The sequence below is a fragment of the Chroicocephalus ridibundus genome, chromosome 4 (genome assembly GCF_963924245.1).
Source record: "Chroicocephalus ridibundus chromosome 4, bChrRid1.1, whole genome shotgun sequence".
NCBI classification, from domain to species: domain Eukaryota; kingdom Metazoa; phylum Chordata; class Aves; order Charadriiformes; family Laridae; genus Chroicocephalus; species Chroicocephalus ridibundus.
Genome location: NC_086287.1, coordinates 7,450,361 through 7,522,112, shown reverse-complemented (window position 1 = coordinate 7,522,112; position 71,752 = coordinate 7,450,361). Strand labels below are relative to the sequence as shown.

The window sequence follows — 71,752 nt, the reverse complement described above, 5'->3', positions numbered from 1 at the left end:
CTATCACATTTACTGCTTTGGTTTTTGAGGGTTTAGTTGTTAAGTAGTGCTTTAATTGGAAGGGAACAAACAAGTAACTCCGCCTTTTTCTGTGTCTGGCTCCTTTTCACTGAACACAATGAGAAACTAAGGTGTTACCTGTCTTCCACATTCGTCTCCATTCACAGGTCTAAAGTACATGTTGGTTATGACCCTAGTACACAGTACAGGACTGCAAAAGAAAAGAGGCAGGAAAAGGAAGTCTCTGCAGCCTATTACTTAGCTCTCGTTGCTCTGGTCCCTGAAGAAAATTAATGTAGGGGAAGGTGCAAAGTGGCTGAGGCAGAACGTGCTAAATTGGTGTCTCAGCTCAGAAGAGTTTAGAGACGTGGCGTCTATAAAGACGGCTTCTGCTTCCGTGATCGTTTTTGTGCAATCTCTTCACCTTTTGCCTATGCGCTTTTGTGATGCTCTTTACAATTCACGAGAAACAATGAAGCCACGCTGTTACGTGTTCCTAAAAAATGTCTCCCTGAGACTGGACTATCAAAGGATGTGAGCAGAAAAGGGAAGGAGAAGGAGCAGTTACAGAATTAAGCTCAGCTCCTGACCACAGGTCGTTCCAGTCAATAGCACTGTTGGAGGTTCAGGGGCATAGGGGCTGCTTTTCTTGACTCCTCTGGTTCAGCTTTGATGAAGGAGGCTTCCTGTGATGTTAGAGATGTGTGGTCAGGCTCTTTCTTGTATAAACTGCTTGCGTAATCAACACGCAAAGCTTGTGAGAGGCTTTCTTGGGTAAAGCAGGAGTTGCTTTAAATGGCACTTAAACCCATCTGTTTCACTGGAAAGGCCTTTCTTTTATAGGGTACAAGATACGCAAGTACATCTGTTTCTATTACCTTTAGCTAATTCGTTTCCCTCCCTTCTCTAAGAAGAAGCAGAGAAGACCTCTGCTTTCTGGTGCCCTTATGCCCACATCTTCTGCCTTGCTCCCTGCTATCCAAGTGCCGACATCCCCGGAGGGTTTGACCAGTGGTCCTGACGCTTGGTGTGCTCCGGCTTGCTCTTGTGAAGCCAGGCAGGGTGGAAGAGGCAGAAGGGCTTTGCCAGCCTGCGCATTTCAGACACGTGCACGGAGGGGCTCGCCTTAATTTTGACCACACGCACGCAAGCGCTCGGGTGAGCTGCGTGCCAGCAGAGCCCTTCCCACACTAGCCAGCACCGGAGGAGGAGCTCCTGCAGACATGCAGTGCAGCTGAGATATTTGGCTTCGTGATTTGTGGTGGGAGAAAGAGCCTCAGCACAGTCGCCTACTCATTCGGAGGCTCTAAAAACTGCCAGTTCTGATGCCCAAAAAGCGTCTGCCCCCACACCCTCTGCTGCTGGTGTGACTCTTTATTTTCTGCTGGGGGGACAAAGAGCCCACTCCGGGGAGTCACATATCAAGGGGGGGGGGGGGCGGGGGAAGAAAGCTGCCTTGGTGACCATAAAATGCAACAGTGATACAGGAAAAAAATGGGAGGACTGGGTGGCAGTTCAGTCCAGGTCTTGGTCTGGGTTTCTAAGGATGCAGGCACAATTCCTCGCCCAGCTGCAGGCTTTCAGCTTGAACCCGACCCTGGATGCAGTCCTGAGCCAGTAACTCAAGGCTGGATTAACCCCACTTAACCAGCACGTCTAAACCAGGAGGGCTATTGCTTTAAGTTCCGTATATCATCTAAGGAGTTATATAGGCTCATCTCCAGGGCGTTTAGTGCATCTTGGTTTGGATCCACCCCAGAGGTATCTTGACCAAAAGGAGATGGAGGCAATTAAATAAAATTAACCAGGATCTGAATCTCCCTATGTAATGAGGACACAATTGTTTTCTTTGCCTGACTTGTCTCCCCAGGCTATGACCTCTTTGAGTTGTTACTGTCCCTCACTATGTACTTGTGGGGGTCTAACACGACGCAGCCCCCAGCAGGCCAGCGTGTCTCAGTGCTGTGGCATTATAATAAGTCCACTTACCCTGAGCCTACCCTAGGATCAAAATTAATAAACATTGTGGAGTTTTTGGCTTAGAGAAAAGTAAAACGACCAAAGGAAGTAGGACAAAGGAATAAGAAAAACAGGTTAGTTTTCCTAGATGTGGGGAAGGGGACCTGGGGAAGGTGAGGAGGCACGTTCTGGTCCCAGCTTGGTGTTATGGGAGCAAAGAGACGCTGGTGACCACGTGGACTCAGGGCTTGCTGCAGTCCGTGCATACCTATTCATTTGGGCTCGTCTGTCCACAGTCTTGTAAGGTGCCTCTGGATCCATCTGCTCTTCATTGTGTGTATGCTCCAGACAGGATAGAAAAAAATTCCTTCTCTTTTTTTTTTTTTTTTTTTTTCATTGGAGTACACTAATTTTGCAGGAAGCAAGCAACTCTTCTCCCTGCACTGATGGGATGGGTTGTTTTTTTTCCACCAGGCTTCTGGGCTGAAATCCTTCCTGGCAAAATTGTCTTGTAGGTCCCTGGGACCCACCAGACGCTTGTCCCCAAGGGTGGGCTGGCGACCCAGGCTGCCAAGACACCGGAGCTGCGTGGGAGCTATCTGCCAGGGCTGCACCCCTTTCCTGACCTCCCAAAAGATGTGGCAATTTTTTAGCTTTTTCCCGCCCTCTGAAAGCTGGAGGTGACTGATTTTGCATGACTGTTCAAAGCTTCTCCCAAAGCCTGTTTCCCAAAGCCCCGGAGAAAGGGGCAGGGGTATGAGGAATTAAAAGGGATATATATTTCTTTGGGTTTTCTTGACATCAATCATCTATTTTCTGAATGAAAACTGCTGTATGGTGACGTTTATGGCATCGGCATTATGTGTCTGACATCCTACGGAGTAGCAATTCCCTTAGAAAAGGCCTGTGTGTCTGGAAAGCATTTCCTCCCCTTAAACTCGTTAATAGGCAGCGTTCGTTCGACACTTGGGCACGCACATTGAATCCTTTACGTTGTCATTCACTGGCGAGCGCTCGGAGGCACCAAATAACTTTGAGCGGTGCCTCCTGAGCTCCTGGCACGCCAGGTCTCATGTGCTTCCCTGCTAAATGGCGAGATTAACAAAGCCCAGGCAGGGCTGGGTTTTACTCCCTGAAAAAGGGGTGTTTCGTAGCAGGGGAAATCGAATCTTTCTGAATCCGTGAGTTTCGGAAGGCTTGAAGAGGAAGCTGTGACTCTGAGCTGTCTCTCTTCCCAGCAGAAACTCCTTCTTGCGGAGCACACCTCCTTTCTTTGCGTAATGCTGGTAGACTAGTCTAGATGTGACTCCTCTCTGGCAGAATTTGTCTTAGCTCCGGCATACGGGGTGAAGGGATAACTGGAGACTCGTCTCTAATTAGAGAAGCCTTAGCTTCATTCCCTCTAAATAGACTTCAGGAGGAATCTGGCATTTTTCGGGGGTGGGGAGGGGGGAGGAAGTCTGAATTTCCAGAGGACTGTCAAGCGTAATTAGAAGTTGGCATGCATGTGCAGGCGTCAAATGGATGTTGAGACATCTTGCGAGCAGTGTCCTGGGCCTGACTGGTGTGGGAGCGAGGGCCGGGAGGAGCAGAGCTGCTCAACAGGAGTCTGTGTTTGCCAGCCCTTGGGAGTCCCGTTTGCGTTTAAACCATCCGTCTTGGGCTACGCAAGCAGTGCAGATTGCAGCCATGTGGAAATTTTAATGATAGAGGTTTCTTAGTGAAAAATGCCAGTCTAGTGTTTAAAAAAAAAAATCTGATAAATTCATAAGGGTTTTGCTGCCTGGGTGAGTTTGCGGAGCTGTGAACGAGGGCAAAAATAAATCTCTAAATGTTTCATCCTGACAATTCAAAATAAATGTGTCGCAATTATTTTAAAATAAACGTATCATTCTTCTTTTGTACTTTTTTTTTTTTAATACAATCACATCTCAGCCAGTTGAAGTCTTCGTTATTGAGCTGAAATAGGTGCTATGGGTCCATTTAAAACTGACGGTGTGGGGTTAACCTGATCTGCAACCCATATCTTGGGTCACTCTTTGATAAAGAAAGAATTTGAGTCTCATGCGCCACTTGAGCTGGTTGTGTATTTCTGTTGGTTTCTGATTAAGCAAACGTGTGAAATTCAAAACAGGAGTGCTGACAGCTATTGTACCGATTGGGGAATAGTGAAACACACGGGCTCTGAAAATAACAATATAACGTCTTTCTGCACTTGTTTAGGTGGAGGCTGCCAATTGACAGCCTGTAGCCCAGACGCAGCCTGTTCCTGAACATTTTTCTGCTATTATATAGTAGTATAAGATTTACTTTTTTTTTTTTTTTTGTCTGTAAAGTAGTCAATAAGTCAGGCAGCCTGGCTTGGTTGGTTAGAAGTAAATCCAAACTTCTGTACGCTTCTTAGTGCTTACAGAAGCCGCATTACATACTGGAATATGTCAACATTTTCTGGCAAATGGTGTTTTCAAATGGAAGTCATTCTTGTAGTTACAGTTAAAAAGCCTCTTAACAAAAAAGAGAAATATAAAAACACAAAAGATTGAAAAACATTGTGCATTAAGTTGTTTTTTTTCTTATAAAGGAAAACCTAAGAAACCCAGAAAAAACAGAAATGTAAAAGATTTAAAGGTGTATGAAGGAGAGGTGTGCCGCACCTCAGATTGTGGGTGGTGAGACCTTGCCTCAGCCATGATGGCTTGTCACCTGCACCTCCAGGAGCAGTGGTCCCCATCACAGGTCACCTGCTTGTTTGTGCCCGCAGATGTGGCATCTGTCCCAGTCCTGTGCTGCTGCCCACCTGCCAGCACTTCTGACCCTTTCTTAACTCTTGTTAAGAAAGATCCAATTGATCTGAAGGGCTAATGTGTAAAATCTGCCACTGCACCGTCCCCTTTCCCAGGGAGAGCGTGGTCTCCCCCGGCATTGCCCTGACATACCTGGGCAGCAGGAGGAGTGGTAGCAGCTGCCTTTTTGTTGGCTGATGTCTTTCCTGGATGCTGATAGCTCCCAGAAGTCCCAGAACAGATATTGTCCTGTGTTTTGCATAGGGTAAAAGCACAAGAAGGCGACTGTACTTACTGATTGGTTATCCCTGGTACAATGCACCTGGAGCTGCAAAATGATTTCTTGATCCTGGTCTCTTCAAATGCTCTTTTGGAAAAGATCCCTAAATTTTAAAGGTGCTCTGGTACGCTGGTCCCTCGCCCTTTGCAGATAGCTCTGCATGTCACGCAGAACGCAAACCACAGGCACGCCAGTAAGTGTCACTAAGCTAAATAAATCTCTGTTGGGGTGAGTTTGCAGTGCCACAGAGCTCAGGACACAGACTGCCCCATCGGGGTCTGGGTCCCAGGCAGGTTGTGCCAGGACCCCAAAGGGTGTTTCCAGCACTTGGCCCCTGCCAGGCATCTCTATAGGCAACAGGGGGAGCGGCATGGCTGGGCAGGCACTGCCTCGCCTCCTGGGAGGGCTGCGACCTGCTGCCTCTGCCCGGGACCCCTCTGCTCCCCCCAGGGTTGGGGACACCCCTCCCAACGTACTAGGAAGGAACGCCAGTCCACCATGCTGGGGTGAGCCGAGCTGGCCCAGAGAGAGGAATAAAAGCCTTTAAAAAGGGACTTTCCAACCTTCAGTCTGCCTCAAGTACTGGGAGGATGGTCAAACAAAGAATTTTTGTTGGGTTTAAAAAAAAAAAAGTGCGTATGTCTAGAATTACATTTTTAAGACATTAAAAAGCAATGCTGTCAAATCCTATAAGCTGCCTTTGTCTCAACAAAACAGTGCACCTTCCCATCTTAGAGTCACTACTTTTCGCTTTTACTGCCAACGCTTAAGCCTCCTTGTTTGTAAACTGAGCCCCTCTATTTCCCGGCATATTGTTTCCCTTGCCCCCTAGCCAACTATCCCCTCTTCCCTTGCCTGCATTCCAGCTGCGGTGGGTGCCCTCGCAAGGGCGCCCTTGCCCGGCTCTTGCTCCTCCACCCTTCTGTCCTGCTCAAGGAGGTCACGGCTTCAAGACCCTGATGTCCTCCAGAGAGAGGAACCCTTGGGAATCTGTTTTCACTGAATTAAAACACTGTGTGAGCAAAATGTCCTTTAACAAAGAGGACGTTCTGTGTACCTCTAAGATTTTCTGATTAGTAAAAACCCTTTTAAGGTGTCTTATGTATCAAAAGTGGTACGGAACTCAAGGGGACTAAGCGTACCAGCTTCTCGGCTGGTGCTAGGTGTCTGAGCTGCACCGACATGGCTGAAGCTGAACTGATTTCCACCAGCTGAAGGTCTGGGTGGTTTGTGCAGGCGTGTAATGGCCTCACCTACTGCCCCGTGCAGAAGGGCAGCCCTCTCCAGCAGAAGTGGGAAGGGGAACCCATGTAGCCGCAGCGACGAGCAGTCCTTCCCTCTGCAAGGCTGCCTCGTACCCTTAATCACGGCAACTGGAGCTCATACTACAAAGTTGTCAGAAGCAAACTTTGTAAATGTGCATTGTCATGGAGACAGTATAGATCAGCTGAAGGAGCATATGGTTCTTTACTCCTTCGAGCTATCACTGGAAGGAGTAGACTGAGGAATATATTTAGTGTTTTCTTTTCAACAGATGACTAAAGATAAGGAAACAAAATTAGTTTGAGAAAATCCTCCTCCTTTTCTATGGGAAGTTGGCTGCTCTTCACTCTGCATTAGAAAAATATTACTGAGATCTCTTGTTTTACAGCTGATCATTGACAGGCATTTTGGAAAGGTCATATCTGAGAGCCTCTCTTCACAAGCGCACAAAGAAAAACATGAGTATTTTTTTTTCTTTAAAATTATATGAATTTGCCGCTCTTAAAAGAAGGGTTTGTGTGTGATTATTTTTTTTTCTTCAGACAGTTCTTCCTTAAAAGAAGACTCTTTTGATCATAACTATATGCTCACATCCACTTTAAGGCCACTTGGTCGCCTCAGGGACAACGAGAGCCTGCCTCAAAAGTCCTTCAGCAGCCACAGACGAGCTGACGCTGGCATCGGTGGGACGCGTAGTTCCCTGCAGCCCCGTGGACTTGCCTCTTCCCTGGCCTGGAAGAGCCCATGGTTGCCCCTATCGAGAATGCCAGTTGCTTTCATAGTGGGGTTTGTAATGTGATGTGTCAGAGCCATGGTGGTAATAAGGAAGCCCTTTGTCTCACAGGGTTGGAGAGGGAAGCACCCGGCTAAAAAAAGACAGTGAAATTGTTGATGATATCACCATTTCTCAAGTAAAGCTTTGTTTTAGGGGGGGAAAAAGCCACTTTTGTTCAAGAAACAAACAAAAGCATCGAACAAAAATATTTGACCAGCTTTATGGACCCCATTCACTAGCAACTGGACCACTAGTTCATGCGAGTTGGACAACAGATGTGAATAAGCAATTACACTTCTTTAGCAGCTGGTCTTTAGACAGGAACAGCATTAGTATAATTCTTTAATTAACAGTTCAAGTGAACAGTGGATTTTTCTATGCCTTTATGATGCTTGTGGTCAGAAAGGGTGGCCTGACTGCAGTGTCCCAGATGGAATTACTTGAGGGAAAATGTTCCCCTTGCCGGGTTGAACCTCACGTCTCCTCCCGGCGTGCAGGTGGAAAAGGAAGATAGGAAATTCTTTCCACCTGGTTGTGGTCTGCTCGGGAATAGTTGTAATCTTCCCCATAATGTAATGGTTAGCATGGTATCTCAGGAATTTTGGGGTTGAGGCTATTGGGTCTCTCTGGAGGCAAGAGCACAGGCAAAGATGAAAGGGACATCAGCTGGGTGAGCAGCCTGGTGGGAACGCGGGAGGTATCACGTTGCTCAGGCCCCTTGGTCCCCTGTTGCCGTGGCCAAGGACGGGCTGCCTGAAAAGGCTTCAATGCTTGGTTCATGGGCGACACAATTGCCTTTTAACTTTTTCCGTGCTGTTTATGTTCAGCAAGACAGCAAGTTGTTTCTTAAAGGGAGCAGCGTCGGTCACGTGGCAGTAGGAGACTGTGTGAATATTTGAGTATTTAATCGGCAGCCGTGCCAGACGGTGCAAACAGAAAGGGGGTTGTGTGAATAGGAAAGGGGGTTGGCTGCCGCTTTGCAGCCATTGGGAGGCTTCGTTTCTTGATGTTTCTGCTGTTTCACCGGCAGGAACGTGGCCTGGGGACCAGAACGAAGTTGCTCAGACCTGCTTTCTGCTTCCCTCCTCTGGGCGCGTGGGCCTGAGTGAGCCACTTCTCAGGGCGAGATCCTGTTTCCCTGTCTGACTATGGGTCTGTCAGACTGGAGGCGGTGGGTAAAAAAGACACCAATGTGCAAATTGGCCATGATTGAGCACATGCAAATTTGACTTCAATGGTACTAAATGTTTGGGTGAATTGTAACCTTCTTCTACCTTCTGCCTCAAAACTGTACCCATTTTGCACTTGGAAAGGTTTTTGTTTTTAACACAAAACTACCTATTTTGGTTTAAGTTGTGCTATGGAGTGTTCAACCAGAACGCTAAATAGGACATTCATAAGCCTGCAAAACTGAGCAACCAAAAGAGGGGAGATGCCTGAATTAACATGGCCAAACAGTTGAAGTTTGGCAAAATTTCCAGTGTCTGAAAAACAGTGTTTTTAATGGGATGTACTGAACCGCTTCATAACAGGGGGATGCTATGCACTGAACATAATGCACATAGTACGCGACATATAACGTAACTTGACAGTTTTAACCATGTGTATAATTAGTGATATTGACTCGGTAACACCGAGAACGACTTCTTGCTGGCGCTTCATCCCATTAAATTGAATCTTTCCCAAGGAGGAAAATCTAGGAGGCACTAGTCAGTCACTGACTCACTATCAGCTGCCTCCTTGCTAAAGCCTGAATGTATTCCATAGTAAGTTATTTGTCACAGTGACTCAGCATTGTAGGCTCCTTTTTAATTTCTCTCTCACCACAGAGCCAAGAAAATCTCCCACCTCCCCATGCCGTATGCTACTGAGATAGCAGTTTGTATCATCGGCCAAAGGATAACACATTTAAATGTGTGCGAGGAGCCTTATAAGGGCATTAACACTTGCCTCCAGGTTGGACGTCACGACGGCGAGCCAAGGAGAGGCGCCAATAATAGATTCCTTGTGTTTGTACATGCCGCGGTGACTATTTGTGCCATTCGTGGGAAACGGAGTGATATGCCAGACGGCAAAGTGTTTCATTTATCCAGAGTCATGGGGGTTGATCCTGAGTGAGTCTTCACTCAGACATGCAGCCCCATTCCTGGAAAGGTCAAGCGAGCGGATCCTGCCAGCCCTGGGGGCCGGCTGTGGGAGGGGAACGGGGGATCAACCCCATAGCCTCTCCCTTCGGCCGGTAGCTCCCCTTCAGCCCAGGAAAACCAAGATTAAATGATAGTAACTCTGAGCGGTGGCTATATGTGTGTCTTGACTTGCACATCTGTGCCTCGGTTTCCCCCGTGCAAATCGGGGATGGCAAGATGTACCGTCCCTGCCAACTGCCCTGCGTTCTCTACGTCAAAATGCTGGTCCCGTTAATTGCAGGTGTTCCTCAGCTGGTGCCTCAAACCCGGTGGGAAAAAGCTGTTGAGCCCAAATTCCTCAGATTACGTCACTCGCTAAACTACCACTTGACCCATAGGGGATGGGGGAGGACAGTTGTGCCATGTGAAAAATGGCTGGTGGTGCCCGCCTTGATGAAGAAACAGAGAACAGCAGAATAACGCTGCTGCTTCTCTCTGCCACCTGGTGAGTCAAATACTTCCTCATGGCATCATCTCGTGTTTACTCAAATAATGACCTGCTTTCATATTGCTTCATCCCTCAGGCCCTATTGGCCACAGGTGTAACTCGCGGAGAATTTATAATTCAGGCAAAGAAGCCACACGCTTTCGTACTGATGAAGAAACACCATTTATTTCGCTAGGAATTGGTCTGCGCTTTGCCAGCGTTGAGCAGTGTGGGAACCAGCCCAAGTAAGCAAGAGCCGCAGGGGGAAAAGGTGGGGGTCTTATCTGCGAAGTTCCTCAAACATTCTGAATGGGGAGGGCGTTGCAGAGAGCACTTTTTTATTTTAGTCCAAACTAACAGAAAGTACTCGAAGCTCAGTCAAAGGAGGCTTGAGCAAAAGTTTGAATCAAATCCATCTGGCTTCTTGGTGTAAGAGCATGGCTTTCAATTAAAAATTAACACCGCCGAGATCCAAACAGAGGCAGACGAAAACCGTTTCCACTTCGCACCCTAGGTGATGGGTGACAGCCGAAAGGGGGGAAAAAAAAAAAAAAAGATTAATTGGATTACCATAGTATTTGAATGCCTACAAATGGAAACCTAAACAACACTGACCTCATTTCCAAGCTGTTTTATGAAATCGATCATTCTCGCAGGTAGGAATGCGCTGTGCTCCCGCGACCGAATAATCCTTCCGTAAACAGCAGCATCTCCCCCTCTGACCGGTTGGCTGCCAGGTAGGAAAACCCCTGCACGCCAGGAGTTGGGGAGCCCCTGGGTACGGCTGCATTTGTACTTGTCAGTACAAATAGGAGTGCCACGCAGCAAGCCAGGCACCAGCTGCTACTCCACGGCCAAGAGTTTTGCACAAACAAAATGATTGTGACTTATGCTCATCGTTTGGGCTCCCGCGCCGGCCAAGCGGGTGGGTGGATGGCTGTGTTCCTCTCCCTGACGGATGGCAGGGCTTCAGCTGCTGGAATTTTAAGGACCTCTCTCTGTGCTGGCAGCTACAGACAGAGCTCTTGTGAATGACATGTCATCCATCACAAAACCTCCCCAACCACCTTTGTGTCAGGACGCAGCGACCAGACAGCCCAATAGAATTTTGCACATGCTGTTTTTCCCCTGAATCCTTCCATGTCCTCCTCCCGCGTTATTCCAGCATTTATTTATGACGATGTTTGAAGTGGGTGCAAAGGTCAAGTGTAATACCCTGGGGGTTAAAAGCCAATGTTTACGTAACATCAGCTGGGAAGGGAGGTGAGCTGGGTCTGTCGGAAGAGACTCCCGGCGGGTGAGTTCCACAGACCGAGCCCTGTTGGAGGAGGGCGGATTACGAGCTGCAGGGAAAACCTTCCAAGGCCGGGAGAAGAGTAAATAACATGTCAGCCTGGAAAATCCAGGCTGCCTGCCCTCACCTGAATGGCAGCGTGTGTGTGTATATATAGCTATAGATGTGTATGTGTCACCACTGCATATTTTCCGTTGTATACGCAGCGCTCCTTTGGTGCCTGCCCGTGACGATGCATTTTGCAAGCGTCTGGCTATGCCGTACTGCGTTCGAGGTTAAGAAGTGAAGCAAAACATCTGAGGCATGTTACGGAAATGCTAACCAAAACCAAAAAAATGTCTGGCTCCCAGGCCATTAAAATGTTAGAAATACTCTTATGGCAGGTCTTGGAATCTGCTGTTTTCCAAAGCTGCTTGCTTGTTCCCTTCTGGAGAGCAGGGAAATACGTGAAAATTCAGAAATTCTCCAGGATGGAATCGCTAAGCTGATAGATGGTTTGCAGTATCACAGCCCACAGCATCACCGGCTTCCTTGTATCTTTGCAAAACTCTCCTCAAGCCACCAAGTCACTAGGCAATAACTTGACAATATCTTTTCTTTTTTTTTTTTTTTTTTTTTTTTTTCCCTCTCTCTCTTTCAAACGCTCAGTCATCTTATCCCGGGAATCATTGTCATTACTAAGAGTCTTCTGTGACCAAGAATCACAGCTGAGGTGACATTTTCTAACTTGTCCATTTTTTCTGATCTTTCAGCTGGAAATGTATAGAGCTTAGGGAGTAGCTGCCTAAACAGTCGCCTTGCACGCATACAGGCAACAACACGGGAAATTCTCTTCCAAAGAGAACAATGGAATAACGTTTCGCATTACTGTAGGAATTTCAAAGATACTACGGGCTTGTTATTTTTACGTTCTCCTAATTTCTAAGCATTTGTTTCATGCTGTTCTATTTTGTATAAGCACCAAAATATTTTTAATGTTTTTCTCTGATAACTGACTATAGCCACAGCAATAACTTGGAAGATAGTTCTTGTCTCTTCCAGCAGCGATGGGAAAAAATTGCATCCTCAGAAGCAACAGTTGGTCTTGCTTACATGGTGGATAGAAATGACCCACTGCAGAAGTAAAAGTAGAAGCAGGAAAAAGTTACGCCAACACCTTAAGTTTCAGTAACGCTCAGGTCAGGGACTTTTCTCTGCGAGGATGTTTCCATACAAAAATTTCGACGGTGGTCCTGGCTACTGATGCTGCCTCCCCGAAAGACTAGAGCGTAAGAAAAAAATAGCAGTTTCCTAACTGAATGGTGAAAGTACGTCTTAAGGATTCAGCAAAATCTCAAGTGGTTGATCAGTCCCTCAAAAGTCTCTTTTTTTTCCCCTCCTGAATGCTACATTTTTGATCACCCTTGAAAGTAAATGGAGACTAGTAGAAGGGTGTTACTAGAAATGACCCTAAAGCTCTGAACTGGTTGCCCTTTCTCGGAAGAAGGTGGGCCTGTTGCTTGGTCTCTTGCCAATTAGCGATAGCCCCATCACTTATCACCAAGTGAGAAGTGGCAGCTCTGGGAGCGGTGACCCCCCTCTTCCCAAGCGTTCCTCAGGGACAGCAAGGCAGATGCCGCGGTAGCGCGATGGGCTTCACATGGGATTTTGCGTTCTCTCCTCTGAAGAAAAACCACTTGGCGTTGCCTTTGCAGCACTAGGTGACCCTTATCCTGTATTGTCGCTCGGCTCCGCAGGTAGTATCTCTAAATTAAATGTGTTGTCCGTATGGTTTGTGATGACAAAATGGGCATCGGCCAGTGAACTCAACTTTGCTTTAGACTTTGCTTCCTGCAAAGAACTGCAAGATGTGCAGTCAGAAAGCATGCATTTCAGCTCTTTTTTTTTTTTTTTCCCCTTTTGATTATTTGTGCTGTTTTTACAGCTACTGAAAACTGAAACCAAACAGACGAATCAACGAGCCCTAAACTACCCTGATGGGACACTGTAATGGCCACCTCAGCAGCCGTGTGGCTCAGTCCTTGGAGCAGGTACGGGCTGACATATCGTGATGAATCAAGCGTTTGTGGGCTGGAAAGGCTCGCAGCTTTAAGTGAGTTAAAGGGGGCTGGAAAAGGGGCACAATTCCCACGAAATTTCTTTGAGGCTAGAAGGCGGGTATCGCCTTTGCTGGAGCAGCTCAGTCTGGGAGCAGGCTTTGCATAAGGGTCCCTTGTACCTCCTCCCCACCAAGCAGCAGCAGCCCCAGGGCAGGTCCCTCCTCTAAAATAAAGCGCATTTCTTGGTTTGTGCAGAGGGTTGTGTGGTAGGTGATATAAAAGTGTTCGGTATGTCCCTTTTTTAGTTCCTTCTCTCTATTTCTGGGTGTAAGCAGGCCACAGCTGCTGCCCGTACTCGTGCTGTGCACTTTTATGTCTCCATCCGGCTGAAAGCCCCAAATCCCTTTTTGTGAATAAACACTAAATGAGGCAGCTTTTCTGTTTCGGAGGTGGAGAAACTGTAAGGGATGATAGAGCCCAGGCCTCTTAATTTCTAGCTCTCTGCTCCAGCCGCAGGTTCTGAAGGGGAGCTTTCGTTTCTCCATGACCCGTAAGGATGGCTGCTTTCAGACAGGACCTGGCTGTCCGTGGCAGAGAAGTGCAGCTGTGGAGGGAGGATCGGTCTGTTACGTAAAGCGTGATGCGGACACTAAACTGCTCATCTAAAATGGCAGAGTGGGTGTAAAAAGGTGTCGGTGAAGGTGAGACGCGGTGCCCACGCAGGGATGCTGGCAGGGCTGGGGGATGCTCCGTGGCTAGTCGCTGCTTACAGCGTCCTGCACTAAACTCTACCCTGCTCTCGTATCTGTGACAGAACAGGCAGCCCAACACTCAGGAAGGCGAGATTACCTTAGCGAGAGATGAGCTTACAGATGGATCCCCCGACCGTCGAAAAGCTTTCATTTCCGATTGATTTTTCTGTGGGTGAAGCAGGGTTGCTCTCTCGCATGGCAGTTTTCTTCTGGGGGGCGGTTGGTTCCTCAACCCTTCACCATTAATGCTGTCACTTTCTAATAAAAGCATTGATTTGTAGATTTAGGATGGAATGCCTGGGACAGCTGTCACTCTGCCCCAAAGTCATAAATTCTCATGGTCTTCCTCACCTGCCAGTCCTCCGTGATTAAAGCAAGAGCTCCTTGGAGCGATGAATCACCGAGACTCATAGGTATTCGCTCGCCGTGTTACCGCTGCAGCCCACTCTGTGTGTTGTCCAGGCACTGTTTGCCTGACATAAACAATAGATAAGATGTCAAACATGCAGAATTGCTCTGGAAGGAAACAGCAATGATCTCCAGAGCTCCAGGTTTCTTATTTCCTTTTAAGCTTGGAAATTAAATGTGGGGGTTCTCTAAAACTAACACAAACACCGGGATGGTTGGCAGTTTCCTTTATTGGTGCATATAAAACATGTTTCAATGCAGCAGGGAGAGCGAGACGCCATTAATACCTAATACCAAGCATGCAAATGACTACTGGATTTTGTGTAAGTAATTTAGATCCCCTTGGTTTTTTTCCACAGCGTTCTCTTCTATTTATCAATTTCTTCCCTGTATCTCACGGTTTGCCTGCGTCTTCTTTCATCATTCATTTACAAAGCTATTCAGAGCATCAGAAACCAATTTCCTCCCTGAACCCGGTCCTGTAACAAAACAAGGCTACCCCGCATGCAAGTGATGCTATGAAGATGCGTGCTGTTTTGAACAGAGGAGTGTGTAGCAGGAGGTGGATTAAGACTAAAAAGAAGCCAAACTCTGTGTTTCACAGACTAAGTCTTGTCTTCGGCTCAGCATCCCTCCGCAACACAAAAATACCTGTTTTCCACTTTGTTCTCCTGCACAGGTCTGTAAATGACACGTCAAGCTAATGGACACTGAAGTTTGACTTGCACTTTTGTGCTCTTCTCGCTGCCGAATCCTTGATTCCGTTCTCCAATCAGACAGCTTAATTAGCCCAAGCCCACCCAACAAGTAGCTGGCTAGCAGCTACCCATCCCGCGCGTGCTGCTCTGCCTCTGAATCACCACCTTGACTGAGATCCAAGGGCTCTGCTTTACTCTCCCTCCAGGGTGTGCGTGTACGAGCGTGCAAGCGCACTGCAGGCAACCCGCGTTTCATCCCTATCTGCAGATAGCAAATGTAAATCACCGGGGCTGTTACACAACCGCTACCTTACATCTGTACAAATTTGTTGGTCCGTTCACTCGCGGGAGTGTTTGCTCCAGTGCCTCTGCCCAGCGAATCCCCGCGGACGGAGGGTTGTGTCCTCCCAATATCTCCAGGAGGTAAGGAGCTCATGTGGTTCTTTGTGTCTTCTTAGGGGTAGGATCGGGTGATGGGTGGCTTGTCTGGGAGGGCATGAGGAACTGTGAAGCAGGTTGGGTTTAGAGTTTTCCTGGGGTGTCCAGGCGCTCATGTTGCATGTTTCTACTTATCTCACCAGTACCTGTGTCCTCCATAGACCATGCATGTGTAGAAGGCGAGGGAGTCTGAGATTTGCACAGCTGTGATGGCTTTTACACCCTGCACTGCTCTAAATTTATTGGGAGAAGCATTGTAACTTCCTAGTTCGTGGCTACTGAACCATGTATTGTCCATGCGAGTGGTTAAGTAAGGACGCTCTTGCCAATCTAGCCATAAATTATGTGCAGGAAATAGTTATTACGTATTAAAATTATCTCTGTCAACTTCAGTATTTTGATGTTGCTTTGCTTTTGATAAGACTGAGGAAAAATACTGCCCACACATTTCAGATCCTGCTCTCGCAGTCTCACTTAGTCCTGTAAACCAACAAGAGCCATGCACGTGGAAGGGTTGCGTCCATAGGAAAGCATGGCAGAGACATGAAGTCCTCCTGACGTTTTTCACCCTATCTCATACAAATAATCTTCCCCGCTATGTTCTCACCGTAGCACCTCTGCTGGCACCCCTCCTCCAGTGTACCTCCAGGGATACGGCTTCAGATAGCTCATTCCAACTCACAGGGCATCAGAAGCTGAGGAAAACCATTTCTTGTGCTGTTGCTCTCAGTTATTCTCTAATGCCTAGGGTTTTTATTCTCTAAATCACCGTATTTCCATTCTGGTTTATAGTCAGTCTTTTTGTGCATGTAAATGAATACAGGTGCATGTAAATGCATGTTACTCATATATGCATATGTGTACAGAAAGGTTGGGAAGCAGTAGGCCAATATGATGCCCAACCTTTCATGCTGGGACACGACACTCCTGCTTTATGTAGCCACAGTCCTCAGATCAATAAAAGCCTTTTTGCTTGCCTGAGCTCTTCTGCCATCTCTGCAGACGTTAGCCCATCCTCCCCTCTGCCCACCATGCCTGGCGCTGATGGGGATGTGCAGTGGTGAAGGGTGACCGTGCCCTGCCTACCTGCCCTCCCGCAAGCGGGCTGTAGGACTTGCCAGAGCAAGGTGAGCGACCACCAGCCGCGTCTCCATAAGGTAAACTTGGAAAGCCTTGTCTGAACCCCAGCCTTGACTAATTTTGGAGGAGAAGCAGGTTGCAAGGGCTGAGATCCAAGCAAGAGGCTCCGATTTTAATCTCTTCCTAAGAATTTCGATCTGCACTGGAGGCAACACCTGGAGATGCCTCCTCTTGCCTGCAGTCCAAATGCACCTGAGATACCTGAGCTCTTGTGTCCCAGGTGCTGCTGTACTGTACTGACATGGCACTTTGCACCGGGGCCTTCTCGCTATCGTCTCTCCCAGGCCCCATCGCTGCCCTCTCTGCTGCTGAACCCCAACGAACACCTCCTCACCTATTAGCAATTCCTGCCTTCCAGCCAGAAACCTGCAGAGCGGGTGCCACCTGCATCTAATCCCTCCCGGTTCCATGTGCTCCAACCCTACCCCGTTTCCTCTGGAGAAGCTGCCAGAGAGAGCCCACTGCTCCCGCCGGCTCCTCCAGCTGGCCCAGGAAGAGCAGGTTTCCTACCTCCCTTCGTAAAGCACAGCACCACCTCCCAGGGCTTAGCGTGCACCCCAACATCAAGGCACAATTATCTCAGGTGCTTCTTGCTTTTGATGGTGCCTACATAGCTGCAATGGGAAAAATAGCTTAAGACATCAAATGTATAAAATGACGCATATAAGGATGGGGAATGTTAGCGGCAGAGGATAGCACACTGTATTTATTTACTTCACGTGACGGTGGGCATAGACCTCTCCCTACTGCTGGATTTCAGAGCCAGTGGGTTATTCATCAGTGCTTTCTGGCTATTTATATTAGTAAATGTAAATGACAGAGAATAAGCTCTACTAATGAGTCTGTACAACAAAAACCCTTTATCATAATAAAGAATTAGGTGGAGGGGGAAAAAAAATTTTAATTAGCTTAATTTAGTTATCAATATAGACAAGCAATTGTCAGAGTGATTTGGATGGGGTTGGTTTGTTTTTCTTCTTTGCTGTGTCTCCGAGAGGCTCAAGGCACATAAGACAGATCCTGCTCTGGTGCAAGGTGGCCCAGCTCCACAAAGCCATGGAACTATGTCAATTTAAGCAGTTAAGAATCCAGCCTGCACTTTTCAAATTGTAGTCAAGGCTTTTCAGGTAACTTTATGTTGTCAATTAATTATATAACTTTTGTTCGAATCGTTTCATCTTACCATTGTTTTTGCTTATGTGTCTCTACTCTGAGAACGCTCTTTAGGCCAATACCCAAAATACATTTTTTGAGGGAGGCTTGGTGGCACAGCAAGGTGTCACGTTAAGGTACAGTGATTTATATGCTGCTGATTAAGTTTAAATAATTGAGAAGTACTGGTATTCTATGACTTTCTTCTTACCTACTTACTTGCGATTAATCATTTGTTTTTCAGCCTATGGTTTTTCTTCTAGATTTTACTCCCAGATTTTTTCCTACAGTGTACTGCCACATATTTTAGATTTAGTGGGGATTACTCCCGAGCAAGGAATGTCGAAAGATTTGTGAGAAACCTGAGAAACAGATAAATGTGAGATTATGAGAGACAGCGTCTTCACAACAACTGCATCTTTAAGCCAACAAGCAAACACACTGAAAGGCAGGGAAACCTTAGGCCAAGTTTCATTTCAGTCTCACGTAACTGTGCAGACCTCAGAGATGAAATTATTAATAATGATAGTCATCTTGAGTTTTCCCGACAAATAATTTGGAATTATCTTTATTGTAGTTATCTGAATCTTCACACCTCCCTTCCCTGGTAGTATCTGGGTTGCCTTCTTCTCCTCATGGAAAACAGGCTGCACAAAAAATGAGTCACCAACAAAAGATCGGAAAATATTGGCATACATCATCTGCTCTTCAGGCCTGTGCTTTGTCCCAAGTGCTGATTGATTAAAAGCCTGATTAAAGAGGGAAGGCTGGCGGCACAGCACGGCATGGGATGGCTGCTGCGGCACGGAGGGCCCCCGGCATCGTGGGGCTCACAGGTGAGGCTTGTCACCAGCACCCGCCCGGGCATGTGCGCTTCCAGCCCCCCCCCGGCACGGCACACCCCAGCACCACGGGGGCTCAGGGAACGAGCCGCGCGCTCATCTTGCTACCCCTGCAGCTCTGAGGCAAGGTAGGGCTCAGAAGGGTACCTGGCCATGAACGGAGAGCAGGCACCAGGTGAGGGGCACAACCACTGTAGGCTCACAAGCAGCGACATCCCCTGCCTCCATGGCCAGGTGCTTCCAGAGCATTTAACTAACCCAATTTCCTTCCATGACAAGACGGTGAGGTGAGGGTAAGACTGGATGTTGTCTACCTGGACTTTAGTAAAGCCTTTGACACCATTTCCCACAGCATTCTCCTGGAGAAACTGTCTGCCCATGGCTCAGATGGCCATACTCTTCACTGGGTATAAAGCTGGCTGGACAGATGGGCCCAAAGAGTTGTGATCATTGGAGTTAAATCCAGTTGGTGGCTGATCACAAGTGGTGCTCCCCAGGGATGAGTACTGGGGACTGTCCTCTTTAATATCTTTATCAACAACTCAAACAAGGGGATTGAGTGCACCCTCAGTAAGTTCGCAGGTGACACCAAGTTGGGTGAGAGTGTCGACCTGCTTGAGGGTAGTGCTGATCTGGACAGGCTGGATTGATGGGCTGAGGCCAATGGTATGAGGTTTAACAAGGCCATGTGCTGGGTCTTCCACTTGGGTCACAACAACCTTTAGCAATGCTAAAGGCTTGGGGAAGAGTGGCTGGAGACCTGCCCGGCAGAAAAGAACCTGGGGGTGTTGGTCAACAGCTGGCTGAATATGAGCCAGCAGTGTGCCCAGGTAGCCAAGAAGCATCCTGGCTTGTATCAGGAATAGTGTGGCCAGCAGTACTAGGGAAATGATTGTCCCACTGTACTCAGCACTGGTGAGACTGCACCTTGAATACTGTGTTCAGTTTTGGGCCCTTCACTACGGGAAAGACACTGAGGTGCTGAAGCATGTCCAGAGAAGGGCAACAAAGCTGGTGAAGGATCTAGAGGACAAGTCTTATGAGGAGCAGCTGACGGAGCTGGGGTTTTTTACCCCAGAGAAAAAGAGGCTGAGGGGAGACCTTATCGCCTCCTACAACTACCTGAAAGGAGGTTGTAGAGAGGTGGGAGTCGGTCTCTTCTCTCAAGTGACAAGTGATAGGACAAGAGGAAACAGCCTCAAGTAGCACCAGGGAAGGTTTAGATTGGATATTAGTAAAAATTTCTTCACAGAAAAGGTTGTCAAGCATTGGAACAGGCTGCCCAGGGAAGCGGCTGAGTCACCATCCCTGGAGGTATTTAAAAGATGTGTAAACGTAGCACTTGGGGACGTGGTTTATGGTGGACTTGGCAGCATCAGGTTTATGGTTGGACTCAATGGTCTTAAGAATCTTTTCCAATAGAAATGATTCTATGACTTCACAGCTCTTGCAAATTCACTACCCCAGGGTGCGGGGCACAGAGTAAATGCACAATAAACATTGTGACCCACAGGTGAATATTAACCTTTAGGGTAGATGGTGCACGTCTGAGAAGGTTTAAGAGCTGGAAAATCTGATTGCTGTTCTCTCGCTGTTTGCCTTTGCTTTTTTTTCTGATTTGTGTACAAGTTGAACTGCTAAAGTCATTCTACCCCCAAATTAATAATTGCTCCTCACTGGTGTTTTGCCATTAGGCGATATAAATGAGTGCATATCCTTGATATTATGACACAAATATTTTTACATGGATCTTTTCCCAGTGTCAAAGTAATATACCCAGCAGGCACAGGAGAAGAGTCATTATATACTTCTTAGAAAAAAGTGTTGGGACTGCCAAATCTTGACCAGCATTATTATTGTGGGCAAACAGCTTGGGGATCGAGCTGCAATATCAGAGTCATTTACTGGCAGTTTAAATGCTCTCGGCCTCAGTTTTTCTCTTTGTAAAATGGACACAAAAAGTGTCCCTCAAAGCTGTAAAGACTAATTCAAGTTTCTGAAAGATTTGAGGCCTTTTCCCGAAACAAAATAATTGAATGTGATGTTTCTACTGATGAGGGGTATGTGCTGTCCAGACCCAGCGATAAGTTATTTGCATAGTTCTGTGGAATTAGGTTTAGCGGTGTTATTACCCACCAGTAATCAGACTGGTAAACTGAAATGGGACATGATCTAACCCATACCGAGAGAGACAGGCTCATTAAATCAAGTAGATTTGTTTTGTGCTTTCCCCATATCTCTGTAGTTTTACAATTTTAATTGAAAAAAAATCTCAATTTGCAGTTGTGCTTCGAAGTATTTATTCTTGACTATAGAAGCTATACTGTTCTGCATTTTGTCCTTGTTTCTCCAGGAAAGCTGGTATATGGTAGTTTGTGACATTCCCATTGTGAAAGATCCTTAACATTAAACAGTTTCTTAGAACCAAAAGCCCTTGCCCTAAGATACATATGGTTGCACTTAAGCTGAAATCACCACTTTATGTTAGAAAATATTGTTTTCATCATAAAAGGTAAGTGTTCCCAGAAGTGTATTAAAATGCTCAGAGATACAAAAGAGAAATATTGGAATTCAATCTTGGGTACCAATGTAAAAATATTTAAATACGCTATAAATTGCGCCGATCCAGCACTGTTCACTGAAGAATCTTTCAGGTTATTAAAATACTTTCTGTTCAATAAGAGACGCTAAAAGTAATCATGCAGTTTGTGTGCTGTTCAGTGTTAGAAACACTTCTAGATGTACTTATTCAATAAAGTTCCCTGGGTCACAAACAAAAGTTACTTCGGCTTCTACGAGGAGCAATCAGAATAGGCGAGTGCATCAGAAAAGAAAGTGGAAGGGAAAATGCGTAGATTATATTTAGTTCGACTCCGGTAGGGGTGATGAAAGGCAGAAAGGACTAAGGTGGCTCAAGTGAATTAATTCACAATGACATCTGCACACCTAAAGGCTTTGTATAGACGTTGCATGTGAGGAAGGTACTGACTCATAGAGCCCATGCAGAAGGACATCTTTAAGGGAAGTGGGCAGCATTACAGGGGGCGCTAAATTAAAATAACGGCCCTCCTTTGCCATTCTAGCTCCAAGTCCTGCAAAACCAAAAGCCAGTTTTGTCATCTCTGCTGGAACAGAAGACTTGCTAATTGCTGCTCAGTGGAGGTTTTGCTAACGGCCCACCTTTTTGACGGGTTAGCAGGTAGAGCAAAAGGAAGGATGCTGCAGCAGTATGTGGGCTGCAAATGGAATGAAACCAACTTCAAATCTATGATGCAAATAGAAAGTAGGAGTAGCAATAATATTTTTACCAACAACCTCTAACACCGCTGAGTTTGATGCAATTACAATAAAATCCTAAATAAGCCTCCACAAAATCTTCCTCTAGACTTGCCCCTATCTTTGGACAGCTTGATTTTGGAATGGGGTCTCGGCTCTACCACTTCAGATTGATTAAGAACAACAGATTTAATTCACCTCAATAAACAGTGCATCTAGAGAGATCTGTTTTGTTAAGTGTAACTGCTCTCATTAACAGCAATGAATGACACTATCCAAAAGTCAAGCAGGAGTAATAGCACCACCTGAGGCAGAAAACATCATGCAAATCATCATAAGACAACACAGGTAGTTAAAGCTCTATGTGCGCCCACACCCCTTAGCCCAAACCCATGTACCCAACTCGACAAAATAATTTATTTTTTTTCTATGAAAATTCATCTGTGGTCTATCTGAAAGGTCTACCAGTAGGATCCGGGACCTTCGGGTTTGGCACCAGAAATCTTACCCTGAGCACCACTGTTTTCCTCAGCAGCATATTTATAAAGCTCTCAGCCTCGCTTGCCAAACTGGGATAGTGAGACCATAGTGTCTAGCAGGTTGTTTGTCCCCCAGGGTTTCATATGCATTTTGCAGTAAATGTTTTCAAAGTACCTTGTGTTAAAGGATCCTTGCAGGAATTCTTACGCAGGAGAAGCTTTATTTATTTAGGTCAACATTAGCACTATTTCCTGGCTGTTGTGAGTACAGTCTCAGGGGAGAACTTGTTTGTCATTTTAGTCAGAAAATGACAGGATAAAAATATACCGGACAGTTGCAAACATAGCTGGTATGGGTTGGTTTTTTTCAGTTAACTCGATGGATGGAGGTTATTATTTGACTAAATGTCCTTAGTTCAGTGGTAGCCTCATAAGAGTTTCTCTGTATTTCTACTTCCCTTTAGTGTTTTTCTCCTACAGAACTATTTCCCTGCTCCCCTCTTCTTCTGTGGTCATCTCGCCTTCTTCCTCTTTTACACAGGGGACTTAAAGAGAGCACAGCTCTATTTGAAAGAGTTCATCATGTAAATGCCGAGACAAAGTCAAGGGTCGCTCTTACTCAGAGCTGGCCAGCATCCCTTAACAATCCTTACGCGATCTGCACCCAGTTCCTCTTGCTCTCTGCTAGCTCAGTGTATAATTTCTCCAGCAGATATTTTGTTCTTAACAATAACACGTTTCCATCATGCTCAATGAGGTTCAAATACACAGCTGTTACTGAGAACTCCCATGGAAGCTGATAGGGTATTTGACTGTCGAGAAGTAGATTAATATGATTTGGGAGATAGTTTCCTTTTAAACATTAACTTAGAAAGGAACTAAAGTATGTGTTTACTTTTGACTCATAAGTACAATTAAGGCTAATCCCCTTTAGTTTTATAAGGGTATTTCTGTACTGGAAATGCTGGAGTTCTTTACTAACTCAGGACTGTAGAGAACGGCATTTAAAAAAGTGATGAGGTGGTGGTGTAGCTCATTTTGTTCACGGTCATGTTGTATGTTTGATCTTTTTAAAGGAAATTGAAGAAAGAAACAGTTTTAAAGGTTGATGCGTCTGGAAATACTTTCCCTGTGGTTACATGAAAGAAGACATAGACTTTATTGCCAAAAGAAAGGGTCCCCCGCCACGCCAACGAATCCCGTAATCAGGTTGCAATAGTAACAGATTACGGCTGTCATGTTTCTTTTTTCTCCAGGTTCTGATTTCTCTCCCTATCTCTGGTTTTCTTCTAGTAAGAGATACCCGGTGGCTCATTTTGCTCAGGTCATCCAGGAGAACTGACATGGGCCAATAGTTTCCATTACATTTATCTCATCTCCTGTCTTTTGCAGCTAACCTAAATGAGTGCCTCCCAAGCAGATAAGATATGGTCTGAACTACATTTGCATCAGCGGCAGTTTGAGAAAAACAAAACCTGAATTCTAGAAGTTTTCCTGAAACACGCCTTTTGCATAAATAACAAAAGTAGTTTAAGCAAAACTTTTTACAATAGTTGATGGCAATTAGGTACTTAATACAAAACTCTTGGAACTGTTCTCAAGTTCTCACTACAGCCCTGGCGTGCTGCGAGAGCGATGCAGGGGGACCGAGAGCCAGCCGAAAGCACCGAGCAAAGGATTTCCCCAGCGTGAGCAAGTCGGTGGCTGGCACAACGCTGGCAGACTCGCTCTTACCTCTGCCACGTTCCCTCCCCCACCAGCCTGCACTGTTGCCCCTACAGGGAGGAACACAGTGGCCAAGGCGCCTGTCTCAAGGTGTTTGCTCCAAACACCTTGGAAGATGGAAACTGTGATGTTACCCTGACTTACATCAGGTGTGGGTTTCCTTGGGGGTACCCTTCGGTCTCCTGGTTTTACCAAGCATGAACATGAGCTTGGCACAACTTGTGATTTTTAAAAGAAGTCTACGTGCAAAATGCCTCCTGTTGGTGCCGACGCCAAAGCCCCTCACCTGGGGCGCTGAGCCGAGGTGGGCAGGAGCCAAGGCTCTGTGCTGGATACGGACCCATCACCCCACCTTGGCGGGGTCTCACCCTCTTTTCCCTCTCAACGCGCTCTCGGAAGCGAGTCTGTGCAGAGCTGTTCTCTGAGGTACAAACACAGCAAGCACATTTGCTGCTGCCTGCCTACTCCAGAGGATTTCCTGGTGCTTTGAGGAGACTGAAAGCAAGCTGAAATGTTCTAGCACTTTAAAGGAGGACTAGGCATTGGTGGGAGGCTTGTTTAGTATCTGAGTGGGATCATGACTACGATGTTCATCTGCATGTTACCAGCATGGAATATACGCAAGTTGGGAGCGGTTTGAAGACGAGTAGGCTCAGAAAGAAAGGAAAACTCCTCCAGGGAGGGAGGAGGCAGAGTGAAAGACTGCTAACGCTTGCAGCATGAAGATCAGGGAAAAGATGGAGATATCAGAGCGGGATAATCTCCAGGAGGAGGAGATCAGGCACTGAAAATCAACACTTTATGGGAGGCTACCCTAAATATGTACTGGAAGGATGGTATTTACCCTCCGGGCAGTAGCAGGGCAGGTGCCAAATCCGTCTGTTGAAGAAGCAGGAGGTTACCAGCCAAACTAGCACACAATGACCCCGGGGGACCTTTCTTTCAAATGTACCATTAGATTACTGGCACGGAGAGAAGCTGGCAGCCCCGTTTCACACCAGCCATGATGCAATGTAGCTCTTATTTCAGAAGCATCTCCATGAAGTTGACAGCTACTGTTGTCGTCTGATTCTGCTCGCACTGCTAACGCTGGTGTTTGAGGCGGGTTTTCAGCAATCTCTGAAGAAGCAGCCCGTGCATAATGGATGTAAGGTGTCTTTTCGCTTGTGCTTAGCAGTCATCTGCACGTTCTGGTAGCCTTTCAAGTATGTGAAAAAGCCAACCAGTAATAGATCACTGTTTTCAATTACGTTTGAAGGCAGGGAACAAACATTGGCAGCTCACTTAAGATTTTGGGGTGTTTTGCAGGCTGGTTCAAGGCACTGTGACTTTCTACCAATGCTCCAGCAGTATTCTTCACATTCTTTTGTCTAAGAGAGGGGAAAATGTATGACTGATTCCCGCTTAATTAGGCCTCATCTGCTAAACAGTTATGTCACTATTTACATATGAGTAGTCTCACTGAAGTCGAGTCCTACAGCTGTATACTTCATCTGGTAACAATGTAAATCCAAGATAAACAGACTTGGAACAAGAGATGTACATTGCCTTATATGTATGAACTACCTGAATATAGCAAATGCTGTGCTGTGTCGCTCTGGCAAAAGCTAACAGCTATCCTGTTTCAACACCCTGTAAACGGATCACCTGATTATTAGTTTTAAACGATGGACCAAACCGTACTCATTAGTCCCGACTTCTATTCAAGTGTATGATTTGTCAAATGAGTAACTTTGAGTCAATTGTGCCCCTCTACGGTAATAAGGGAAAATATTCCTCCGCACCTACTCACATCAAGTGATTTTTCACGGCTGTGTCTCCCATGGTGCAGGGATCAACCCCTCTAGAGATAAAAACCATAGTCGGAAACAAGACAGAGAATGGAAGTGGCTGGAAACTCAACAGATATCTGGGTTTAATTCTACTCCATCCCCTTTCTAATGCCTTTCTTGTAGGAATCCTTCTCAGTTGTCTGTTAGTGACTCCCCTCCATCATTTCTGTGCGTTGACTGATGCCCCATCTTCGACTGTGGTCCACCAGAATGACTTGGGCTGCTCTGTCACCAGTGAATGGCAGGACAAGGGAAGGATGTGATTGCTTTATACCACCTCCGCCTCTTCTGCCAGATAACTCCCACCTCTATAGCATCCCATATTACCCTATTAATGACCTTTTGTTCTTCCATACACTTTGGTGCCATTCTCTTGATTACTGTGCCTGTTTTTTCATTAATTACTTCAGAGTGACATGATTGAAGCAATGCAAAGTAAACTATGCCCCCAGCAAACACGTGCTTAATTTGGTCTAACGAGCATGAGATGGGTTATCAGCTGTCGCCTATCCCCCGTGAAGTGGGTGGAGCTGTGTTATCTTAAAGAGAAGACTTGATTAGGAGCTCTTCTGGTTAGCTTTCTGAAGGAGTATCTTTGCTTGTGATCCTGTCAGCGTGACCCTGCCTTAGTATTACCAGCAAACCCCATAGATTTGCTCTGGAAAATACAGTTGGATAGGACTGAAGCGATAGCATGTCCAGTTCCTGCTGTGGATCTCCTGGGAAGCTTACATGAAAGTGTTTTTTGTAAGTTTAACATTACTACATCAGTATAATACTTTGACCTGGCAGAGTTTTCTTCTGGGCATCCCAAATGACTGAGATCCTCCTCAGAAAATTAAAATATCTAGAAGTCGATGAGATGAGAAGTAGGAGAGGAACAGTGCTGTAGATAAAATACTTTCTTATGAGTGATATATCTGGAATTACTTTCTCAGTGAAAGACTACATTTCTTGAGCTGTGAAATAAGTATGTAGAAATATTTTTTTTTTAACTGGTAGCACATCTCTGTAAAGTTCTCTCTATCCAAAACCACTGAGGACTCCATGGAGTCAGAAACTTTTAAGACTTAGATACGTATTTGTGTAGTCCAAATATGAGTTGTGTGACTTACTACCCAAAGACGTTACCATCACTATTTTACTCCCCTGAGGGGGAGGCAGGAGCTATTTGCTTAGAGGACTGGAAGAAAGCAGAACTTGCTGCAAGCCCACTTGTTGAAACGTTTGTAATTTTTTTTTCTTTAATGTAATTTAAAAAGTGATATTCCTGACTAGTGTTAACACTAACTATGAGTACTTCCAACTGCTGGAAGAAAACTTCAGCTTCCTGACTGAAGATCAATACTTCAGGATGGGGCCCGGGTGACAACTGATAGGGTGATCTGTTGGGTGCAGCCTTACATCAGCCACAGCCTTTCCAAACGGCTCTGCCTGTTGCATGTCATACAGCCAGTATGTAATGCTGGTGAAGGGATTCAGCAGTTCTCTTCAGGGCAGCTTTGCTGGAGACCACTTGACTTTTCTTCTAACACCTTGCCCCCAGGACAGCCGAGGCAGGAAAGTACCAGCTGTACCAGTCTTAGGGCAGCATCTGCTGGTTATTGCATGGATCAACATAAATGGTTGTCATGGAAGAGGCTGCTTGCTTTGGCTCCCAGGCAGAGGTACCTGGGATTCGGGGGGGCGGGCGAAACAGGGGCGCTCTGGAGAGAAACGACCCGTAAATGCAATTTTAACAGTCAATCGGGAGAGAAGGGGGATCGGGCAAGGAGCTTCTGGGTCTTGGTCTTGCCTTTTCCTGTTGTCAGAGGCAGCGCCCACAAACTTTGGAGAGTCCGGGTTCAGTTGGCTGTAGTTCGCCTCCGAAAGCAAAGAAACCCGCCCCACAGTCACCCCCTCCCCGCCCCACACACACTCTTCGAGCTGGCGGTGTCCGAGCCCGGAGAGGCGGCTACCGACAAATAAATCCGAGATACGGAGACAAAACGGGGGACGAGGACTTTGCGAGACTTGGCAGGAACCATAGCGGGGCTCGACTACCTCTCTTGGGGAAACAGACCGCAGTTGTGCCCGGGCGGGTGTTTTTACACCGCAAGCGGGGTGAAACAGCCCGAGATAGAAATAACCTCCGGGAGGGAGGGAGGGAGGCGGCCGGGGCCGCGGGCGCTCAGCGGGTCCCCGGGGGAGGCGGCGGGCGGGCAGGGCTGGCGGCGGGGCCGGGGGAAGGGGACGGCAGATCCCCGGCATGCGCCCCCCTTCCCTCCTCTTCCTCCTCCCCGGCGGCGGGGGCTTGGTGCGGGGCAGCCCGCCCCCGGGGCTGCGCCTCCCGGCGAGGGCAGAGCGGGGAGGGGGAGTTAAAGTCTACTGGGAAGTTGCGGCTCGGGAAAGGCAGGGGTTTCCGCGGGAGCTCGTCTTGGCAACTGTGCCATGTTCCTCTTGTGGCAGGAGCTAGTATGCAACAAGTCCCTGGAGCACTTCCCGTGTGAGCGAGACTGAACGTGACATTTAAAAAAAAAAAAAAAAAAAGCCAAATGTTTACTTACCTGTCACCAATGCAAATCTCCAGAGCCAGCTCGTCTTGCACGGCCCCAGGTGCGAGCCGGGAGGTGGAAGGAGGGCGGCCGGGAGTCAGGGCTCATTACACAGCGCGCCCGGACGGGAAGGACTTTCCTCGGGAACTTTCTGTCCCGCTCCGGTTTCCTGGGAGGCGGCTGCGATCACGTTTTATACCGTGTTAGTTGGTAACCCCTCTCATTCATTAAGATCACGTAAGAACTCAAAGGGAAACGTGACTCTGAGCTAAGGCGTTTGCGTAAATCTATAGGTTTTTAAAACTCCCTGCCAGTTGCTTTCTGTCTTCTGTAGGCACCAAGGTGGTGGAGAGTTTAAGCTCGCGGATATTGCAAAGGGTTATTAGATTCATAAGTCACACCAAGTGGTGGGCGATCCACTGAGCAAAGCAGAAGTTCTCACATGATGACTTCAAACAAGACACATTACCTTCCAGCATCTGTTGGAGAGACTGGATTTTAAGACACTTCTGTCTCCAGGACAGCAAAGAAACAATGGTGAGTACCAATAAAAAAGCCTATTTTTATAACTGGAGAGAAAAAAACAACAACAACAACAACAAAAAAGCTTGAGATGTTGCTTAACGACAGTATCTAATATCACGGGGCTCGGCTTTCTAGTACTTAATATACCAAAGCGTGTAACCCGCATGAGGCCGGGAGAATTGTGCTTTAGACAGTGTAACTTTAATTGCAACGCTCTTTGATTTAAGGCTGCCGATGGAAACACGGCGTTTGAGAAACTTGGAAGCTGCCGGGCTCGCTCCGCCCGGCTCCCTCCTGCCCTCTCCCTAAGCGGGCACGGATGGCGGCGGACAGTCGGGAGGGGGGGTGGGAAGGAGGGAGGGGGGCAGCTCCGCGCCCCGCCGCGGAAGAGGGGTGGGGGGGGGGTGGGGGTGCGGAGCGGCGCGGCGGCACGTGACAACGCGCGGAGACGGGGGCGAGGAGCGGCCCGGGCGCGCAGCGGGGCGCGGCGGCGGAGCGGCGGCGGCAGGACCCTGGACAGAGGCGGCGGTGGTGGCGCCGCCGCGGGGGGGGGGGCGGCCCCGCTCCGCGCCCCTGCGCGCTCCGCGGAGCCGCTGGCACTTGGTACTGACTCCCCTCCCTCCTTCACTCCGCCACCCCCCCAACCTCCCCCCCCCCCCCCGGTCCTTCCCCTCCCCTCCCCGCCCGCCGCCCTCTCGCCCCGCTGGAGCTGGGCGAAGTTGAATTCCTAGCGGTGCGGGCTGGAATAGGAAAAGAAGGAGGGAGAAAAAAAAAAAAAAGAAAAGAAAAAAAAAAAAAAAGAGTCTTGCAAGCTCCGGGGGTTGGTTTGACGGTGTCAACTTTGGGAAATGCCAGTGTTTATCTCCGCGATCTAGCCACTGCTCGTGGTGTTAGCTGTGACTAAGGTAAGCGGAGGGGTGACCCCCCCCGGCGACCCCCCTCCGGCTTCTGCCTCTCTCCCTGTGGCGCGGGGATGGGTGCCTGCTCTTTGCCTAGTTTTGTTACCTTGCTGGCTGCTCGGTGTGTGGAGGCTAGAAAAGGTAGGAGAAGCTTGATGAGATTGCACTACGAGTTGAGTTAAGTTGTGCCAGATTTAATGTGGGGGATCTCGTCCCTCTATGTGCGTTTGCATGCTTTGGGTAGAGATGCAACTGATCTTTACCTAGATAAGATGCGACGGATTTTTAATATTTTTTTTTTCCTTAGCTAAGGATGTAAGTTGATTTTTGCATAGCTAAAGAGATGCAGCTGAGCTCTAGCTGGCACTGTGCACAACTGATCTTACAGAGATAGAGACGCAGCTGATCTTTACCTACATGGAGATGAGCCGGTCCCCAGCTTGAGGGATCACTGATGGCCCCTCTGTGTACGCAACCTACGACTGAAAGGGAGAGCCGTGCATGTATTGCTGATGATCCAATATCCGCATCTACTTTGCTATAATTAAAAGGGGGGGGGGGGGGAGGAAGGTGTTTGACAAGCCTGAAACACAAGCGCAGCCCCCCCACCTGGAGATCATTCGGATAAGCTCATCTCCCTCTCTCTAGTGCCTCCCCCCCCCTCCCTTCCGATTCTTCCTACGTAGAAATGTAGCTAATAATATTTAGTCTCCGGGCTAAAAATAAGCTCTGGAAAGTCAGCAGTTTGGCGGAGCAGCGGCGGTAGCAGCAGTGCTCGCAGGTAGAGAAGCTCTGGGGGTCTCCGTCTCTGCTCGGAGACTGTGCATCGATCCCCCATCCCCACCCCCCCTCCCCGCCCACCCGCGCTGCCGGGGAGGGATGCGCTCCCGCGGAGGAGGGGTCCGCACGGAGCCGCGCTGCCTCCGCCGCCCCGCTCCAGCCAGCGTGCGCCTCCCCGCACGGGGAGGAGGAGGTGGGGGGGATCCCGGCCGCCGGGAGCCACCCCTCCTCCCCGCCCCGGGGGAACCGGGGGGCGTCCGGGCGGCTCCGGAGCCCCCCACCCCGGGGCGCCGGGGGTGGCGGGCGCTCCCTGCGGCAGAGCCGGCGGCCGGCCCCGCTGCAGCGCCGGGCAGGGAGCGGGCGAGGGAAGGAGGGAGGGAAGGAGGGAGGGAAGGAGGATCCCGCGGCCCCGCCGCCCCCGCCTCCCGCCGGGCTCCCGCTCCGGCTCGCACGTAGCGCCGGCGAGGAGGGAAACCCCCCGGCAGGCGGGGGGCTGGCACCGCCGGGGCCGCGGGGGAGGGGGGGCGGCGGCGGCGGCATCCCCACCGCGCAGCCGGGCGGAGCCGCCGCGCAGGGCACTGCGCGCCCCGGACCGGGACCCCGACGGTATTTCCCCCCCCCCCCCCCCCGCCGCGGTTGCTACGGCGACCGCCTCCCCCCCCCCGGGGGCCACCGTCCTGCGGAGATGGGGGGGACGGGGATGCCGCCCCTCTGCCGCCCCCTCCGTATCGTCGTCGTCCCTCCCCCCCCGGGAGAGGCACGTCGCCAGCAGCCCCCGGACGGTGCCGCTGGCAGCCCCGGAGCCGGGCCGGGCACCGGCGCGCACAGCCAAAATGGAGGTGCTGCAGGACGGCACCGGGGGGGCGCCGGCGCGGAGCTCCCACGAAAGTCGGTCACCTGGCGCCTCTTCTGCGTTAGTATCTATTTATGGGGGGGGCTGGGTTTGGGGTTTTTTTTTTGTCATTAAAGAATAACAACCGTTCTCCTCTCCGGGGGATGCGCAAACCGCGGCCTGGGCTCCGCGCCGGGACAGCCCCCCCACCGCCCCCCACCGCCCCCGGGCCCGGCCGCGCCGCGGGGTGGGAGCCCGGGGAAGGGGCCGGGCAGGATCCCCCCGTGTATTTTTCCATTTCCACTTAGAGAACTTGCGTTTGCTGGGGATGCCTGCCCGGGTGCGATGAGAGGCATTTCTCAGGAGCTCTGAGGCGAGGAGAAACTAGCCCGAGGAGAGATGGGTCTCAGAAGCATCCGTCATCCGCAGGCTGGACAAAACTCAAACGCACGGAGTTTGCAGTATCAGTTGCATTAAATTCATCACGAAACGTCCTCTGACCTTTTTTCACTTAGGGAAAAGTCAGGTGGTAGAGCTACTATTTGAATACATCTCCTGTGATCTAGTGCTGATGAGCCCTACTAAGACCCATCCACTTCCCCAAATAAATGGTTTTGGTTTATATGAGGTTGCCAAGGAGCTTCTATTTATATGAGTTTTCCACTCCGTGGATAATTTTGTATATCTTTGTATATTTTAATTTTACACCCATTACTTTCTTACCAGCTCTTAAAAAACTCTTGGTTCTGGTACTTCCTTTTCTGCCTCTGTGTTGCCGTGTTTGTGTTGAATTCTAATCGTTCTCTGCAGAGATGCATGGGACGGGAGGCTGCTAACAAATTACACTGGGCCATATTTGGTCACATTTGCTCACGGTGACTCATACCTTAATCTGCAAGTAGCTTTATTGATTTTAGTACCTACTATTTCTCCAAGAGCTGTCACCGCTTTGGTGGTGGTTCGTCACCACCTTTCATCTCTTATGGTTATGAAACTGTAAAATGTCCTATCTCCTTCGAATATCTCTTCATCCTGCAAAATTTTGACGTGGCAGTCTTTCTTGCTCCTTTTTTATAGTTTTCCTTTTATTTTACCTGGTACCATGAGTGTTGTCTTCAGTGGTTTGGTGGCTGTCAGGTGTCTGTGCCCAGCATGAGATGTTTTTTTAATGTGGTACTTGACGTAGGCATGGTCTGTCTCCAAGTTTGTCATTCTCAGCACCTCTCCATTTGGATAACCGCTTGATTTTCAGCATCATTCAGTAATTTCCTATTTCAAATGGTCTGATAGCTCTCACTATTTATTTTTAGTGGCCACCGTTCCCAGGCATGTATGCTGGAGGATTAGGTCTAGCATTTCATTAATCTGAGGTGGCTGGATGCATGCATTTGCCTTTGTACAGCAAGTCCTTTATCTCATTTCTTTATCACACTGGTAATATTGAGCTCTCAGAAGTGCCCGAAGAAAATGCAGCCTGGCTGCCATTTAGTAACCATACATTGCTTCCTAAATACAGTGGCATACGATTGTCCTGCCATGAGAAATTCTGGAAAGGTGGATGAATCCCGAGGGACAAATTTTCCTCAGAGCTGTAAGTCTTACCATGAATCACCGTAGTAAATCACCACCAAGCACTCGAAGATGTAGCTGTTGGAATATTTTAATCAGATGCACAAACAAAGAGAGCATCCGTAAGATTTCGGGAGATCTAGTTCATTCCTCTAGCAAAAAATAGTCATGTCAAGTGCTGTAAACAGCATCTGTAAGACACAGTGCCGCTGAAAGTTGTTGAAAATCAGTAGGTTCCTTAGACCTGGGAAAGAAACAGGTAGCACAAGGTAAAATACATATGGATAGACGCTTTCACAGCTCCCTCCCCTTTGAGCTAACATTAGACTGGGGCTAAGAAACTGGGGCTAGCAAAAACAGGCTTGTCAAAGTGGTCCTTAAAATGGAGATGATGGCTTTTGGGGCACGAAGAACTAGAAAGAAAGAACTGAGAAACGTGGGACTGGTTTTGTAATCCTCATTTTCATTCGTGGTCGGCGAGTCCAGCTAGTAATAGAGACCACAGAATATGGGCAGATGATACACAAAAAAAAAAAAAAAGGTAATACTTGTATGCCTGGAAGTAGGAGTTTGAAGCAAGTGTGAGTATCCCTTGTTTCCCTCGTGTTTGGGTTTCCAAACGTTTTTTACACCTCCTTTCTGCGTCTCTCCCACCACATCGTTAGGAATACTAAAATGCCCCGGCAGGAAAATGTCAGGGGACGTCCCACAGCGCCCGGGGCGCTTGATGAGCAGTTTTGCGTGCAAATCGCTTGCCAACTTCAGTGAATCCCTCCACCCACACGCCAGCAAGGTGCAGGGCAGGGCAGGGCACCGACTTCTCCCATTAACTGAAAATATCTCTGAGACATACTCTTGCAAAATTATAGCCAGGAAAGCATACCAACTGACATGGAGTTCATATAACAACTGCCCACCCATTTCATTATTTCACAAATGTGTGATTCGTGCTTGTGAGCTGTCACCGTTAACATTTCCATCTGTCTCAATATTGCTTCTATTCTTAGTTGCTATGTGATAGATGTAGGTGTATGAAAAGGATTTTTCCCCCCTCCCTGTGTCATGAAACAAAATAAATGAAAGCCACAGATATGTATCCACGCATTTCATGCGGGCAGCAAGAAATACAGGCACCTTTGCTGCATTCCCATTACTAGAAGTAGAGGTGGAGTAAGAAGCGTGTGCCAGTGGCCTCCCCGTGCTGCTAGAACCTGTGCTCAATGGGGCAAAACATAAATGAGTCAAAATCTAACTGCAAAAGAACAACATTGCTTTGATCTCCTGTTGAACATGCAGCTTGAGAGACCTATTTTCCTAATCGTGTAAGTATGGGAGTAATTTTGCTTCTTGCGTAATCCTAATTGGTCTTTTCCCGAGGCAATGTCAAACGGAAAATAGCCGTGACACTCTTCGGTGTCCAAAGGATCAGGTCCTCAGCTGTGTAGATATTCCCAGACCCGGAGCTTTCAAGATACTCATTGCTTGGACAAACAGAAAACTCTTTGCGTAACATAGGGAAAACCTGCGTTTCTCAGTCCCTGTAGGCCAGAACGGGGTTCGATGGGATACCCGTAGAAGTGAACAGACATCTCACAACAGCCTCCAGCAAAAGCGAGATCTGGCTCCGGTCACTTTATTCCCGCTGACATTTGAACTTCACAGCAGAGCGCAAACTCTCGTAATCTCCTGGTGAAAAAATGTCTTTTGAGGTCACTAATGGCTGTGACTGATTTTCACCTCTGGTGCAGCTCCACGCTTGCCAGGGAGGCAGGAATTAGCCATGTCCGGTGGCTGGCGTAAGCCGGGCAGCGGGGGGCTGGCCCCTGCTCCTCCTTGGCTAGCGGAGAGCCTTGGGGCAGGGGCATTTGCCATAGAGCCAACTCTGCTGTCGGTAAGTGGTTTCCCCACAGTCCCAGGCTGTTGTATGGTCTCCCGTGGGGAATATTAGTGGTGGGACTCTAATGGACCAAGGTCTTGCCATAAGTGGCCAAGTGGATACTTTCTCTTCCCCCTACCTTTTTGTGGTCTGGTCTGTCTGTCTTTTTTTTTTTTTCTTTCCCTTCCCGAAATAGCACACAAAACCCCAATTTAACAAGCGTAAACCATACACTCTGGCCTCCAATTTATTTTGACATTTGGCAAGAATGATTACGCAACATGTTCATTAAGTCATAACATTTTCGCTACTTGCCCATTTCAGATCCTTATTGAATGTAGCACATGCGAAAATAATGAACTTATTTATTCTCCAAACTGGCAGTAGATCCCAAACCTCCCAAGAAAACGCATTGTTTACGGATGCAATGTATGCAGAGACTTTTAAAGCCCTAGGTCTCACCTGGTTGTAAAAAAAAATAATGGTTCATTTCTGAAAGGGGTGAGGAGGGGTTTATCATCCACTAAAATGTTGGTAGGGTTGTGCAGCTAAGGAGGTCTCATCTGACAAGTTGTTTCCTTTTTCTTAAACAGAGCCCCTTTCTCCTGACAAGCCTTTGTGGGACTCGGGGAATAACGCAGTGAACAGTCATGGTAACAGATAATTAGATGGACCAGCTAAAAGCAATATGAAAGGGGGCTGGTAGCACAAGGATTACAGAAGGTGTGTGGGCATTTTGACATCCAGAAAACATTATAGATCTGGTCTCAACTACCTCAGTCTCATGATGATAATTAAGAAATGTGGGTGTAGAAAAGCTCTTCACATGGTTTGGTTGGATTATTGCTGCAGTTCAAAACACAATTGGCACAGACACCCACATTGGACATGATTGCCCTTTGATGAGGCAGATACTGACTTTTTAAAGCTGACACAGTTAAAATTATGTCTAAAGTTTATGGGGCCACAAGCTTCTGACTAGACTCCGTTATTATAACTAATGGTACAATACAAGCTGAAGCAGTTTAAAAAAAAAAAAAAAAGTTGAGGCATGTTGAGGAGGAAGGGACCCTGGCAGTGGGACAGCTTCAGGATTAACCCTTCTCTCATCTGTTTAGCAAGAGCATAAGAACATGGGCAGTGTCCAAGGGGTTTGCTTTGTACGTGTGGTCATGCAACCTCTTTAAAGACAGAGCAGAGGGAAGACCAGTGAGGCTGATTCCAAGGCTGCTTCCATTAATAATCCACCAAGTGGGTTACACCTGCACAGTTTGTGTGTTGTATAGCACATCTTCCCAGTTCTTTTGCCTCCGTTTGTTCAGCAACAATACAGAGGTGTTACCAAACTCCCCCCCAAGCACTGAATAAGGTGAGCAATACCATAAATTTATAAAAAACAACGTTTCAGCTTCTTTATTAGTCGATTTATTTTTAAGAAACACTTGCGAATGGTAAGGGAATGATGGAGGCTGTCTAGATGAGGACTGCTCATGCCTAAGATAAGACATAACAGTATAGCTCAACGTACTCACTCTTGCAGTGTGTTATTCTAATATTAGAGACACTAAACCTGTACAGCTACAGAAATGTCAAAGTACCGGCTTCAGGCCTGATCCTGCATTCAGATTTGTTCATCCTTTTACATGTTTCACTCCTTAAAAGAACAGCAATGGAAGAAGGTTGTATGGTGGCCCAGTGGTCATTCCATATTATCACAGCTCCCATTCAGATTTTCCCTGAGGAACCAGAAAAGGCCACATGTTGACAACACAGACAGACTTTCAAAAGTATTTGACATTTCAAAACTACATTTTTTCCAATATTTTCAACAAAAACTCAGTTTTATATTGTTTTACAGAGTGTTCAAAGAGGTTTTTGGTATTTCCCTCTAAAGCTATCATCAAAAGTCTGACAATGACACTTGATAAATTATCCAAATTCAAAACAAAATACATCATGAAAAGACAATGGGTTTCAGGGGAACAGGTGGTTACCAAAAGAAAAAGAAAAGAAAAAGCAGCTGATTTCTGACAGTGAGTACCTTTTGAAACCTGACCAACTCTACTGAGAATGAGATGTGGTGAGAGTCACGAGCAGGGGTCAAGAGACTGGAGCCCTTAGGTGCTTAATTGGGTCTGTCAAATACGCATTCATTCACATCTGCCGGAAGTTTATAAAACCATCTGAGAGGATGTTTGGCTGAATTCTGTAAACAGATATCTGATAAAATAGTATTGGCCAGGAAAACCAAATGTCACAGCAGTTTTTAAGCAAGGCTGTATCCTGGGTTTGGAATTTTCCAATGGATGGTGATATATCTCAAATGTCTTTTGCTTCTGTAGAAGTCACTTGCTGTAGCCTGAAGTGTGATACTCTTTATTGTATTGATGAAAATTCATTGCATCAGAGAAAAAAATAAATAACGTATCTATTGGTTATAGAAAGCGTCATCCACACAAGGAGTGAATCTCACAGTATTTCCCATATTAATCTCTTTCTGTGTCCCAGATTTGGTTTATTGACTAAGTGATTCTAAGTTCTTATGCCACACTCATCATTCATCATGGTATTTGAACACCTTCCTAAGTGACGTGACTAATATCTGTCACACGTTTTGCTCTCATCCTCTTCTGAGAGAATGAGCACTTGGAGTGTAGGGGTTTTCCTGGGGTTTTTTGTTGGTTTTTTTTAGTGTGAATAAGTCTTTCACAAAGACCTTGGTGGGGTAAGAGTTTAATCATGGATTCACCTGATTCCTCTCTTTCTCCGTGGTATTCGCTCCTACATCAGCAGTCGGTCACTCTATCCACCACCTATTCCCCAGGCAGATCTAGTTCTCGTGCTTTTTTTCCGCCCACCACCTGTTGTTTTCCTCTTCCCAAATCCTTCACCTAGATTCAGTCATCAGCTGCCCAACCATGGTCATAGCCCGGGGTACCCACTGCTTTTCTTGCCTCTGTTTTTTTGAGCTCTTGCAAAGACCCAAACGCATCTGGGTCTTTGGCTTTGACTTCAGTGGGGCTTTTAATCCCCAGTCTACCACCTTTGGCACCAAATAGTTATTTTTATCATCTACTTTCCCATCAAAGATTTCCTGCAGCATTTCCCAAAGTTTAAGGAAACCAAAATATCTGACAAGAAGGCTAAGCCCTTTGTAAGGCAAAGCTAGAAAGTTAATTTGAACTGGCCAGAATTTCATATTCATTTATCCGTAGGGATTTTCCAGACAAAGTGGTGAGGAAATTCAGACTAATGCAAAGCATACACTTCAGGGCATCGCTGTGAGTTTTGTCAACCTCTTCTCAAGCCTTGTCCAACCCCACCTTTGACTCCTCATAGAAAAAGGCAATGAAGACTCTCAGGCACAGGCACTCAAGAGACTTTGGGCCAGGACACAGCACCACCGCTGTGGCCATGAACCCTCCCTGTGTCCCCAAATACTGCTTCCACAGTGACAGCCTGGTTGTATCCTCAAAGAGGAGGCACCTGGGCTGTGGCTGAGTTAATTTTCCTTCATCCATTCTCATGGGCACTGTCACTGCTTGGCAAGGCAGAGACTACATGGAGATATGTAACAGACAGACAAGCCATAGGGAAGGAAAATTATAGGGTTGCATCATTCAAGCTTGTACGGAAGGGATGTACCTGGGACCACCAGGGACCCCCTGCCAGTAAGGAGGTGTGGGAGCACCAGGAGATGGTGGGCAAGCAGAAATGATGGAGAGTGCTGGAGCCTCAGCGGCCCCAGGCTGGCCCATGCTGGGGGAGCAGTGTTTGGGTGGAAAAGAAATAGTGGTGCATCTTGCCCAGCATGGGGGAACATGGGATGAAGGTCGATCTTCCCGGCAAGCTGGTTTAGCAATCCCTCGGCCACCTGCGAGCGCGTCCTACATGGCTGTATCAGGAACCTCGATGGGGGAAGCTGTCCGCCTTCCTCTGAGTCTGTGCTTTTTGTGGGATGTTAGTAAAGATCGATGGCTAGCTAAAAATCAATCGGCTAAATTCAGAGGGAGGTCTAGGACCAGTTTGTCAAACAGCGAGGCGTGTGTTTTTGTCAGGCAGCAAGAACGTGTTTTTCCTACACTTGTCTTTCATTTGTGTTAGTACTTGGGCTCAGTGTCTCTAAGCCCATCAGTACATGGAATTAACACAACATTAATTTACTGCGAAGGTGAGGTCCTGACAAAAGCACAGCAACCCCCAAACTGCAAAATAAACTTATGTTGTCAGTTGCGCTTCCCTAACTCTGGTAACTGGTGCAGTTTTCTAGCACTTAACAGGGTCTAAATTAGGAAACTAATCAGAAATAATCCTCTAAATTATACTGGTTCTTATTTACTTTCTTTTATCTTGATACAACTTCTTAAAAGAATATTTTTAACAGATCTTTTAAACATTTCTAGTAAGAGGCAATAGACAAAAATGTCATAATTTCCATATGAAGGAGTTTCTCTCAGTGCAATTCTTATCTAAAAAGCCATTTTACCCTAATACAGTCCCACAGTCTAAGTAACATATTCTGTCGCAATGACTTTTGCATCAAAACAATTTTTCTGTTTCATATCCAAGAAGAAATGTTGAATATTTAAATTCCATATCTTTTTTGATCTTAATTCCCATCACAGGAGAGCTCTTTAGGCCTCATCAATGTGCTCTAGGTGCAATATCAGAGTATATTTTTCATATTATGGGATCTAACCCAAATTAAGAAACCAAAGGGGAAGAATCTATGTATGTCTGGAAGGGAAAGGGATTCTGCCCGGAGCGCGTATCAGGGTAAAGCATCAAACAGAAACGTAACGGAAGTCTAAAATAGTGGTTTAAATGCCTTGCTGCGGAGTCCTTGCTTAAAATCTAGCACTTGGCTCTCTTCTGATTTAAATACTTTGCATTCCTGTTGACTTCAGTGGTGTTTATATTCAAATAAGTAAAGGCACTATGAGGCCGTATAGTACAACTGTGGGTTGCAATAAATTATAGTGGATTAAATAGAATAACTAATGAAATACAAAGAGGTGTTTAAAGCCACCACTCCCTTGTAAGCATTTACATTTCATCATCTGTATAAACTACATGAAAAATAAACAGTGTCCAGGAAATAAACACAGATAATGTTGTCTATGAATTTATACTCCAATGGCATGAGTCTTGAACCACCAAGAGAAGGCCCCACTCAATATCTCACCAAAGCCAGGGGTGGAATTTACTTGTGTAGTCTTTGAGTCACAGCCAACCCTAAAAATAGAGGGGCTTTGGGCACATTGAGTAGAAGGAAAAGATAGGAGAGGAGCCAGCTAAGGGTCAGCCCGTTTGGGAGACGCTGGATGGTGGGAGTGGGCTGCCGCGCTCCGGGAACACTTATGGGACGCGTGCGATTGCTTTCCTCCTGCTTGCCATTCTGGTCGCGTGGGTTTTGTGGTGGTGGCCATGTCCCCGCTGGCGGATGCTCCTGCCCCACCACCATCCCTCCAGAGCCACCCCATCCTTGCACAGGAAGGCTTCTTCCTGGGACAGAAAAATCAATATGTTTTCCCATTTGAGCAATGGTGTAGAACTTGAGGAAGGTTATTTTAAAATATCTTAAAATTTGTATTGATTTTCTGAATCAATATTTCAGGATTTTTGAATTCCAGAGTAGCCATACGACCGCCCTGTGTTTCGTTCCATCTCTCTGTGTCTATAAATGATAGACCAAGCACATCACGTGCCGCAGAGAGAGAACTGGCTGCGCATCCAATTACTCCCGTACCGTACTTGTGAGGAGAAAAATCGTATTTTGATAGGAGTACCACAACTACAACTATACTGGTATTAATTACTATTTAAAGCAATTATGCAGTGCAGGTCAATTGAATCATTTCATCTGGCCAATGCAGAGAAATGAAGGCCCCTGTGTAAATCCCGCTCCCTGGGGCTGGGCTGGGTGTTAGGGTGGAAGGAAAGAGGGAGTGGGGATGGCACCCTCTTTGTTAGCATTTTTTGCTGTGCATTAACGCTCCCCGGGGAACGGGCGAGCACGTGACTCGATGGTGGCCCGAATCTTGACTCTTTTGCCACTGTCGGTGCTCACGCGCCACCCGGGTGCTGCTCTGCTGTGGATAAACAGATGATTCCTTTTACCCGTACGACTGAAAACTGCCGGACTGACACATGGCTGCCTATTAATCTCCAAAGTGGAAAGTAGTAACGTTTATACACAACATGGTTCCAGTCGTTAAATTAGTGGAAGATTAACAATCCCAAGTGTTCAATAAACAGAAAAGACAGCAAACAAATGAAACATGTTAGTCAAGGGAAATTTTGGCTTTAATGCAACTAATCCAGCACTTGTTTCTTGAGCCACAAGTCAAAGTAACTGGAGGAGGAGAACATAATGTGGTCTGGCTTTCATTTTGAGGACTCTATTTAGTTTTTATTGCTGCACTGATAATTTTACTTTGCAAATAACAAAAATATCTACTGTTCCTCAGATACTTCTCTCTTTAATGCTTTAGGTGGTTAACATGGAAAATGTTTTGAACTCTAGAGTTGCTTCTTAGGTAAAATAGCTCGATATCCTATTTAAAAAAAAAATCTCTTGTATTTATCTTTAAACACATCAGCTCATTAAAAGTATTGACGTGGCTGTGCTTTAAAGAGAGACAGAGCCAAAGAACCTTAACCTCTTTGGGAAGATGAGTCTAAGTGTAGCACAGCTATCTAAGTGTAGCATAAGATGCCTTCATATGAAAGTAGCGCAGGGCAGGAGAGCTAGAAGAACTGTTTAATGTTTACACATGCTTTTCATTCCCAAGGATCTTCGCGTACCCAGGGAGGATCCCTCCTGCCAGCTCCAGGCCGGAGTGGGGCCCCATGGGTGGTGGGCACCCCAGCACAGCTCCTGGCCCCCGGCGCCGAGCACCCGTCCTCCATCTCCCCTCCCTGAGTGTTTGCTTTAGATCTCTTATCACCCGTCACCCTCCGGGCAATATCACTGAGCCTCCCGCACCTGGCGAACAGAGTGCTCGAGCTCGATGTCAGAGGAGATTTTTAGTTGCTTAAATAGAAATAAATGACAAAGGAGCATTCACAGGGCTGCAAACCTGGGGTTTTGAGGGGCTTGCTTATTTTTAGGACATACCCAAAATAAGCTCTCCACAGTTAGGTACTGAGAAGGGTTTGGTAAGGCACGTATCTATCTATTGGACAAGATGCCTGGCTAAATTTATTAAACCCCTGGAATCCGATCCCTTTAAATATTAAAAATAATCCACTGTATTGCATCTAATTGAAACCCACTGAATACTTAGAGGAAAGGAGAGATGAGTCAATCCCAACACCTTTCACCCACAAGTGCACCGAGAGTTTTCTGATCTTCTTTAATCATAGAGCTCCAATGGCCGGATTCGTCACAGGAGTGCATCTCCAGCCATCTAACCTCTCCGCACTCGGCTCCGGTTTCCCCCGTCCCGTGGAATCACACACAACCTCTTTGGGGAAGAGGGGATTTTCTTTTCCCTTCCCACATCTGCTACTCACTCAGAGTCTTTTTTTGTTGTTGTTGTTTCATGGCTTCTTTTCTGTCCGCTGCGATGGAGCGGTGGCCAGGCTGTTAGCGGGGAGGTCAGGGGCGAGCGGGGAAGAGCTTGGGCACTGTGCGCCAGACACCCGGTACACTGGATACTCTCAGGCACAACCCAGATACTTTGCCCTTTGCTCCGGTGCCGGGTGTTTAGTGCCTCCAAAATGACAGCAGTAAGGCAGAGACCCTTGTGAGATGAATTCCCAAGTTTAGCAAGTGTCGGAGCATCAGGGAACGATAAAGCCAACTGTTAATTTTGCTGCTGGGTCGGACTCATTCTCTCCTTCCTTTTTTCTAGTTCTCACCTTTTTGGCTATCCTTGGTAGCCGCCCTCCACCCTGCAGGACGGGGTCGGCCTTGCATGGCTCCACACTGGCCACGGGACCCTGTGGTCAGGACGAAGGGTGAATTATCATCCTGGACACCCCCAGCCTTCTGCACGGGGAAGAGGGATTTTGTGCCTGGTGTAAGAGTCTCGCCGCGCGAGCAGTGCGTGGGGCTCCTACAAAACCCCAAAAGGGACACCTAGAAATTTGTGGAGGCAGCCCAGGGAGGCTGTCAAAGCCTGCCTTGCACCAGCCAGGGCCAAACCCCATAACCCCGTACTCTCCAGCTCTGGAGGCCTCAGCACAGGAAAGACATGGATTTATTTGTTGGAGCGGGTCCAGAGGAGGACCACAAAAACGATTAGAGGGCTGGAGCACCTCTGCTATGAGGACAGGCTGAGAGAGTTGGGGTTGTTCAGCCTGGAGAAGAGAAGGCTCTGAGGACACCTTATTGTGACCTTTCAGTACTTAAAGGGGGCTTATGAGAAAGACGGGGACAGACTTTAAAGCAAGGCCTGTAGCGATAGGACAAGGGGTAATGGTTTTAAACTAAAAGAGAGTAGACTCGGACTAGATACAAAGAAGAAATTTTTTACAATGAGGTTGGTGAAACACTGGCTCAGGTTGCCCAGAGAGAGGTGGTAGATGCCCCATCCTTGGAAACATTCACGGTCAGGTTGGACGGGGCTCTGAGCAACCTGGTGTAGTTGAAGATGTCCCTGCTCGTTACTAGATGACCTTTAAAGGTCCCTTCCAACCCAAACCATTCTATGATTCTAACTGCCTCCCTGCAGTTACCTGAGGGTTCGGTCCCTGTGCAGCAGCCCTCGTAGGGCTCTCAGGGGCATCCCGGTGCTGGCTGCAGCCACCTCCCGCCTGTACCTCACTCCGTGTTCATCAGCCATGTGTGTCCTCCGCTGGTGTGTGCACGGTGTTGGTTAGCTGTCACGTAAGGTGACATAGAATCTATGATTCTATGATTCTATGATCGCCTGGGTAAGTGTGGACATGCATTTGGATGGGGAGGAATGTCTGTGTGTTCATCACTCGATGTATGTGGTAATTGTCACGTATGACTCATATTCCATTTCTATGACAGTTGATGCCAGTAGAGACAACTACATGAGCAGTGGCAAGGAACAAACACAGAAGGGGTGTGCTCGCTGAACAAGTACGTTCATGAGCAGCTTGATAAATTTATATATAATAGACACATGCATTTCCTCGTTTGCAAAAGACTAATCTGCACCTACCACAGAGCTCTGTTATGGAAGCAGTTTTATGCACATAAATCGTACTGCAATCCCTGACTAGAAGGCATGGGACAAGATCCAGGGTACAGATGCCCCTGCGTGACAGAAAGCTGGCATATCTCTAGCAGGCACGAGAAGAGACCAATTATTTTAATTGTTTGTTGGAGTTTTAAATTCACTTTCGCTGTAGCTGCAGAGTGACAATTCTGAGCTATTAGGTGGTATTTTCTTCAGCAAAAATGTTGTGGTTTCGGTGCCTGTCCACATGCAGCCTACAAACTACGTCTAATGAAAGATCTTCAGGTCTGTATTCCCGCCTTTGCTGTTTCTCATAACTTTCCCTGATAAAATGAGGCCAAAAGGCCTCTCGGCAGACGTTGTTCACTGAAAGCGAAATTATGCTTGATATTAAGAGCAAGTACCCTGTGCTATTTTTAAGACACAGGGTATATTCTGGCCACCCAGCAAGCTCCTTGCAGACCAGAGCCACAGCAACTCTTTGCGGGCTGGATGCAAGGTAAACCTCGAGGCTGTGAGATCCAATTGCCATCAATCCCAGGGCACTGACACGCAATGCAGACGCCTGGGAGAGGCTGTGGCCATGGTTTGGCCAACCCCTGGGTGAAAGGGGTGGGCTGTGGAAGAACTCGCCACCCTCCTTCTCTCTTCATCTCGCTCAGTCACAGCATGTCTGATTACGAAGACTTTACGTAGTTGAGCAGAATTTGGGTTTGGTCCTCAAAGATGGTGAGGGTTTTCTAGTCCCGGTGATGTTCGTGTGGAGCATCAGTGGCTCTGCTGTGCATGCTGCAATCGCTGAATCACCGGAGAACGGCGTCACAGCCCAGTCATCTTCTTACAAATGCGACATGCCGGCAACCTCCGATTGTGTTTATAATCCATTGCAATTTTTAGCATTGAGTCGGAAAAGTTTATTTCCATGAACTTTCCAGCCTTCTAATGTGAAAAAATAGCAAAGATAGGTAACTAGGAAACATGAATAAACATAATTAAACATAAAATGCTTGTAGTGCTATAAGAACTGACCTCAGCCAATTAAAATTATTAATAGAAAAAATACTCTAGTGTCAAAACCCAAGTACATCAACAGCATTCTCATTTGTGTAATCAGGATTAGTTTATATTCCCTGACAACCGGGTGAGAGGCAGCCCAAATTGTAGCTTCTTGACCTTTTTCTCATTCAAAAGCAGGTCGAAATACTACGTGAATAAAATGGAGAGTGTAAAGACACATTTGTGGGGCAAGACTGAATGGCCAATTATGTATTGACTAACTATAGACCTTTTAAGAATGTTACCCTTTTCAAATATCGACTTTTTTATTGCTTCTCCTACAATTGCAATGGGGGGAATTTAAAAGCCCCAGAAACTACTTTATCATATTATTAGTTTATCAGTAAATTTGGACCTCGTACATCAATCACTGTAATGCATAACCTCCACCGAGACAGAAACCAGATGTGCGTGCTTCTGCTTTCTTCTTTATAGTATCTACAGCATCATTAGTGCCTCTGCTACAGTTTAAATTGAATTCAGCAAAAAGCAATGGTCTTACCCCCCTGCAAGCAATCTGATATTGCTGCAGGGATAAATCAACATTATGTTGATTGACAACTCGTATTCTTTCTTACTCATTCCCTGTTGCTGCATGGAAAAGGGTAAAGTATAATTTGTGTATGCAAAAAAGAATTTTAACTAGCTAGGTATAGGAAAAAGATACCGGGTTTCAAGGTAAATGCCGTAAGGCGGGCATGCCGTGACAATGACACCGAGAGGCTCGATACGCTGAATTAACCAAACCGAAATCACCAGCAAAGGGCCTGCCTGCCCATTTCTTCCCCCTGCAGCCTGTGGTGTAGCTTTCCTTTCGAGTGCCACTCAGTTCTGACTCCTCTGCAACCCAAATGGGGAAAACAGAGCTGCACCTGAGACAGGCTGGGAGATGTCATTTTTCAGGAACGACAAGAGACAACTCTTCCTGGGGTCACCTGGGAATCTGTGGGAAACGTCAGGATGTCTGATCATTGCATCCTACGTATCCCATGAGTTTTGAAGGTGAGGTTGTATGTGTACCTCCAAGCTTACAGTACGTCTTGCGGACAAAGGAGCAGAGCTCTGACCAGGGCAGTGTCTCCATGTGATGACTATCGGTTGCTTCACAAACTAATACCTTGTGGACCCTGTCTTTCGGGGCTCATTCATACAAAATTCTCCTTGAAGTCAGGGTCTGATTGAAAAATAAGGAGCCCGGCTTGTATGTGCATTAAAAATCCAAACAGATCATTATTTACACTACTTTTTCATTTTCCCAGGAATCAAGCATTGGCTGGTAATAATCCCCAAAGGGCTGATTATACTGGCAAGATACAGCAGCTCTCTGACCACACCTCTTCCCCGGGAAAATCTCTGTACCAGGGCAAAAGGCAGTGTGTTTCTAGCAGAGCAAAATGGGAATTTCAGCACATGGTTGCCTGGAATTGATGGTTGTCACGTTCTTAGCAGAGCCAAGCTGGAAGCGCGTCCCGCAGAGCGAGGACTTGTTAGGCGGTCCGTAACACGCTTCCTTTCCAAAATTAAAAAACTTGTTCTGATTACAAGCAGACTTTTTCAGAATATGCGCCTTCTCCTTCGCTCCTGCGAACAAGCCAGCAGATGCTTTGGTGTCTCTAAAGCATGATACTCGCTGCTGCTCATCTGCATGTCTAGTGTACCGGGAGAAGAGTCCTTCCTCCAGGAATAACATGTGTGTAATGTATTACATTACAGCTAATTAAAGTAGCCTCTGCTGCTGCTGTTAAACTTGACTCATAGATCATCCAAATATTTGCAGGCATCTTCTTACGAACAGAGAATATTAAAACTGTACTGTTTTATCACTATGCAAAAAGGCTGCTGAAAACATACTGCCTGGGTGAAATCAGGCACCCACACCGATACAGTCGTACCTGGGTAGCTGAATGGGATCGTGGAGAGAAGTCCAAAACGGGAAAATAAAATGCACACGTTAACTTCGCAAGTTCCAGTTACAATCCCCATGTTTGAAATTGCACTCAAACACCCGCCTGGCAGTATTGCGGCAGGATGCAAGGTTATACTGGTATATCAGAGCAGGAAAAGAAATGGCTGATGTGTTTCTAATGGCAGAATTTGAATATTACAGAAATAACCAAGCAGGACTTGGCCTGAAGAGCTACCTTTATTAGCAACTATGTATCAGACAGCAAGAGCTGGGCGTGATTCCTCAGGCCCAGGCTGTTAGCGAGGACTTGGAAAAAACATCTCCTTTCTTGTAAATTGAGTAGATTTGGACTGGAAATCACTGGGACTAAAAAGGTGGAACTGTCTTCACAGCTCAGTGACACTTTTAGTTCAAACACGCAAAACCAAACCCCAAGTGCAAGAAGGATGGTAATGTGGTACTGGAACATGATTTTTAAAGAAGTTCTTAAAGCTGCAAAGGATATTAACCACCAGGATTGTTTCCCTTAATATATATTAAAAGCTTTTTTATATGAAGGGCCTTAGGTGTACTCAAATTTCAAACGCCTGGGATATTTTATTACTTTACTGATCTAATAAATGCAGGTGTTTCATAGCAAAAGCACACAGGCAATCAGACTGTCTGAAGGCAGCAATGAGTTGCACACATTTCTTCTAGTATAAATAAACGGCCACAAGCGCACCGAAGCGGATGGGCCTTTGGCGTTAATTGCAATTAAATGGCAGTCAGGCTTTAAGGTGTAGAAAGATGCTTGTTTTAACCGATTCATAAAAGAGATGGGATATCTTCTTCTGAAAATCGACCGCCTCCAACTTTACCAGTGAGGGGACAGGGGAAGGCGCAGGTGTGGCCACCACAGCCCATGCCAGGCTAGGAGACGAAGTGGGTGCCTCTTCCATGGCTGGCCTTCGCCGTGGGACGTGGCGTGAGGTGCCGTGCTCCACCGGCGCACGCGTGCACTCCCGCTCGCCACAGCCAGCCCCGGCCGGGGAGCATGCCATCTCCCTGTCTTTACCAAGATCAAATGGAGCTACTCAATCAGGGGATGCCATTATTGCCTCCACCATGCAATTTCCACTATCAATAATTTACTGTATTTGCTGCACAGGCAGAAGGGGGAAACGGCAAGACAGATTTTTTGACAGGAGGGAAGGACAAACCAGCCGGCGGGCAGCCGGGAGAGAGCCCGAGCGGGGCGTTTCGCCCGGGATCCCACGGGCACCGCGGCCGCCCCGGGCTTCGCCGGCGGGCGCTGGGGCGACGGGCGGCTCCGGCCGCCGGTGCCGGTCCCCGGCCAGGCAGAGCCGCCTCCGGGCCGCCTGGATTGAGCCCCCGCGCCCCGCTGCCCGCCTCCAGAAAGTCACCGGTGTAACGTTACCTGAGGGCGCTTCATTAATAAGCAATGCCTGTTATTATCTTGATTGCATTCTTAATAGGCAAACTACGGAGAGGTCAGCGCGGGAGCGATATTTAAATGGATCGGGCTTGCTTAATACCCGGCGGAGTAAACCAATATCCCGCGGCGGGCGGGCGGACCGACACCCCCCCCCCCCGCCTCTCCCCTCCGCGCCCGGCCCGGCCCCTCCGCGCCCTGCCCGCCGCTCGGGGGGCGCCGGGGAAGCGGGGGCCGGGCCGGGCGGGCGGGGCGGGGGCGGTGGCGGGGCCGGGGAGGCGGCGCGGAGGCTTTAAGCGGGGCAGCGCGGGGCGGCGCGGTGCCTGCGGCCGCCGCTGCCGCTGGCCGGAGGCGCCCGGGCGGGGGGCGAAGCGGCTCCGCGGAGAGACGCCGGGGCCGGGAGGCTCCCGTTGGGCGGCGGGGGTGGGGGAGCCGTCTCCGCTGCCCTCCCGCCCCTCATAAAGCTTTGATGAGATACTTGAGCCGCCGCCTGTGTTGCTGGGGCGGCGGGAGGCGGCCGGTGGGACTGGGCGCCCGGGAGAGGATGTGACTTCCCGGAGGGGACCCGGACAGGCTTTGTGTGGACGACGAGGTACGCGGCGCCCCGCCGGGAAACTTGAGGGGCCGGGCGGGGAGCAGGAAGGGGAGCGGCGGCGGGGCGGGGAGGGGAGGGCTGGGGCAGCCCCCCGCGCCCCTTTGTTCCCGCACCTGTCGGTCCGGCCGGTGCCCGGCGGGGCGGGCGGCCCGGCGGGGGCTTTTGTTGGGGAGCCGGCGGCGGGAGGCGTGAGGTGGGGAGCGCGGGAGCCCGGGCGGCCGCTGGGCTGCGGCGGCGGCGCTTCCCCCGACGGCGGCGGTGCGGGGCGAGGCGGGGCCGGGCGCGGGGCGCGCTGGCCGCGTGGCGGCGCCCTGCGTGGCCGTTGGGGCGGCCGTTGGGCCGCGCGCGGCGCCCCCTGGCGGCGGGCGCGCGGCGGGGCGGCGGCCCCCCGGCCCCTTCCTTCATGAGGGGAGCGGGGAGGGACGGGCCCGGCCCGGCCGAGGAGAGCCGTGCACTTGTCGGAGGGCCGGCGTCGCTGTGATGCGAAGGGCGCCCCGGCACCCTCAGCGGGATTCCGGTGGCGTTGGGGGTTTTGTCGTCCCGCCTTGAGGCGGGCGGCGGGAGCGGCGCTCGGTGGGGTGTCTCCCGTGGGGGGTGAGGGGAGAGGTTGGGTCCTGCCCGCGAGGTTTGGTTTCATATTGGTGTGGAAAACATCCTCCAGCCAGGAAGGAATTGGCCTTAGACGGTAAATGTGGTTGGCAAAGGTTTACTTAATACTTTGGAAGCCTTGAGCTATCCTACTGACTTTTTTTTCCCCCTTTATATAGGACGAAAAGCATAAGGTGTTACAACTGTGGGCCACGCTTGCTTTGCTTCTTTATTTTTTAAGAGGTGCTATTGGTATCTTGGTTTGCACATTACGGTTAAAATATGTACTTTTCCTTTCAGTTTATTGTAGTTTGCTGTTCCGAGGTTATGACTATTGTGAGATCAATAGTCATTACTTATTTATGTTTCTAGTAACACAGTTCTAATGAATGCAAAGAATCTATCCCACTGAAACTTTTTTTTTCCCCTCAGCAAGTGTTTCTGTAATCTTTAATTCATAGTGTGATAAGTACATAAATTGAATTTCCTTGGTCATCTTTAGATAGGAGCAAAGGGCCGGGCAGCGAGCCGCCCGCTCGCAGGCAGGAGCAGCTTTGGCGTCACTAAGTTTGAGTGGCTGCTGGGTGGCAGAAGTGGTGGGTTCCTCCTGCTTGCACGTGGTGGGCTGTCGTCAAGGGAGAAGGTTGTCATATCATCCTGCTCGTTTGTGTCGGGTAGCACCTTGGTGGGAATCAGTGGCTCTGCTGGTGGAGGAGGAGTGCTGCCTGCCAGCGCTTGGGTGAAAACTCAACCCCGGTGATGGCCCAGAGTAGTCTAGGTATGGAAGAATGTAGGCAGAGGGGATGCTTTTGGCTCTGTCCTGACTGCAAATCCCGGGGTTTGGCATGCAAGAGGAGGTGGCAGCTGTCAGGGGGATGCTACGGCTCCCTGCATGCGGAACGGCAGGACTCTGGCTGTGTAAACAAACCCAGGGAAAGGGAGAAGGAAAACTGTGACGTTCTCCTGCCTGCTCCAGGACTGGTGCTGCCCCTCACCTGGGTCTTGGGGGGAAAGCAATGGCTCCATTGCAACTCTAAAATACCTTGAAGGAGCTGGTAGATGTTTCGGCGATTTACCAGATACAGGAGCCTTTCTACAGGGCTCTGTAATTCACAACAATTTTCTGCTGTAGTACTATCACTTAATGTTCAGCTTCACTGAACCTCGGCTGGGAAAACCCATTTGTAAGTAGCATGCCTTCTGTTCACGTCGCCAGTGCTCTCTGCTTTCCGGAGCTGCAGGGTAGATCCTGTTGTTACATGGCTGTGAAATCAGGGTAAACCGGGTCAGAAGGATCAAGAACACTTTATCTGAATAATCCAGATATAACAGTGGAGGAAAATGGGGAAGGGCTTTTATCTTGGAGAGAGTAAGGCTAAACTGAAAAAAGTTTAATTTCAAGCAGCATGCTTTTAAACACGAAGGCATTATGTTGTAGCGTAGTGCTACAGGAGTACTACAATATGCTGGAATACTACGAAGCGTAGTGCACAGATGCAAAGGATTTTAAAGACTCATTAAAATGTGAAAGAATATAGTGGAAAAAAGGATCTGTGCTTTTGCTTAAAAGCTTTGCATATAGTGACAGTGCTGAGCTGAAAGTAGCTGCAGTTGAAAGTCCTTGCAGTACCTGTAGCACTTTCTGCAACTGTTACAGTGGGAAAAACACAAGAAGATGCGTGTCTAGCTCAGGTAATAGTTCTCTGCTGGAGTGCAGGTATAAAAGCAGGTCACAAGAAACTCGTGAGTAGGATACCCTCTCATCCCTTCTATGGGTAAGCCTGCATGAAGAGGAGAAACAATTCACTCTGAGTGAATTGTGTAGTAAGTGTGGTCGTATAAAAAAAAAAAATAGTATTTCCCATATCTGCCTTCCTGGTTTGTATAAAAGGCTGAAATGTTGTTCTAAGAATGTGCCCTGTGCCTACACTATCAATCTGATGTGAGGCATTGTGTGAATTGGTGGAGGCTCCACTAGAAGAGGATATATGCTTTTAATAGGCTAATTGCTGACTTGTCTTGACCTGTTTTCAAGCATATGTTTTGAGTGCTTGGTTGCTGCTAAATAGCTAGAACGCTGCTTAATTAGGAAACTCTCAATCATTTCTTAGATCAGTTTATACACTGGCATTCTTGGTAACGCTTAGCTGTGAACACCCTTTAAAAGGAAGCTTTTAAAAGCACTGAAGCTAAGCTATTTTTGTGTATTGCCGAAATGAAGTGGTAACTCCTGTTCGTCACTAGGAAGACCTACTGTCTTCAGTTCCAGCTAGGAAAGTGCTGTGCGTAACAACTCTTTTGTTCCCTGCAGTATGCCATGAGGAAGCAGTACAGGTGTGTACTGAGCAGGCTGCCTGATGCACAAGCTGGGATGGGGCTGGTAGGCTGTGCTCCCTGTCTGTCAGCTCATGGATCTTGCTGTTTCCCTTCCTTATCCATACCTATTATTCAGTCTTATCTTCTTCTGTAAGTTATTTGGTGCAGAGATTGTCTTGTCTGCCTTCTATTCCTGGTACCTGATGAGGACTTCTCAGTGCTCTTGTAATACAAATGGTAAATAACAGATTTTTACTACGCAGTGTATACAGGCAGCTCTGCCACGGTACCTGAAACTTCCTTGTTATCAACATAAATCCTTATGCTGCTTGATTTGGAAACACTGGAATATACAATAACAGAAGAATAAAATGCTTTAATTTTGGAGATACACGTGGGAGTTAGGGTAGCTGTTATATTATAGCCCATGACCTCGGATACAATTGTACAATGGCCACGTTGTTTACAATTCTAGGCTCTGAGCAGTGCAATGAGGAATGCTGTTTGCAGGAGTTGTCCATGTACAACAGGACAAACAGTCACATGCATAAAGTGTAGGTGATCTGTAGGGTCAGGCTCATATTTTTCTCCAACATTCAGGACCTAATCATCAGGCAACTGTTATAGACTGGTAGAGTTCAACTGTTACACCCAACAGTAAGCATCAACACGGAGCAGTTTGAAATACTGAAGATGCTATGAACTTGACTGAACAGGCAATAGTCTTACCAAAAAAACCCAACCTCATCTCAGGCACAATTTCTACCCTTTATAAATTGTGAACAGAGGGTTGGCTGGGATGATGCTGATTTGATGTGATTGTAATCCTTTAGTAACACTGATACTAGTGGTGGCAGAATGTCCCATTACAACATAATTTAGGCATCACAAATGGCTACAGCTGTCTGAAGATGAGTACTATGGACAACCAGAGGAAGCAAAAGGAAACTTCATTTAGTGAATTTTCATGCCCCAGTGACAGCTGCCATAAGGTTGTAGCAGTTGTATACTGTCCTGGGTAAGAATATTGTATCTTTCAGAGAAGTCATTTTTTGAAACCAGTTAATTAGGACAGTTATTTCTGGCCATGGCATTTGTACAGAACAGAAGGCATGATTGTTCTTATGTTTGTTTCTCTGAGTCCTTTGATCGACTAGAAGCTCTCGATGCTTTACGCTATAAATTACCTCAGTACTTTGGCAGTTCATCTCTTTTCTTGTGTGCTTGGTTAGGAAAATGCAGAAATCCTTGTGACTCAGCTTCAGACTACTATAAATTATGAAGAAATGGGGGAGGGGGGTCACATTTCAAATTAGGAAAGGCAATTCTAGGAGGATGGGAGGAATACTGGTTGCTAAATTTGAGATAAGCATCTCTTGGTATCTCAAAATCTGAGCAGCTACCGCCACCTAGAGATGCATGAACCAAACACGTTGCTGTGGCTGGCTCTTGCAAGCGAGGCTGGACAATTAAAATGAGCAAGGCTGCTAATTCCAATCGTTCTTACTTTGCAGCAGCAAATTTAGTGTATGCATGCGGGCTTTATTTAACCCTGTGACTGAGGCGGTACCTGCAAATTCTGTTCTAGCAATGCGGATATCTAATCTGTATACAGTCTTCCTTGTGTGGCTCAAATAGGTAAACAAGAAGGATCACTTTCAGTAAATCGTTTGCTGACTGAACTTTAGACTACACCTTAAGAAGTATTTGCAAGTCAAATTTATACTGGCTTGTTACAGCTGTTGGTGAGACTTGATAGTGTGTCCAAAGCTTGCACCAAAAAAGTGCAATGTAGAACTAGTCCCTTAAGGATTTGAGTTGGGCTGGGCGTGGGTGTGTGCCCCCACCCTGGCACTGAAGTCTGCTTGTTATGGGGTGTCCTTTAGTAGCTGTTTCATGGAATAGAAAAAAAAACCCTGATTTTCTTAATGTATCGACTCAGTATCCTTTAGCTTGGTTTCTCTATATAACAGGATACAGTATTGAAGTTAATCGGGGTATGTTTGTATCTGCCCCTTGGTTCTTAGGATGTAGTTTCCTGTTTTGTTTTGAGCTCACAGCTTCTAATTTTTTTGTACAGCAGTCTTTGGCCATAGCAGGTTCTTTCTCTGCTTTTGGGAGAAAAGAATGAGCACTGTTGCCTATTTAATTTGTGAGGAACCACTTAGAAAGAGAAACAATGTACCTTTTTTACCCACTGAACTCGTAATTTCATGTATAATTATTTCTGTTTGACTCTTACAGACACAGTACATTTTGGGGGCTTTTATAATAACTACTAGCTTATGGCTATCAAATGCCCAGTGGAAAAAGAAACGCAACACAACTAAACCTCAGTGGGAGTTTACATCTCACAGAACCTTGAAAACGCAAGCCACTAGTTGATGGCATGTACTGCATATCTTTCCAGGTTACGGTTTTGATAATTTCTTAAAATATTTAAATCTGTCAGTGCAAAGCATATTAGGATAAGGGCTTAATGTATAGCTTCTGAGGGAATAGAGTTTTTCTGGGCAAAACTGAGGAGCTGTGATACTGGAGCATTTGCTGTTCAAGGCGGGAGGCAACTGCAGACTTGTTATACCATAGGTTGTATGAGAGAGCTGTTGTACCAAACTAGTGTTTGAAAAACTACCATTGATTCACCTGCAGTTTCACATCCAACCTCAGCCTTTCCAGTATGCGCACTGGGCTACAGGTAGGCTTGTGGTCCCTTGCATGCACGTAGCGTAGCAGGAGGAGTCTGGAAAGGGATTGAACTCGGTGAAGTCTTGAGCAAAATGCTGTTATATGCTCTTTATTAACTCAGCATGCAAAAGACTTGGAGTGTGTTGCTGCAGTTAAGGCTATAACAGTAAGAACAGGACAAAGTCCTTTTTTTTTTTTTTTTTTCACCCCCCCACCCCCCCTCCCCCCAGAATCCTGTAGTACATATCTTATAAAAGAGAGTTAATCTTGTGCCAATTCTAGTGCATGTTCTGCCTTATCTAATGTGATCAAAACACTGCTTTCTTTAAACATAACAGCTCCTGGAGAAATGCAGTTTTTTCTAGATCAAAGAATTAAAGGTTATGATCTCTGGATTCCTTAGTCTGTTATGCCATTTACTTGAGCTTGGTTCAACATTTAGTATCCATATGGTTTAGTTTACCCTTCTTTACACTGGCCATGGCGCTCTCGGTGAGCATTTAATACTTGATATACTGAGATGAAAAGAAATGAAATCTAAACTTTATTCAAGGGCTGGATTAGTAAGTAAACCAACCTCCCCTTAGTCATAGCTGTCACCGTACTACAGAAGTGTATGGACACTCTTGGGATGAGCGACAGGACTTGTTTTGCGGTATTTCTAGATAATTGTGCCTGCTGGCTGCCTGCATTAAGACTTGGATCTTCACTTGCTATTTACATTCCTTTTGAGTTGATAATCCAGTTTGACTGAGCTGTAAATGCCAAGAGAGAAATGCTATTTGATAGAATTTGTACTGAAAGCCAGTGTGAGTCCAAGGGGGAAGCAAAGCCACTAACAAGTTCAAGCTGGCAAGGGTAACTTAACCAGAGCCCGTGCCAGGAAACTGTGGTGAAGTATGAATTTGCTGCTGAATGTCATGACCGCCCTTTATCTTTATAATGGGTTGAACCAAAACTAGAAATAAACACATCTGAAGTTCTCCATTTTTGCTCTTCCAGATATAAACATTACAGTTTATGTCAATGTCATGGTTATTCTTTTTTTGTTGGCAGCTAATGTCCTGCAGACTGGTGAAGAAGGATTGTTTTTATTTTATGAGAGGCAAAGAAGGATGTTTCATGTCTCATTACAACAGCAGGGTACTTACTGGTATGGCGTTGGCAAGTTGTTGCCACTTAAATGGTGCAAAGAGAGGATAAGCAAGTGCTTCTTTACATCTTCTCGCAGAAATACAATTTTTGTGTAATGACTAGCAAAAGAATGTCTGAAAATGAGTTTTTCCCTTAAAAGCTAATGATTGGCATATGAATTTAAAATAAAGAACAAACCTGCCTGCCCTGGAAGACTCATTTGAAGTCCTTTTCTCTATTTTGCACTAGTGATTCATCTCTGCTGCCCCCAGTGCAAAACTTTTCTGCCATTGTAGCTGCAAAAGTCGCACAATTAACAAGGATGTTGCAAAGGGATGAGTGAGTCAATTCCACATGTCTCCATTGATTAAAAAAAAAAAAAACCCAAACAAAAAACTCAGCAGAAATAAGATCTAAGAAGCTACTCAGATATCTATGTGTCAAAAGAAGTCTACCAGTTTGACAAACCTAGATGCAACATCTTGAATTCCATAATCCTCAGGCATGAAGTCATATCACCTAGTTCTTAATCAATTTTGTTCAACACAGATACTGTATATTTTTTCCTTGCTCTGATTCCTGTAACTGTTACGAAAATTATAGAATCTTATGCTTGGAAATACCAGAAATCATTTCCCCTGCCTCTAGCTAATGGAAGGACAGCTATGCAATGAGAGCTAGAAAATGCAATAAATAACTTCCATGTCTGCTCTAAATTAAACACTTTGGAGCAAGTCTTCAGTTGCAAAGCACCACCAGACCTGTTAGTATTCAAGTTGTACTCACTAGAAAATGACTGCAGGGGAACTGCTGATAGTCTGCATGTCTTGTAATTAGTCATGTTCAGGCATACTTCAAAACATGATCTGTAGTTTTGTTGAAGAGAGTGCTGAGCCATTTGTATTTTCAACAAAAAGATGCATCTGTGGAGGTGCATCAGGGGAAAAAAGATGACCAGACCTTGGTCATTGTTTTGATGGGGATGGTCCTTCATCCTCTGTAAGGTCTGAGCATCCATATTACGAGTAGGCATACCCTTGTTCTTCTCCATTTTATACAAATTAAGGCTGACCTTTGTTCCCTGGCAAGCTGCCTGCTTTGGGTTTATAGGGCTGGTAAATACCTACTTGTGCAGTAGTAGTACTCCATGGGAATAGGTCTTTCCTGAATTTCATAGCAAATTTGCTATGGGTAAAAGCAGCCTCTGGATGAGACAGGAGGTTGTGTTGTATTTCAAATCAAACCTCCTAGAGGTTTTAATGGTGGAGAATGTTTCTATTTTAACACTAGTTTTGCTTTTCTTGTTGTTCTTTGTTATATAATGGTTGAGTCCACAAATTAGAAGCATGAGGCTAAAAGCTGAAGAATGAAGGAAGAAACAAAAAGCCATATGGCAATAGCAGGAGGTCCCGCCACCCCACCTTAGGCTCGTGACAACATGCCCTACATTTAACCTACAGTCAGGAACTAATTAACGACACAGATGGAAGTGAGCTAGCATATGTATTCAAAGTAATACCCCTAAGGTTTTAATCAGCTGCCCTGCCTCTTTCTGGGTGAGACACCGAAGTTACCATAGAGAGATTTGCAAAATATGTGAATGATAGACGTGGTTAAGGCCGCTTTGTGTAGTGGCTGAAGCAAGAGGTGGGGAGCGGGGGCTCCCCTCGTCTCCTCTGGCTCTGCAGCGACTTGCTGGGCAATCTGGGGTAAATTGTTTAAATGTCTTTATGGGCTTTGGCCTACCCAGAAGGAAAACAGGATTTCTGATGTGGTTCCTCGTCACCTAAGGATGTTGAGATTCAATGTTTGCAAAGCACTTTGCAAACTTTGATAGTGTATTCTCCAAGAAATGTTGTACAAGTGGAGAGTCACAGCAGAATAAGTACCAGGTCTCTGTTTTTACAGTTTCTAAGTGGTTTGGTTTGGTTTTTTTCCTCTCCAGAACTACTAATTATCTCCAATAAGACAGCCCTGCTTTTGATTTTGAATAGGATGGTGACTTCTAGATAATCTATCATGTTGTGCAGAGATTTGGGAGAGGGAGAACACTTGTCTGTTTTCAACAGACTAATTGGGTAATTTAATGTTTCTCGCTTTAACTTTCTCTTTCCTCCTCCCACCCCCAGCTATCTGAAGAGAAAGAGACTCTCCTTCCCTGCAGGGCAGTAGGATCTGCTTATGTGAAGGGATAGGTATTGAAGGTTTTTCTGGAGAGGTGTTTATTTAATGACTGAAATCCCATATACAAACCTACCCTTTGGAGCTTAAGGGCTCTCACAGTGAGAGCAGTACGCTGGCAGTGGAGCCACTTTCTTCAGCAGAGGGGTGTGTGCATGAAACAAGACACGCAAGTGCAGAGCGGAGGAAAGTTAGGTGGTGTTGGGCTGGATTTTGCATACTTCTGTTTATAGGCATGTCTGGGCTATTTATGTGCTTATATCAGTGGGGGGAAGGGAGGAGCTAGTCTGCACACCTAGAAAGCTTTTTTTTCCTTCCCCTTTAAAGTGTAATTATTGCCAAACATTGCTCAGGAGTCTGAGCGTGAGGAAGCTGTTTTGCTGAAACCTGTCACATTTTGTTCCGAGACAGCTATTAGCTATAGTTTAGTTGTCGTCCCCAATTGATTTTTATGATCACATAAATACTGAGCCACCTTCAGAGCTGGCATAAATCTATGAACAGAGCTCTATAGGTTTACGCCAGGTAGTGACTGTGTCCACCACAGTGGGGTCCACTGGAACGTACTGCTTCAATGAACCTCAACAGTTTTTGTGGAAATAATTTCCCATGATGCCATAATCTATAGTTGTATTTGGTGGCAAGCATGAAAAGTCATGAACCAGGTAAACTATGTTTTTAATTGTGGAGGAGAAGGACCCAATGCCCATATAATTCACAGGAATAGCAGTGTAGTACTCTGTGAAAGAATTTGCAGCATTATACAACTAGGAGAAGGTGTGAACCTGATAAATTAATTTTTCCAGCAGGTTTTTCTTTATGTTCCATTAAACATCTGTACCTGGAGGAGTACAACTAATGAAGCTTGTTTTCAGACACTTGCGTCTTTGCCAGATGTACCTCCTCACCCCTTCTAGTAATTCCAAACCCTCTTCATCTATGGAGCTTGTGAAATGAAAGCAACAATACACAGTGTTGTAAGTGGGTAAGCCCTACACTGGTGTTTGCCTGACTAAGGGTGAAGGGGAGGGGGAGCTTATTTGGGTGGCTCTCGGCTCCTTGCCGTGCCAGTTACAACATATGACCACGGGAATAATGTTGTCTGTCAAACTTGTGTCCCTCAACTGAGTCTGGTTGAAGTTAGTCCCCAAATTTTTAAGGTAGATTAGGGATAGAGAACCAGGCATAGCAATTGCAAAAGTCTTGTTTCAACATGAAATCACTTAAAGGTGGGAAAAAGAAGCTAAAAACTAAAGCTTTGAAATCTGTGGTGTGCTGTATTGTCATAGTAAAATATCAGTGGTGAAAGAACACTTCTGGCCAAAGTGCTTCCAATACAGTTATGTTAACATAGTAACATAGTTTTCCAACAGTGTTATCTCCAAAGATAAAGCTGTTGTCACAACAGGACACGTGCAGGGCTGGCTGCCCAGTGAGGTGGGTTAGATTCCTGAGTACATCCTTTTAAATAGAAATTCCTCATTATTCCATTAATGTAGGTGGCTTTGCAAAGTTACAAACTTCTGCTCCTGGTCTGGTTGTTCCCATGTAACTTGAATACTCCCAGAAGCTGCCCTGGTACCTGAGCGTAAGCTTTTATCCCTTGCCCCGTCTATGGGAAGTATTTCCATGGAGATGCCGTGCTAACAGCTGGACTGAGCATGTGTTGAGAGAAATCCGCACACGAGGGCGGGCAGCCAAAAGATGACTGATAACACCACTGGCAAATGCAGGCATATTGTTAATACCTGTCAGGGCTCTGACAACAGGCATTTCCAGTTTCTGGTTCACGCACATCACAACATACTGATCTGCTTCATTTCAAGGACTGACTATGGCTAAAAGCAAGGCATTCTCTTACAGCAATGCCACACACAGGCAGGGTCTCAGCAAAGGTAAGAGTCTTGCAACAAATGGGTATAGCCCTTGCCCTCCTCCCTTACCCTGGCGAAAGCACTGCCTGCCCAAACTATGGGTAACTGCTCCATCTGATGCTTATGCTTTTTAACCATTGATTTTCCTTGGCTAAGCTTCACTTACATTCCTGTTGAGTGCATAATGTTCTATAGGTCCTAGGAAGCTTGCCACTTGCAGCAGAACCGATGGGTGCGTGGGATGTTTTACATGCTGTTCAATAGTTTATAGGCACTCATAAGATCCAAGCTCAACTGGTACAGCAGCTTCTGGGTTGTTCCAGGGCTGCTGGACACATGTCACAGTACAAGGGATCCAACTCACGCAAGTTTGCACGCAACGTGCTCCATTCTGTTCCTGCTCTCGGGTGCCAATTATCCTTGACTTCAGTGGGAGCTTCATGTGTGTACTTGGCAGGATAGCTTAGTCCTGTGACGATTCAGTGCAGTATTTCATACCAAAGAGCCGTAACGAAATGGAAGACAAACCACAGATGCTGCTCAAAGGTCTGAGGTTCTGCCCTAACCTTCTGCGCACAGGTTGAATTAGCATTATATAAAGCTCTAGTGGCTATCGAAGCAAATGATTTCGGAGAACTGTAATTATCTGCTCCCATGGAGGAACCAGATAGTATCTTGGCACGGAGTAATTATTTCATGGAATGGTTTTGTGGTTGTTTTTCTTGTTGTTTTTTTTTTTTTTTTTGCAGGGCAGGGGAGGGGGGGGTTAGGTAGCCTATTCTGTAGGTGAACTTTCCTTTCACAGAGGTTGAATAATGTTACTTCTGAGTGAACACTGGCATGAATGTATCTTGACAAATACTCTAAAACAGGTTAAGGTAGTTTTCTAAACCTTAAGTCAACTTTAAAATCGGAATTTGCTAATGCTTAGGTTTTAGGTTTGGAAGCCATGTCCCTACTGTACAGTATTTCTGGCATGCCAGTGGGAGTATGGCATGTTACCCTACCCGTGATACTGCTGAGGAGCAAAAATAAACCTGCTGGTAGCACTTTTCTTTGAGGGGGACTTTCACTGCATACCTTGGTATTTCAACATGAAATTTTGGTGAAAAATGTTTTAGTAAAGCATATTGTGTTTGATATGTATAGTGGCATCCACACAAGTACCCTTTCGGAGCTGAGTTTCTTTGTTTACAGTAGGCATCACCAATCCCCGTGCAGTTTGAGTGCCCCGTGTGCAGGATGCTGTACAAACAGCTGGGAAGGCAGTATGTGTGTCACTGGCTCAACAATCGGTTCCCATTGTAAAAGTATAAAAATAGTGCACATCTGTTCTCTTCCATGGGTGTTTTCTCTCTGAAAGCTCTGATACCATCTGTGAGTCTGGCCTGCTATTCCTTTACTTGTGCATACTGCCAGAACTCATCCTGCCTGTTTCCTGGTATGGGTAGAATGGGTCTGAGATCCATCCAACAGAAATCCTACTGGGAACTCCTCATAGTCCTGCACTTGGCCAATTTAGGTAGAAGCGTGCTTGTAATGAGGAGACTGTCTGGTCTGTGCCCATTAGAGCAGCTGAATTCTCTTTCTCAGAGCTTTGAAGCAAGCGTGCCCTTTGTGGGGCTGTTTGAGTGTTCAGAAAAATATGATGAAAGTTTGCAGGAAACTCTAATACGTAACTCTGAAGGATCGGGGGTGTAATATCATAGCATTATTATTTTGCCATTATTTTCTTTGAGTTCTCTCCCACCTCTGGTTGACAGGAGAAGTGGGTTTTGTATGCGTTGGGGAGGGAGTCTGATAAAACCTTGGAACCTCACAAAAACTCCTTGTAGTGTTTTAAACAGATGCATACTTCTTCAGAGCCAGTGTAGGCATTGCTGGAGCTTCTTTGCTGTCAGCAGCTGTACCATAGGCAATATTTAGCAGCATAAGATGAAAGAAAATTCCTTATGTTAAAAGTTGTAGTTTACAAACTGCTTGTAAATTTGCTTGCAATTTATCTTAGTCTTCAAAATGGTTCTTCGTCTCTGCCATCTCTGGCATTATGGCTAAGTAGATTTTATTACCTCAGGGAAAACCAACATGAGAGAATAAAAATAAAATGGGTTTCTTCTTCCTGACATGAAGAACCAACTTACAAGAATACAAATTGGGTGTGGGTGTGCATGTGGATGTATTGGGGGGGGCGGGCGCTTTATTTTCAGTAATAAAAAGTAATTATATAGTTTGCATAAATAGCCGCAAGGATAACCAGACTGCGTCAGACATCCAGTTATGCATGTGTTAAAGGTTAATACTATTTGTTCTCAGTACATTTAGTCTTTGCAAATCATGTGCTGACATGCATCCCATTTTGGTATCTGTTCACACACTCCGGTAATGATGCGTAGAGCAGGAACTCATGCCTGTGCCATTCAGTAGTATTTAGTAAATTGAACTTTTGTATAAAGGTCTTAGAAAATGGCAAGGCAGAAAATGAATGTCTTCTTGCTGCTAATTTTATCTTCCACTGCACACTCCTTTCTGGAGATTAAAGCATTATGAATCTATTCACTACTGAAAGTTATTTCAACTTTCATAGCACATATCAGGATGCAGAAAAGCAAGTACATGTTCACAGCTGTTCCTCAGGTCTCTCTGCTGGAAATACGACCTGTTAAGCTGCTAGATTTCTGCTTAAAATAATGAAATAAAACAATTAACTGGTGAATCCTCATTAAAGACAAATACTGAAATAAATAGTACAGCTAGGTAATTGACTGCATATGTAAACTAGCTGTAGATAATTGACATGACCTTCATTTAACGAGCCTCCTTCCCATTAGTGGAGATGACTGCCACAATTATGTGCCCTTATTCTAGCTGTAATTGTGTGGACTTTATTGAAGTACAAACTAGGTCACATCTTCCTGAGATCTGGTCCATGGTGGGTGACCTCTTTTCATTGCTTCAGCTTTGCTATGCTGCATGAGAGAAGGAAGGATGTTCTTGCAGACATGAGAATGGATGTCGTTCAGGAAACCAGTCTCAAATGTTATTTCTGACAGAGACATCTTGTGTGACCTGAGAGAGTAGCTTAAGGCTAGGTCTCAAGGAGGCTAGCATACATCAACTTTAAATAGCTTATATCTATTTTATATGAGTTAGCAGGTGTATACAACAGTCTATGGGACAGCAGTTGAGTGAAGATTCCCTTGTCTAGAGAGGTCTTTGATCTTTTATGCCTAGTGACATAGCTGAACAGGATGAGTGCAAAAGCTGCAGCCTTTAGTTGACATTCCTGGAAGGTGGGAAATAGAGACCTGAACCTTCTACAGCTGAGAAGGGAGGGGATGGATGTGTGATAGGACTACAGAGGCTGTATCATCAGTGATTTTTATTTTGTATTTTTCTAGCCGCATGTGTGTCTAAAAGTGGCTGGGGCTACTCTATCTTGCCTGGCATTCAGTTGTATTGATATCCTCGGAGTCAGGTTGCTCCAGTTGAGAAATACTCAGCGTGGTGAGCCTCCATGGGCAATGGTTGCTCAGTCTGCCAGGGTAGCATCAGGCGTGGGTGCACGCAGAAGTGCTGGGCCATCTCCAGGCAAGGCCTCATAGTGGTGGGTGAGCCCAGCATGGAAAGGGGCAGTACCTTGCTCAGCAGTAGCATACTGGGAAACCAGGAACATAACAGCTTTTTCCCTGTAACCCCGGTTCTGCTTCCACGCGGGGTGACATGGTGCCTTCCTCATAATCGGAAGGGTGTGCGTAATCTGTTAGTGTTTGGGGTTTACAAGGCACTTATTGTAACAGGACAGGCAGTATCTTTAATCCTTGCAACATAATGGAGGTTTGATAGTTGGGGAGCAGAGGAATAGGACTGGAAGCTGCCATCCAAAGTGTTTCCAGTGACCTTTTTGGTGCTGCGTTGGGATATTAGTCCTGCCTCACTAAGTAAGAGATGAACCGTGCATTCATGAGTCAGTTCAAAAGTAGCTGAAAGGTTGTGTGTTTCTACCCGTGGAGTGAGATTTAGATCTTACTCTGCTGTACTGTATTAAGCTAGTCAATTTTGAGCAGCTGCTATTAGAAATTGCTATGGCCTCTAAAATGAAGATATTTCCTAGGTGTTAAAAGATTACTTCCTCATATTAAATCACTTGATATCATTTTGCTGCCAAAGACAAGGCCTGTGTATATTGCTCAAGTCTCTGTCAAGATAGAGAGAAGAATCTCTTCACATCCTGCTTGCACAGTTTGGCTTAGTCTGGGACTCATTTACAAAAAAGTAGATATTTGATCTGTGCTTTCTAGGAATATTCCATGTGTCTGTGCTGCTAAAGCTTACTGTGACATACTCTTCTACTGTTATAAACCTGAGGAAGAGGGGTGCTTTTAGGGGGACACATTTTCTTGTGTATTATCAGTATGTTATAGGTATAACGGCTGTCTTAAAGTTGTTGGCTTTCAGAGCCTAGTTGTACACTGTTTCTTGCTACCCCAGGAAATAGCGGTGGTTGTATGTCATCAGATGGGATGTAAATTGATCAAGCTTGACAGCAGTTTCCTTCCTAAATGGAAGGCAAAATTGATTAAGGAAGGATTAATTTAACATGAGATATAAAGTACTGTTAGATCTGGTGACCAACCAGCTATTGGCAGAGGATGCTAAGGGCTTATTGAAGTCAATTGGTGTGGTTTCTCTGCACCTCTCTATCCTTTGTCATTTTCCTTGTAAGAAAAATCTCCATGCAAACCAAGTTGCACAGCCACTATTGTATTCATTTCACATCCCTCCAAGTTCATTGCTAGCATAAGTAGTAAGCAGCCCAGTGACAATAGTGAAGGATGTGGCCTGTTCCCGAATCCTTCCATCCTTTGTTCACCTACCTAACTTGAAAAGCAAATGTTTAGGCTCCAACTGGTGCACTTAGCTGATGGGTGCAAGCTTCAGCTTCTCTGTTTTGTGCTTGTCTTGGTGCCTGTTGTTGGTGCCCCAAAGGGCCTTCCGATGCAACAGAGAGAAGACACGACATGGCCTTTGGGGCACTACGTGCTCAGACAGAGTTTGTCCTCCAGAGTCAAGATATTGGCTGGGACCTCTGGGCACTACTCTAATAAAAATAACAGGAACTTGATTGGGAGCCAGAAGATCTGTGTTCTGTTCAGTGCTCTGGTGGTCACAAAGTGTGATGTGGGTGTTCGGGTTGTTTTTTTTTTTTTCCTTTTAAGTTTTATATAAAACAATTCTCAGAAGGAGGAGTGTATGAATATTATTAATCTTGTTGCCTGTTCCAATGGCTGTGCATTTGTATGCTAGCCGAACCACTCCTTCTCCCTCGTCTTGTCTCTCCTTGTTTGATAAAGGAAGACTGATAACCTTCTTCCTTGTGTTGTAAATCATCTCTGTAGTGTCTCTCTTCCTCCCCTTTGAGGAAGAAATCTGATGTTACTCCCTGTAGAATGTTTTAAAAATCCTAGGATGAAAAAATCTCCAAAATATTAATGTTCTGCATGGTTAGAGCAAACACTATGTTCCTGTGAGTCACAGATGTCAGGTTTGTTTAATCTTAATAAATCTATGCCACAATAACACTTTTAAACAGGAAGAGAGATGGAGGGGTGAAGGAAGAGTTGTGCTGGGATAGAGAGGATTCTTAGCCAAAATCTTGTATAGTGGAGGGGCATGGACACAAACCCAAACACTTCCCACCCCTCAACTTCATTAAGTAAACTTTGAGACCTACATTTTGGGCACTGCCTTTCTAGTACATATTTCATTTTCTATGTATGTTTTATGATAGATTGTTTTTCCATGTTCGAGTCTTAAGAGTACTAGTTTCCCACAGCATATTTGCAGGAGATGAAGTAAGGCTTTTTACATAGCACCCTGTTGGCAAACAGAAATAGCATTTACTCCAATGTGTGCTGCCAAGTATGAGGTACTTCCGAATGAACTTCAAAAGCTCTGAAACAAGCATTAGCTGCTGCTTCAAAAATGTGAACGATGCCATTGCTTTCTAGCAAGCAGAACTGGTGAGAGCAGGGATCGGAAGGAGGAAAAATAACAACTGGATGTGATGGATGTTGTAGTAGCACTTGGGATCAGACAGAAAGCATAGCTCTCTGTCACTGCAGGATTTGGGGGGTTCTTGTAATAGTACCTAAAGTGCGTACTCTGCACTTGAGGAAGAAACGATTTCTACCCTGAGGAACATACAGTCTATGGAGACTCAGCAAAGTGCTTGGGAAGGAGCAGTCATACAAGCCCAAGCTGTTGGGATTGCTGATAGGAGTGAGTTGTGCTGATTCCAGGCCTGGTGAGGAGTTTTCTTACCGGCACCCTTTCCTTGTGCTACCCCTTCATGCTCAATGAGGACAGAGCTAAGCGTACATATAAGTAAGCCTCAAAGCATGGCCCATAACATGCTCAAGAACTTGTGGTACAATGTGAGAGAAACGGGCAAAACACCGTGTTTCAGGTTGGCGCATGGGCTGGTTGTGCTGCTGGTTTTCATGCTGGGTTCTGGGCTCTAACTGGGTTTAAATAGGTGCTTTGCCCACATGAGAACAAGCAATATGGGGCTCTGGGAAAGTATGGTACCGTGGTTCTGGTACAGTTTGGTACAAGACTGGTACTGGTATGTTGCAGGTTATACTATTGTACTGGTATGGTACAGTCGTTTTGGTATAGCCCTTACCAACTCTGTAATCCAGCAGGTCCCATCCATGGCATTCACATGATGCAAAGCAATCTGTCCAGCTCAAATTTAGTATAATGGCTTGGATCATTTTCTTGTTCTATATTTATGCGTACATACCTTCTACTTTTAGATGAGGAATTGACCTGCTGAGACCTCAGAATTTGTATGGCCTCTTCCTGTGTTTTGAAGGTTGCTTTCAAAATACAGATGCAATTTATCCTGGTGCTGTTTAGTTTTTTGTGGATAGAATGATGAACTATTTTTGGCATAGAGAGATCTTAAAAATCAAATATTTGCATTTGTACTTGAAATGGAAGTCTTGCCTTTCACGCTTGCAAGGTTGTCTCTTACTGCTGCATGTTGCATTGCTAAACAGCAGTTTTGCTTTTGTTGTTACTTGAAATAGGTAATCAGTGAATAAATAAGGGGGCTGTATAGTATCTAATCTAATACTACGGAAAGACTTCGGCATGTAAGAACTCAGACTTGCTGGTATCAATGTTGCCTAAGCTTTGGCATATGCTTTATCTGAAACTCTAAATCAAAGAACACCCTTGTACAAGAGTATGCTTTATCGCTGGTAATGAGTTGCGGCGGCATGCAGCAGATCTGTGCAGAAAACGCATAATGTCTCATGACAACTCAGGTGAATTTTTATTACTCCATCCCTTTTAAATTAATTTTTTTTCTTGTTCTTGTCCTTAACAGTTCCACCAAGTGAGAAGAGTGATGACCATCCTTTTCCTTACTATGGTTATCTCATACTTCAGTTGCATGAAAGCTGCCCCGATGAAAGAAGCTAGTGTGAGAGGACAAGGCAGCTTGGCTTACCCAGGTCTTCGGACCCACGGGACTCTTGAGAGCCTAAATGGGCCCAATGCTGGTTCAAGAGGACTGACATCGCTGGCGGACACTTTTGAACATGTCATAGAGGAGCTTCTAGATGAGGACCAGGACATCCAGCCCAGCGAGGAAAACAAGGATGCAGATTTGTACACATCCCGAGTCATGCTAAGCAGTCAAGTGCCTTTGGAACCCCCACTGCTCTTTCTCCTCGAGGAGTACAAAAACTACTTGGATGCTGCAAACATGTCCATGAGGGTCCGGCGCCACTCTGACCCAGCTCGCCGCGGGGAACTGAGCGTATGTGACAGCACGAGCGAGTGGGTGACGGCGGCAGAGAAAAAGACTGCAGTGGACATGTCCGGGGCGACTGTCACAGTCCTGGAAAAAGTCCCGGTACCCAAAGGCCAACTGAAGCAATACTTCTATGAGACCAAATGCAACCCCAAGGGGTACACAAAGGAGGGCTGCAGGGGCATAGACAAGAGGCACTGGAACTCCCAGTGCCGAACTACCCAGTCTTACGTGAGAGCTCTCACCATGGATAGTAAAAAGAGAGTTGGCTGGCGCTTTATAAGGATAGACACTTCCTGTGTATGTACATTAACCATTAAAAGGGGAAGATAGTGGATTCGTGTTACATAGATTATATTGAGACAAGATTATCTATTTGTATATATACATAACAGGGTAAATTATTCAGTAAAAAATAATTTTATGGACTGCATGTATAACTGAAGTTTATACAGTACAGTGGTTCCACAATCTATTTATTGAACATATCCATGACCTGAAGGGGAACAAAAAGTCATTTGCGCACAAGTTTAAAAAAAAAAAAAAAGGGAAAAAAAAAAAAGAAAAACAAGCAAACAAAAAAGTCTGCATTACATTCCTCGATAACATTGTGGTTTGTCGCCGTTGCCAAGAATTGAAAATATAAAAAGTTTAAAAAAAAAAAAAGAATAAAATTGCATGCTGCTTCAATTGTGAATTGATGATAAACTGTCCTCTTTCAGAAAAATAAATTGAACCAAAACATTCCGTTTACATTTTAGACAGTAAGTATCTTTATTCCTGTTAGTATTATATCTGTTTACTGCTTTTAACTTCTGATAGCGTTGGAATTAAAACAATGTCAAGGTGCTGTTGTCATAGTTTTACTGTTTCTCTTTTACTTTTGAACTCCCATCAGATTGAAAAAGAAAAAAAAAATCATTACCTTATTCTGGATTAAAAACAAATTTGTTTTTTTGTATGTTGTGAAGGTGTTTGCAATAGCAATCCAACTACTGACAAAAAATAATAAAAAAAAAAAAAGAGGCAACTGAAAAAGAATGGTGATGTTCCACTTCACATTGTTGAACTTCAGGCTTAAAGACAGCACTTATTTAACCGTATGGCAACATGCTCTTTTGTGTTATTTTTTTTTTATTATTATTATTTTTTTATTTGCTGTCTTTTGAGACCTGCATTTGCTTATACCATGTTTGTTTGTGTTTGGGGTTTTATTTTCCCTTTCCTCCCTCTGGAAGGCTGTTGGTTGTGATCTTTGAAGTGTTTCACTTACCATACAACTGTAGCTTGTCATATAGAAAATATTCTATAGAGTGTTGAGAGCGATGATTTTAATGTAATAAAAGACACTGTGCTTGGAAAAATGTCTTGGTGAAGCACAACAGGAATGTCACTAGAAAAAGTGTCTGGAAAGATGCTAGTGGGTCTGCAATCAGGTTTGTCATGGGCCCGGGTAGCTCAGCCAATTCAGGGACAGATAGCAGTGTTTTGGGTTGACGGAGACTATCCAAATCATAGTCGGCACCAAACGTGGTCCTGTGCAGCGTGAGAGAGAGTAAGAGCTTTGCCTTGTACCCTGATGCCTGTGCCCTCCAGAGCACGTCTGGCAGCCCCAGGCCTGCAAAGTGTGGTGGGCAAACCGCGGCGGCATCCCTGCCCCCGGGAGCCCTGCGCCATCGCTGGGGAAGGAGGCAGAAGGATGCCCTGCCTCTACCTGAAAGCAATTAGCATCTATGTCCATGTGGCTCTACCTCTGCTGTCAGCTTTATTTTATGAAACAAATACTGGCAAAAAAAAAAAAAAATACCCTTGAAGCATAGAACAAGTGCTGGAGTAGCTGGCTTAGCCTTGCTGAGGTTCCGATAGATGTATTTAGCCCCGTGCTACCCCTCTAACTCTCCCGACAGAAGTATTTCTAAAAAGGCAGGTTGTAAGCCTGAGCGCTGTGTGTAGCACTTGCACTGACTACAGTGGGCAGAGAGGCAGAAATAGCTCATTAGTGAGCTCACTGAAGGCAGATGCTATATTTGTAATTCCTGGAGAGGAAGAAAAGTAGCTGAACGAAGAGGAAAATACTGCAAAATGTAACTGCTCCTGAGTGCTGCAGAATCTGCATTAGTCTGCCTTGCTGTTGAAGTTAATTAAAAACCTGGATTGGGCAAAGCTTGTTTGAAATATGATCCGCCATGATAATTCTCTTTGAAGAGCAGATTTAACACTGAATTTGTGTCATGACTAGTAGAAATGTATGGTGGAAGCGAACAGAGACACATTCAAAATCAGTGATTTCTTCTATGTAGGGTAGAAGGGCTTCCCCTTCCCCAGGATAACTGACTGTCAAAGGAGAACCTTCCCAGCTGTACAATGAGACACTTTTGCACAGAAGAGAGGGTTGTGTGACCCACCTGAACTTCAAGCTTCCGCCTTCCCAATCAATTGCAGATATTCAGGCTCCCACATAGAAATCGGAAATGGAAAAAAAAAAATTACTGAAATGTCTCAAAACTTCAACTGAAGCGTTCTTCACGCAAATTAAATATTGGTGTGGTGGAGAATTTCATTCCACTGCGGCCAGTACCTGGATGTGTATTATAATTCTTTACGTTTAATAACCCAAACTTGGCTCGGGAGCTTTTCTCAGCAATATTCCTCAACTACAGCAGAGAGGTGGTGTGGTGGTGGCTCCACTCAAAACCAGGGCGGGTTGCTTAGGAGGGGGAAAGGATTACGCCAAGCAGTGAATAACAAACAGATCACTCATCTAGACTGGAAACACGAATTGATAGCTGGGACGTGACAGTAATCTAATTCAGATACAGGAACAAAATAATTCCCAGTTCAAATAAATTGAATTTCCAAAAGAGAAGTGTTAATGCATAAATCACGCTAGAAATAAAGTTCCTCGTTTCCCAAAGTTAACGACGGTTATTTCCTTACCTCGGAAACCCTCGCCTGGCATAGGTAAAGGAGCCGCTGGTGTGGCGGCGTTAGACCAGTGGGCTGGCAGGTCAGAGGGGTAAAGGGCAGACTGTGGCGGCGGCGGGGGGAGTAAGGGATGGAGCTGATTCCCAAGGGAAGAACCGTGTCCTGGAACTCCATCTGGAGTGATGCTCCCCATAATGCGCCAGTTCTGTGCCTATCGATACAACGTGAAACCGGCAATTAAACCGCAGTCCCACGGCTCTCACCTGCCTCACCTCGTACAGCCAGGAGCACAGGCTTATCGGTTTCAATTAAAACAGAGATCGGGGGGGGGTGGTGGAGGGGGGGGACTTGGTTTTCTTTCATGTCACTTAATTAAGCTCTTGCTGTGGTCTGTCTGTGACAAAGGTATATCATGCATGTCAGCAGGCCTAGTGCTGTGTTCAAGTAAAGACTCTTGCAACTGTAAGTTAATGTCTGTGGCCTTGTTCTCTTCTTATTCACCTTGTGTAACATAAATATTTATTGTATATTTATATAATTTTATGTTTTTTGGGAAAAACTGAAATTGGCATTAAAATTTAAAAGCAACTGCGTCATATTGTAAATATAATTAAGCTATATTTAAGTGTACTGATTAACATAATATATGTTTAACTATAGAGTTTTTTATGTTTTTAAATATATTTTCAAAATATATATATATATATATAAAAAAAACTTGGGGTTTTTTGGGGGACCATGTGACTCTTTTCTCTAATTGTAAAACAAACTTGAGTTTTACTATAAAGATGTGTGTTCTTTGTTTTAAAACAATTTTTACTTTATTTTAGCAATAAAATCTCACTCGGAGGGCAGGTAGCCCCCTGTTTCATAGCCGGACAGTTAGCGTTGGGAGGGGACGGGTGGCAAGAATTTACTTTCCATAGAAGTTGGGGATACTCACAGGATGATGTATTTCCATTTAATTCTCGCGCATAAGTGCCTCGTGAGACTAGAAACCCGCGGATGACACAGATACATGATTTTGTTCTGCTGTAAAATAACGAGCGTAATGGAAGTGAGGGGGAGGGGTTACCGACCTTAGTTCCTGAGGGATAAGTGAGACATAAACTCAATAGCTACAGCCCAGTCAGGTACCTGATTTTTAAATGGCGTCTTGGATATTTATATCCCCTAAGCTGAACTTATTTATGACCCCCACGGAGCACTAGGAGTGGAATTCCTTGGATTTAAGATATTGTTAGCATTTCTAAAAGAATATTCTCTACTACAACTGCCAAGCCTTTGTATATTTAATTATCCCATAGC

At 46.1% G+C, this 71,752-nt stretch overlaps 1 protein-coding gene across 3 annotated transcripts; it reads left to right on the top strand.

Moving 5' to 3' along the window:
- Positions 1–28,625: 28,625 nt before the first annotated feature.
- Positions 28,626–70,764, top strand: BDNF (brain derived neurotrophic factor). 3 transcript variants are annotated; one of them, XM_063333839.1, is made up of 2 exons: positions 28,626–28,819; positions 67,091–70,764. In XM_063333839.1, the coding sequence occupies exons 1-2, from the start codon at positions 28,817–28,819 to the stop codon at positions 67,850–67,852; spliced, it is 765 nt and encodes a 254-aa protein (XP_063189909.1). In that variant the 5' UTR covers positions 28,626–28,816; the 3' UTR covers positions 67,853–70,764. The 3 variants fall into 3 exon arrangements, with proteins under 3 accessions (XP_063189909.1, XP_063189911.1, XP_063189910.1); XM_063333841.1 differs by lacking the exon at positions 28,626–28,819 and adding an exon at positions 29,610–29,712; XM_063333840.1 differs by lacking the exon at positions 28,626–28,819 and adding an exon at positions 48,621–48,910.
- The last annotated feature ends 988 nt before the right edge of the window (positions 70,765–71,752 follow it).